This window comes from Osmia lignaria, chromosome 6 (assembly GCF_051020975.1).
Source record: "Osmia lignaria lignaria isolate PbOS001 chromosome 6, iyOsmLign1, whole genome shotgun sequence".
In the NCBI taxonomy this organism is placed as follows: domain Eukaryota; kingdom Metazoa; phylum Arthropoda; class Insecta; order Hymenoptera; family Megachilidae; genus Osmia; species Osmia lignaria.
Genome location: NC_135037.1, coordinates 67,928 through 140,016, shown reverse-complemented (window position 1 = coordinate 140,016; position 72,089 = coordinate 67,928). Strand labels below are relative to the sequence as shown.

Genomic DNA, 72,089 nt, shown 5'->3' with positions numbered 1-72,089 from the left:
TTTTCGAGAAGGACATTCAATTTTTCAATATACACATCGCTCATATTGGATTCGCCATTTTGTTTTTTAAAACTTTTACTTATGATTTGTGATCTATAACACTAAATACTCCTATACAGCAAGTTTCAGCCGATTATAACATTTTTTTCGTACACAAGCTCACTATATAGGATCCACCATTTTGTTCTTTACAATTTTGATTTTTGATTTGTAATCACCGACCTCGAAAACCCCTAGGTACGAATTTTCATTTAAATTGAAAAACACCTTCATATTTTGGCCATGATTTTGCGATTTGGGACCACTGTGCGCCGGCCCAGACGTATACGTGTCTACGGCGTCCACCGGAGCACGGTCTTCTTACTGCCTGGGTAAGGACGGGAAGTTGGCCGTCCTTAGCGTGACGTTTCGGTGCGGTACGGAAAACGGCGGAGGTAGTAGGATGAGCGGGAGCGGCGGTTAGATGCCTTTATGGGCGGACGGCCGTAGACACAACCCGTCCTTACCCAGGCAGTAAGAAGACCGTGCTCCGTTACCGCCGTAGACACGTATACGTCCGGGCCGTCGCAGAGTGGTTCGAACACTAGGGTGCTAGCTGGACAAAAATATTTTTTCATGCTTTTAGGCTTATTTGGGATTCTTATCCTTAGAAAATAATCCTGTTTTGTGTTGTAAGTTATTATTTCAGTATAAACATGTGTTACATAAAAATATGACTAATTAAAGGAAAAAAAATAAAATTACGGTATTGCACTGTAGCTATGAGATAAAAAAAATGTAGATATGAAAATACATAATAATCAATAAATATTTAATGCTTAATAATACATAATAATGACTATTTAAAGTATATAAAGTAAACTTACTCGCTACTTGAGTCATTAGCACCCGAAGAACATTCAGTTGATTCTGATTGTTCATCTTCATCAGCAGCAGTACTAACAACTCTTTGCATGTCACTTACATCTGTATCCAACATTGACGCTAACCCAAGAATAAAAGACATGGGTACTCGTCACAAAGCATTTGCAGAAGAAAGGCAATGTGCCGCAGTCTATGGTTTCATAAACTAATTTACAGGGCAGCTTAGAATTTTTTAGGATAGTGAATTCATTTACAAACGTAGAAATTCTGAATTACTTTATGACAGGTACCGCGCTGTGGCGAAGACGATGCAGATGGCATTTATAAGGATCCTCGCAGGGATAATAATGCGATAACAACAATAACAATAACGGTAAATAAGCACAAGAGAAAAAACAGGATAATAATAACCACAATTAAAAACAACGAAACTGTGAATTATAAAAAAAAGACCACTAACTGACGAGCGTATCGGTTGCACCAATATATGTCACGGGCGACAGCGTTAACTTCATTTTAACATTTAGCATACTTTTGCAAATTTTTGCAAGTCGAGTATGGTATTAGAATAAAGCAGACAATCTCTACTTTTCATTGGTACAACTTTCATCGCGTGAAACGACGTGGACATATACTTCTACACTGACGAATCGTTACATTATGAAAATTTTTCATACGAAATAATAACCTAATTCGAAGATCGATTTACAAAAATACAAGAAAGGTATTGATGATTTTGGGTGATTAAAACTGAAATATACCCTTTCAGCTGCTACATTCATCATCAACATGCAACTTAAGTGCATTTTAACAAACTTATAACATATTCCAGTCGACCATGGAAATGCGCTCGATTGACTAGCAATGAGTGGTCCGCTCTTACATAGTACATTGCCTAGTCTGTACACATTTACGAAAAGGCTGAAAGGTCTAACAATATTAGAATTTTAATCTATGGTTATTCTAGATTACATAAAAACAATTAGTTTTTATTAATTTGAAAATGATTTTTGTCCACCTAAATCAGCCATTCGAACCACTGTGCGTCGGTCGGGAAGCCGCCGAGAGGACTCTCGGCAGTGGCCAAGGATACAACGGTCTGTATCGTCGGACGGCCGTAGACACAACCCGTCCTGACGAACGCTGCTGGAGGAACAGTAGGAGCCCAAAAATGAAGTTGATCGCCTCTTTATCGCTTATCCGAAGATTCGCATCCGAGTGTCGATCTGGCTTCATCGCTTCGCGGCCCGGTATATATATGCTCGCTAGGCCGGCTGCCTCGCGAGTTCGCGGTGCGCACGGTCGCCACCTGTCGGTGGCGCCGGCATTAGCGCGCGTTGGCGGGGCCCGCGGTGTCGAGGCCTCGTACTGCTTACACTCTCCCCCTCCCTTCCTAGGCTACGAAACCCTCGAAGGGGAGGGATCCCCGGCGGAGGCTGGTGACGGTGTTGTGGGGGGGGGGGGGGGGGGGCGCACCCCGAAAACTTACAACTACAACTTATATCCTAAAACGAACAAGGGAAGAGAAAACCAAAAACTGAGCTATGTACATATCCAAAGCTTACATCTACTTAACGCTAGCGCCTTAACTTTATGGTCCGGCGTCGGATGCCGGTGTGTCGGAGCCCGGCGTCGGATGCCGGTGTGTCGGAGCCCGGCGGGGATTGCGGCGGCGGCTGCCGGGCTGCGCGGTCGGTCGGGGAGCCCGGTGTAAGGCGGCGGTGGCGTCCACGCTGGTGGTGGTGTCTCGGCCGGTGGCGGCGGTGTCTTGGCTGGTGGCGGCGGTATTCCGGTTAGCGTTGGCAGATCCGGCGGGGGGCCGGCTGGCGGAGCGGCTGGCGGTGCGACTGGTGGTGTGGCCGGTCGAGGGCGCGTAGCCCTGGCGGTCCTCCGGTTGGGCCGGGTCAGTGTTCTGGCCCTGGCCATGGCACTGGCCCGGTCGGCTGGGGTAGCCCTGGCGATGCGGAGGCGCTGGGGAGGTGATGGTCGGTCCGCGGTTACGGTTGGCTCCGGCCGCTACGCGGCCGGGGCGACGGCGTCTGCCTCGATTATCTCGAACGACTGGCGCGGTGGCGGCTGCACCCGCGGGGGAGGCCCCACGATGCGGATTGGTCCGCTGATTTGCTGGATCCTGATGATCTGGGGTCGAGCTTCGGGCGGCCGCGGATCGCGGCGGCCCAACGGTGTGGCTGATTTTTTCACTTGCTCGGCTCTTTGCGGCATGATTGCTGCTCGATCCAACGTTGTTGAGGTGGATCCTTTTCAGCTCTGGCAAGGTGGACAGTAGCTGTAGAGCGAATTGGCCCCGTATATTCGAGCAACCCGACAAGTTGAGGTTAGTAAGCCTCACTAAATGACTCTCAACGTTCATTACAAAGGCGTTTGCCACCCAGCCTCAAAACATTGTAGTTAATGTCCCCAATCGAATGAATACCTCCGGAATGGATCGGGTGGTTCCTGCCGGACCCATGTGTAGTTCAATGAAAACAGGGTTATCTACCCTGGGCACCTCGAACTCTTCTTCCGACTCGCCAACATCCATGGGAGCAAAGTCGACATCAGTAATAATTAGCTCGGTCAAGGTAGAATGCAGCAGCTCATTGTTCACTAAGGCACGTAACGGTTCCTCGGTGGTGAGGGAACGGCATTGCGCAAGCTCTAGCGCGATGAGAGAGTTCAACGCGGCAGGAGCTGCACCCACAGGTGCCGATAAAACCCCCTCACAGTTTCGCTGCCGTAGTTCCCCGCCACCCGCGCCAGGGACACCCCCGCGAATTCCGTGGTTGAAGCCACGAAAACCGCGTTCCCTGCGAGCGACGATCTACCCACGTACACCGGGTACGTTCGAGATTTGAATGACAGACTGCACGAGATGCATGAAATTGCGTCTAAGAATTTAAATCGTGCAAAAATACGCGCTAAATCCTATTACGACATGAAGGCTCATCCGTTTAGAGGTCAGGTAGGGGAAGCGGCGTACGTCCTGGTCGAACCGCGCAAGGGTAAATTTGGCAAAAGGTACCATGGTCCCTACAAAATAGTAGATTTTACCGCGAAAAATAATGTCGTGCTGGAGGACGAAACAGGCAACATTTTTATGAAACATGTAGACAAACTAAAGTTCGTGGGAACCAAGAGAGACTGAGCGCACGCACAGTTGGCCTTCGTAATTAGTAACATGAATTGTTCGACGGAGGGGCACTTCACTCCTCAAAAGGGGGCCGACTGGCGCATTGCGTATAAATATATATATATATATTTAAGATTTATTTATAATTATTACACGAACAGACCGAACAAAAGCACTCGTATTCAATTCGGAATTTTGTACATAAGTATGTGCTGTTTTTCAATGTATTTAAACTAATCTAGGATTCAACATCTACATCATAGGAGAGGAGAACCGAGGACGGCGCCTTACAGAGTTAACTTGGCCCCTTCACCAGGACCAAGGGCCTCTGACGCGTTCGCTCATCGCCCTTGAGTCGTCTCACTACCGCCTGCTACCTAGCCGTTGCGAGAATGCCTAGATGAAGGACGTTGATGACCCTGAGGAACAACGAGGGCCTTTGCGGAAGGGAAAACCAGTCCAGCAGACGCAGCCACATTGCTGGCAGAACAGACGACACCTACGAAGCTATCGAGTTGCGCGAATATTCGCGGCTAACTCGCCCTAAAACCTCTTGCGGCCTTCCTGAAATTGAGACGGACTCTACCAATCTACACCCTACGATGGGGGGGGGGGGGGGGGGGGTAACCATTGGCCTCCAGTTTCACCGGTAGCATACAGACATCGTGCGCAGCGACGGAAAGGCGGCGGTACTGGGCATCTGGATCGGTGAAGCGAGCGCGGGTCAGAGGAAACAAGCGCCTCTACACTCGGACATGCAGGACGACTCTGCATCCATCGAGGGGCCAACACCTTGTGTCTATGAACTCATCTTACGTTAAGTTAACCACATCGCGACGCGTGGCGTGAGCAATGTGTTCAACCTCCATATCGCCGAGGGCGGCGATAGTTTTAAGGGGGGAGGATTTGTCACGTCTGGGAAAATTTTGCAAATTTGTCCACCTCACGTTCCCTTATTAAGCCTTCGGGTTATAGGGGTCTCCTCATGTAAGGAGCGTGAGGGGGATAAATCACTTCTACATTATTTGGATTTTCTCCTCGACTCTGTGCTTTCCCATCAAGCCTTCGGGCTGCGAGGGTCTTCTTCATGTGGGAAATGCACAGGGAAGAGTTTGAGCTTATAATTATTCTATTTTTGTCTTTCCTTTCCTTTAGCTTCTCTTTCATTTCTCAATTCTTTTCTTTAGTTTATTACCCCTCCTTGAAACTATCGTCGTGCTCAACTGCGTAGCAACAGAATTCGAGATAGAAAAACTCGGTTTCGACCGAGGAGAGGTATAGTAAACAGCATTCGCTGCGCAGTTAGCCAGTGTTTCGCATTATAGGGGTCTCCTCAGGTTAACTGCGCAAAAGCGTAAAGATCAATTTATCTTTTAGATTTTCAACCAATACTCTCTTCTTTTTCACGCGTAGGCGCCAGTCGGTCCCAAACCCGATCGTGTGTGCGAATTGAGTGTTGGAATGAAAGTATGAAATAGCATGAAATTCAAATATTCGAATGAGTGCAAATGGCGAGGAACGAGAACCCTTACCAGCGAACGTTAGCAACATTTGAGAACTGTTTAGAGACGAAGGGTCACACAGGGTAATAAAAGTCATTGTATCGAATTCCAAGAATTACCTGAAACTAAGACCCAACGGTACGATTTTGAACAGAAAGAACGTTCTCGAACAAAGTTCGCTGCGAATACAGGAATGAATATTCGAATCTCAAACAATTGAATACTGCTGAAATTATCAGTTAAATCATCGTATGCTATTAGGATTTTTAACGAACAGCTTGCGCTACCACCGCAATTCGTATTGTTGATCGATTTCTTTGCGAACAAAATGATTATGGACAAGCCAATTGTTAATTAGGGAACCTCGTGTTAGCCGGTCCGTTATTCATATATAAAAGTACAACAGTTATAATTCATATTCATAATTAACTGCATATTTATTGCTTAATAAGACTGATTTAAACTGTTAGTTGATATTTACATTATTTTATAGCTAATATAGAAATTATCGAAAAAAATAGAACATTCCAGAAATTCTACGGCGTAGAAACACTGAAAAGCCGTTAGACAGAAATGGAACACCAGAAGAGGGAGAAAGTGTGATCTAGAGGAATTTAACTAGCACGCGCCTTTAGCCAAAGCGACGCACGCGACGCTGTCGTCACGCGCTATGATTTGTCGAAATGTCCCCACGCAGGACACCGTCCTCGCGTCGGGCCCTTCCGGCTAGGATCGCGATCGATTCTGTTCACCCTTCGTCGAACAATCGAGTAAGTCGTGACGGGAGCCCGTGCGTCTAGAGATAGTTGCCGAATTTGTACTTTGTGTAATTTAGCTGTGCGGCAAGTCCAAATCGTAGGCAGAGTGTCGCGGGGTGAAATTCCAAATACGCGGCAAGAACTCAGAGACGCGCATGTTAAGCCATTTCACACTATTAAATCTCTATCATTTCTCTTTCTTTTTAATCCGTTTGATCGCGTAATATTCGTATTAAATTCAATCGCGTTAATTATTCTATTTATTCCGAAATTTGTAATCGTCTTGTGTTACGTCTTATTTAATTTCTTATTTGCAATAAACGGCAAACGGCTGCACAACAAGTGCTAGTGCGACATCAGCCTCTCATCTTTCTTGCTGTTCCAGATCTCACAGCGATTTTCAACGATCTTCCAGCGAATCTCAAACGATTTTCTCGTATATTATATTCTACATTCTCACGGTAAGCCTGTTCAGTACTAATTTGTCGAGCGCGGCATTATAATTGATTTTTCACCAAGGCAAAACGGGCAATCTATTAAGCCTACGGGTTGTAAGAGTCTCTTCATTTTAGATCGTCTCGTTTTTCACGTTCAGGTACCGAATTATAATTCATCCGTTATACTAACATTTCGAATTTTTCATCTATCGCGATTTTGTGTGTGTGACGATTGTTTCGACTCCGATATTTTATCAGGGACGACCTGTTAAGCCCTTTCGGGGGTTGTAAGAGCCTCTTCATTCAGGTTGTTACCTTCCGGATAGAAACCGCCAACATCTCATTTTCCTATTATATTTGGTCGAGCCAGTCGTCTTACATTAAAATTACAACTACAAATCCCTTTTCAACTATATTAGAAGGTCGCATTGTAAATCAAAGGTCAAATACCTTTTCCGATTTCAATCACATTTATATCGAACCATAGGTTAAGCATCTTTACCCTTGTAAACCAGTATTGTTCTAATTTGAATTCATTTAATAGTAATTATCGGTATTTAACAGAACTTATCAGTATTCATACAATAGTTACTTGCAATTCAGTTTGGTGTTAGCTTCAATAGTTACTTTGAATTAAATTTATTTTCTTTTGCACACTAAACAGGATTAACATTTCTTCCATTTTCCATTCTGTATCATTTTATATTTCACATCCACGCACCCCAACACAGAGTTTCAAGGAGGGACCCGTATGGGACCCAGAACACTGACGAACCCAACGGAAATAAATTCTATCTAAATTTCCATCTTTTAATTTGTCCTGACCGAAGAGGACGCTTCCGCGTCATACGCGGTCAGAACTGGTGGCAGCGATACCTTTGTCGACGCCCAGAAATAAGAAGAATAAATTTATATTTTTAATTTTCTTTTCTTTCTTCTTTTACGCTAACAATACATTTAATTACCATCTCATTATTAGTACATCTACACGAAATATAATGTAATATACATTTAGTAATAATGTCATTATTACTATATCTACATGAGTTATAATGTAATATACATTTAACAACAATATAATTGTTACTATATCTACATGAGATATAATGTAATATACATTTAATAACAACGTCATTGTTACTGCATCTACCTCATATATGCGACATACATTTAATAACAATATAATTGTTACTATATCTACATCATATGTGTAATATACATTTAATAACAATGTCATTATTAGTGTATCTACATGAGATCTAATGTAATATACATTTAATAGCAATGTCATTATTACTATATCGGCACGAGATATAATGTAATATACATTTTATAACAATGTCATTATTACTATATCTACATGAGTTATAATGTAATATACATTTAACAACAATATAATTGTTACTATATCTACATGAGATATAATGTAATATACATTGTATAACAATGTCATTATTACTATATCTACATGAGATATAATGTAATATACATTTAATTACAATGTCATTATTAATGTATCTACATCAGATATGTAGTATACATTTAATAATACCATAATTGTTACTATATCTACATCATATATGTAATATACATTTAAAAACAATGTCATTATCAGTATATCTAGATGAGATATAATGTAATATACATTTAATAACAATGTCATTTTTAGTATATCTATAATTACATTATATCTCATGTAGATATAGTAACACTTATATTGTTATTAAATGTGTATAATATTGTACCTCATGTAGATATAGTAACAATTATATTGTTATTAAATGTATATCACATTACATCTCATGTAGATATAGTAGTGATAACATTGTTATTAAATATATATTACATTATATCTCATGTACATATACTAACAATGACATAGTTATCAAATGTATATTACATATATGATGTAGGTATAGTAAAAATTATATTGTTATTAAATGTATATTACATATCAAATGTAGATATAGTAATAATGACATTGTTATTCAATGTATATTACGTTATATCTCATGTAGATATACTAATAATGACATTGTTGTTAAATGCATACTGCAGTATATCTCATATAGATATAATAATAATGATATTGTTATTAAATGTATATTACATATCCAATGTAAATATTCCAATATTGATATTCTTACTAAATGTATATTACATTATACCTCATGTAGATATAGTAATAATGACATTGTAATTAAATGTATAATACATTATATCTCATGTAGATACAATAATAATATCATTGTTATTAAATGTATATTACATTATATCCCATGCAAATATAGTAATATTGAGATTGTAATTAAATGTATATTACATTATGTCTCATGTAGGTATAATAATAATGACATTGTTATTAAATATATATTACATGATATCTCATGTAGATATACTAATAATGACATCGTTATTAAATGTATATTACATATATAATGTAGATATAGTAACAATTATATTGTTATTAAATGTATATTACATATCTCATGTAGATATAGTACTAATGACATTGTTATTAAATGTATATTAGATATCTGATGTGGATACAGTAATAATGACATTGTTATTAAATGTATATTACATTATATCTGATGTAGATACAATAATAATGTCATTGTTATTAACTGTATTTTACATTATATCCCATTCAAAGATAGTAATATTGACATTGTAATTAAATGTATATTACATTATATCTAATGTAGGTATAATAATAATGACATTGTTATTAAATGTATATTACATTATACCTCATGCAGATATAGTAATAATGACATTGTTATTGTTACGTCCCGGCGGAAAATTTGAAATTTATCCGCCTTGCGTCCCTTATCAAGCCCTTTTGGGTTACGAGAATTTCTCATGTAAGGGGCGTATTGGCGGGTGTTTCGGTTTTCCGCCAATCTTCTCATTCCTCCTCGACCTTGCACATTCTTGTCAAGCCTTTCGAGGTTCGAGAGTTTCTCATGCAGGGATGTACAGGGAAGAGTTTGAGTTTAATTGTTTTCTACTTTTGACTTCCTCTATCCATTTCTCTTCTTTACCTGCTCTACCCTGGAATCGTGTATCTTGTCAAGCTCTTTCGAGGGTTACGAGAGTTTCTCATGCGAGGTACACGAGGAGAGGCCGTTTCTATTTTCTACTTTTTAATAGTTTACGTGACCCTCCTTGAAACTATCGTCGCCAGCCATTGTAATAAGAGACTAATACGCACAAAAATTCAGGTTAGCTCGAGTGAGAGAGAGAGAGATCCGTAGCAATAACACCAGCGCTACGCAGTTAGCCAGTGCTTCGCATTTCGGGAATTTCCCTTGGTAACTGCGTAGAACCGGAAAAATCGTAATAACTCTTTTGTTAGAAACCTCTTTCTCACTCTGTTGCACAGAGCGACAGCCGGTCCAACAAGGATCATCCTTACCTGATTGTAACAATAGTATGAGAGAGTGGATGGATGAAACAAATTTAAACAATGAAAGTAAGAATTGAGAACCCTTACGAAAGCGAACGTCGCGATCGTTCGACCGCCGTTCGAAATTCAAGGCTCGTTCGAAGCAATAAACACTATTGTATCGAAATTCTAAGAACTGCCCAGCGATAACGGCAAATTTTGAACAAAGGAACGTTCTCGAAGGAACGTTCGCCAGATTTAGAATTGTTTAAAATTCATAAAATGCGAAACGCCGAATAGATCGAGGCGATAGTTGTAATGTGCGATAGATTGCATAATTCGCCACGGCGTTACAACCAGCGTAAGCGCATCATCCGCTTTTAAATATATTAAATCATACTGTCTTTTTGCAAATCGGGAATGAATAATTTTGATCATAATATACGGATGACGGTTTCCTATCACAACCTCTATATTTCAATTTCAAATCTCAATTTGCATTCCAACTAAACTAATAGTTATGTCTCGATTAAATGCCGTTAATTAATTATATGCATAAAGAGAAATACTGCGTAGTTTCTGAAAACCGTTGAAACTATCATGGCGACGAATGAGAAAAGGAAGGAACACCAAAGAAAGGGGATGAAAGATCTTCGTCTAGCTCGCGCGTCTTAGCCAATCACCGGGCACGCGACACTTCCGAAAACGGACTACGATTCGCCAAACCGTCCCCTCCAAGGACGATGTTCGCGCGACGGGCCCTTCGGCCGTCGATCGCGCACGAAATTTGTCACTCTTGATCGATCAATCGTAAGTACGTGATCGGGAGCCCGTGTGTCCGAGAGACAGAGTTGTTCGGAATTTCGTGATAGATTTCCTCTGCGGTAAAGTCCTCCGCGTAGCGAGGCAGAGTGCCGTGGTAGTTGAAATAATCCGATTCTTAACAAGGTCTCACAGACGCGCACGTTAAATTTTCCCTCTACCTAAATTCTCTATCATTTCTTTCTTTTTAAACCGTTTGCTCGCGTAGTAATTTCGTATTAACTTCACTCCGCGTAAATCATATATTGATCGTTTCGTAATAAATTGTAATTAATCGTAAATCGTTATTCGTTTGTCTCTCGTCGACGTACTCGTCCGTTTTAATTCATTTCCGCCGCGACAAGTGCAGTGATCAACGTCTTACCGTTTCTTTGGTGTTCTAGATCATCAGGCGAATACAGAGAAATTTAGCTAACGAATATTATAATCTTGTTTCGCATTATACAGCGTAACGGTAAGTCGTTTCAATTACATTTTTCGATCACGACGTTCATTGATTGGCAAAACGGGCGATCTGGTCCAGCCCTTCAGGGTTACGAGAATTTCTCAGGTCAGATCGTTCCACCGTACGAGGTATCGATATCATTCAATATTAAATATTATTTTTCGTTTATTACAATTTCAACATTCTGATCTTTCCATCATCTAAAGGGCACCTTAGTGCAGCTCTTTCGGGAGTTACGAGAATTTCTCAGGCTAAGGTATACCGCGGGCGGAAACCGCCGGTTTTACGGCTAAATATAGGAAGTGAAATTGTAATAATCGAGTCACGCCACCGGTACACTAGTCTAATGTTTCAAACTGTGATATCAGAGTGTCTTCATATCCATGTATATATATTTTGTTAACTAATCTTAAGCATCTTTACACTTGTACACATTTATGCAAAACTGGTAATTTTTAATTTAACGGAATTTCTAAATTATTGAACTCTTAATTTTGGCAATTATCTGATTTTCATTCACGATTAAACCAGCTTCATTTAGTTAAACAGTTTCCATTTATTTCAAATACACCTCACGCATTTCAGCCAAACACACCTACCAACATACTCAGATTCAAGGAGGGTCCCGAACAGGACCAAGCGTTGAACGAACCCAACGAAAGGCTAATAATTATAATCTTTTAACATCTTATCAATTTTGTCTTTCGTCTTTTAAATTGTCGAGAGCGTTAACACGCTCGAGGCTGGTGGCAGCGATACCAACCATCGCGCTAAAATAGGGAAGCAGGAATTAGAGGTTGAATTCCAACCAATTAATTGAAATTTGACCACCTATATCTCCAATCCTTATCTTTCCTTTTTACGTTGCGCCGTCGCACGCGCGCAACGTAACAATACATTTAATAACAATGTAATTATTACTATACCTTGTAACCGTATATGTTACATATAGATATATATATATTCGGCTCATTAGGGGCATACCCCTTAAACGACAACGATTCCCACTCGCTCGAGATGCGTGCGCATCGATCCCCACGCGGTATCGATCCCTACCTAGGATCGATCGAAGGAGGTCGATGCGGATCGATGATCCAGCACTCTACGTTCGAAAGCGCTAGCGTTAAGACGCGAAATACGAGGGTCCGTTGGGCGAGAAACGGTACGCGAAGGCGAGTCAAACCGACTTGGTAAAATCGTCAAACTGCCGATTTACTGTCTTCGTGTATGCGCCTCAAACCGAGGAGTCGCGTGTACAAACTGAGCCGCGGCACTGCTACAAGGGATACCCGTTCGCGAATAACCAAGGTTTCGTCGTAGTAGTCAGTTTAATGAATTTATAACATCCAAATTCTGTTACACTAAATCGGTTCACATCAACACCAGTGAAATACAAATTCCGTGAAGCAGTGCCGCGACTCAGTTTGTGACTCCTGGGTTTGTGGCACATGTGACTCGTGCATCGCGTTTTATATATTCAAGACTATTATTTCAAAGATTCATGTAACAAATAGTATCAACATCAAGGTCACTGTTGCTTAGAGACAGAGAAATCGTCGAGGTCACATAATCGTGCCCTGCCGAAACCTCTTAGTTGTTCTAAACAAGAATGCCAAGAGTGTCAAATTTCACAGACATCCAATAGCAACCGCCGACAGTGCATGCCTACCCATTACTGGTGGCAAGTGTGCAATTGTCGTTCCGGCAAATATTCCATCTATTGTGTGTGAGGAAGCACGGTACTGAACGAACCACTGAATCTGGAAAAGTCCAAGACACCACGGAAGTGCCTCTGGACATTTCCTAGACATCACGGAACGCAAAGACTTTGTGCATATTAGCGACGTGCGACTCTATCCCGCAAGGGCAAGATCTCTCGTCGTTCTGATAATCTCATATATACACCAATTGGTTAGATTCTATTCTTTCTCACAAGAACCGAGATTAGTTCAATAGGTCGTTCAGCCAAGCATTGTCCTACGAGCCAGGAGTGGCGCCCGCGTTTTCCTTTAAAGCCTTTAACATTCGATATAAATTGTTATATATCTATATACAAACCAGGAGTGGCGTTCGCGTTTTCTAAAGTTATTCGGTATAAATTGTTATATATCTTTACACAAGCCAGGAGTGGCGTTCGCGGTTTCTAAATTAAAGAACATTAATTACAGTCGTAAAGGTTCCCGATTGTATAACTCTTTAGAAAATACATAAGCAGATTTTTACCAGATATCTATCGCTGTTTCTTGTCAGACAACTTAAAAATTCCCCGTTACCAGACGAATAAAAAAATATAGTTAAAGAATTGTTACAACCTACATGAGATATAATGTAATATACATTTAATAGCAATGTCATTGTTACTATATCTACATGAGATATAATGTAATATACATTTAATAACAATGTCATTATTACTAAATCTACATGAGATATAATGTAATATACATTTAATAACAATGTGATTGTTACTATATCCACATGAGATATAATTTAATATACATTTAATAACAATGTCATTATTTCTATATCTACATGAGATGTAATGTAGTATATATTTAATTACAATGTCATTATTACTATATCTCGATTAGATATGTAAAATACATTTAATAACAATATAATTGTTACTATATCTACATCAGATATGTCATATACATTTAATATCAATGTCAATATTATTATATCTACATGAGATATAATGTAATATACATTTAATAACAATATAATTGTTACTATATCTATAGGAGATACAATTTAATATACTGTTACGTCGCGAGCGAGATACGGCGCGCGACGTACAAAATAAAAAAAAAAGAAAATTAATGATGGTTTACAATACGCGATTGAGAACGGTATTAGCGCTGCCACCAGTCCTAATCGTTCGTGACGATGTTGGATCACTCACGTTTAGAACAATAAAAGAGTTGTTAAATATATTAATAGATTAATTGAGAGATTAATCGTTTTCGTCAATGCTCTAGTCCCATACGGGCCCCTCGTGTGAATTTATGCTTAGATGGTAGGCGTGAAGATGAAGGACAGGAAGTGTTTGAAACGTAAATGAATTAAAACTGGTTACGTGTAACAAAAATATATTTTCGGAAAAATCAACGTGACATTAAATGTGGTTGGTTAACAGGAAGTACGAGCTGTTTGAAATACAAGAGAAAGTAAATATATTATAAAGAAAAGTTTAAATTATATGAAAATGAAGCTATTGATTACTGGTTAATTAAAGTTTGATTGAATGATTCGATGATTCGAGCAACAATGTTCGGCGAAGAATTAAGCGCGAAAAGAAAGAAAGAATGGTCCCAGAGGGTAAATTACCAGAGCCACGGTTTCGTGAGGCCGTCTTCTTTGCGTGTTAATCGGAATTTATTTAATAACGTTAATTTTCGATACCTTGAGTCGCTATACTGAACGGAACGATCTAGAGGGAAATTTTCCAGAATACACGGTTTCGTAGATCGCCCGTTTTGCCTCACTACGTCCAGATTCGTCGTATTGGATAAAAATGAAATGGACAACTTATCAAGATCGATGTAAAATAGTATATGATAAGACTTTGATTCGTATGCTTAGTCGCTGGTGTTGTCTAGAAATCTGGAAGTAAAAGAAGAGATGAGATAACTGCCACTTGCACTACGCGTTCGCGATCGGCCTTTTATTACGGTGTTACGGGACAATTAATTACAAAACAAACACAAAAGTGTTTCAAAATCGACACGACGCGGAAAAAAAAGAAAAATAATTAATTTATACGAACGATATAAAGACGATAGAGAAAAGACAGAAATTGAAAAGTGTGAAATGAATTTAACGTATCCGTATGAGTCCTTGTCACAAAACCGCGAACCGAAACACTCTCGACACTCTGCCTTGATGAGGACTTGCCGAGCAATCTAATTACGCGATTTTACTAACAACTCTATCTCTACGCGAATACGGGCTCCCCGTCACGCACCTTGCGATTTTTCGACAAAGAGTGATTTGCCTCAGGCAAGCGATCGTGTCTCAGGGTTCCACTCGCGATCATGAGCCCAAAGTGGGGACATCATTTGGCAAATCAGGGTACGTATCGGAGAGGAAATCCCGTGCGTATTGGGCTAGTTGGCCGCTCTTCCTAGTTTTCTCGTCCCTTCCTGACCTTTCTGTCTGCCTTCGCCTAAGGTTGTCCATTTCTTTCTACCCCTCTAACGCTACGCGGATTTCATGCGTCGCAATTCTAAAGTTTCTGGAATATTCGAAATCTATTACGACTTAATTTATTCGAATTTGCTAATCAAAGAGGCTTTTACAGTGACGTTTCCGGTATCGCAAGAGGTCTTCGTTTTATTACAGATATTTGATTTACTGTTTTGAATGACTATTAATTGAATAATGTTAATTATTATTCATTCGTTAATTATTCTGTTAATCTCTTTTTACCGGTTTGCGCAAGGTGCAACCGGTGTTTTATAATCGTCGTCAAATTGCGGATACATGCGTGTTGCATTTAGTTAATATCCGTTCCGCGCTTATTAGTTATTAACGTTGTTCAAAAGTAGGCGTTCGAGTTTGAGATTGTACGAGACCGGTTCGGTTGTAGGATCGGCAGTGAGACGGGAAAATTATGTACTTGAGTTTGCACAACAAACAATGTATTTACAGACACTCAGTATGTACACTATTTACAGAAAATTGTGCGTTGCACGAAGGTACAATGATCGTTGATCGAGCTATTCGCACACGCGTCGCGGTGGATTCGAGATTGTGCTTGCGCTGTATAGGACCACGTGTTAGCGTAGCACGTGGCACCACGTAATTATATTAATCACGTGGATTTGCGTACGTCAAAGCTAATCGCGAGTTCGCGTTGGCCGTTGGCACTTCACACGCGGTTAACTTGCAGTACTAGATTCTGAGATTGAGCTTGAGAAATTTGCCTTTCGAGAAAACTGTGTTCGCACGTGTTCGTAGTATGCTAACCAGAACAATAATGGCCGATCAACCGGCTTCGTCGCAGCAAGAACCGTTGGCTTCTTCTTGCTGACGTAACGCTCCCTGATTGGTCGGCGTGACCGGCATCCAAGGTGGCTGCCGGTCGCGCTGCTAAGTGCTGCCGCGGTCCGCGTGCAGGCGGTAGAAATTACATTTTCGAACAAACGTCCTTATTCGTATTTCGACGATTTACGTATATTCGAAACGTTCTACGTTTAACGTTTAACGACGATGCTTATTGTCTCGATCGACCTTTGTCTCGAACATCCGTGAACAATTTCGAACTACAGCGGTTGTCACGCGAACCCTCGCATTCCAATATCATTCAAACAGTTTCATTCCGTAGCATACCAATCGCTTTGTTCTTAATTGCATTCATTCCTGGTGGAAGGACCGGCTGACGCATGCTTTGGAGGTAGGAGAAGTACTTCGTTTGCGAGGTAAAACAAAAATCGTATCTCCCTTATTCCGCGCGGTTAAGCTGGGAAACTTCCAAGGGCGTCGCACTGCTTAACCGCGTGGCGAAAGATGTTGATATTACCTCTCCTTCACCTTAGCGATTTCGAATTTCTATGTGTTTATTGCTACGCGGTTTCGACAAGGTAATCGTCCCAAGGAAGGTTAACTTCTTATTATTTGAGAAGAACTAATTATAGCCTCCTTTGTGCGTCGCCTGGGATTATCTCCAAGTGCTGCGCACCGACGAGGTACACAAATTCAGTATATTAAACGGTTAAGCTGTTCCACACTCTCAGAAAGAAAATGAAAATGGATGTTAGCCACGGTCGGATTATTGAAAATAATCCGGACGTAACTGTCGGGTCGTACCAACAATACCCATTGTTTGATCGTTTTCGCCCCTTAACCGGGAAAGGGGTTAGAGAACGGATTCGCACGAAAGTTTTTGCCGGTGCGCGACCTTGCCGAAGCGATACCTTCCGAGTTGCAAAACGCGTATAGAAAAAGGTGCGAATTGTGATTACGAAGGACCTTTGATTCGGAAAATTGTATTTGAATAAAGTGTAATCAAAAGAAAAGTTTAACAGTTCTTGTTAACCGAAGCAGATTGTTCGAATTTCAGAAGAACTGGTATGCTAAGCCGTGTACGAAGAAAAAGCAAGTACGCAAGTATGCGGCGGCATATTTATATTATGGTTCCTTCGTCCCCGCCGTCGCCCGCCGGTCTAGCAGCCCAGTCGGCTCGCTACATCGGCCAACGGAGCGAGTGAGATGGCTGGAGGCCGGCGGAACGAACAGCAGAGACGAAGGAAGCGATCTAGAAATTTCTAGATTATTCGTTCGAAGCTCAAACACCCATTATGAAGTTGATTTTCGTAAACCCGAGTTTCGACGAGTTATTAACTTAATTTTTGTCAGGTAGTAGAATAAAATATTCTACGATAGGATTAGACCTTAATTCAAGTTTGCTTTCAAACAGCATACCTTTTTTTCAAATCAATAGATCTTTACCTGTAGCAGTAATAAGACCCAAGGAATCGTTACATCCTATCTAGTAATTTGGTTTATTAGTCACATCTGGTTGCCAAAACCCTTAACCTTAGCAGTAGAGTCTTTGTTTGCAGTTTTCTATTCATGTCGGGGTATTGCTTAGTTTTATTGCTCGCTACGGTCACCGAGTACACGCGGACCCACCGCGTACGTCACTAAGGCACCCCTGACAACGAAGAAGGAATATTTTCCACCTCCACAAAAATCAGGCCAATAGGCATGGCTCATCCGAAAATTGTACTCCTTGCCCAGAATATAAAAACCTGAAGCAAGTTCCCTAATTAGACATTGTAGTTCAGACCATTCTCGTGAAAACACTCTCGTGAAACAACTCACACATCGAAAACATTTTCTGTCGAACGGATAAGCTCCGAAAACTACATACTAACCGAACTGTTTCAACCGAACTGTTTATAACATTAAAAATTATAATCAACTACAAATACGATTTGCAACGGGTCAATTTAAACGTGAGGAATAAACAGTAACATTATTATATGTATATTATATTATATCTCATGTAGATATACTAATAATGACATTGTTATTAAAAGTATATTACATATATGATGTAGATATAGTAACAATTATATTGTTATTAAATGTATATTACATTATATCTCATGTAGATATAGTAACAATTATATTGTTATTAAAGGTATATTATACTGTACCTCATGTAGATACAGTAATAATCACATTGTTATTAAATAAATGTCACATTATTTATCATGCAGATAGACTAATAATGACATTGTTATTCAATGTATATTAAATTATATCTCATGTAGATATACTTATAATGACATTGTTATTAAATGTATATTGCATATATGATTTAGATATAGTAATCATTATAATTCTATTAAATGTATATTACATATCTGATGTACATACAGTAATAATGACATTGTTATGAAATGTATATTACATTATATCCCATGTAGGTATAGTAACAATTATATTGTTATTAAATGTATATTACATATATGGTGTAGATATAGTAATCATTATATTGTTATTAAATGTATATTACATATATGGTGCAGATATAGTAATCATTATATTGTTATTAAATGTATATTACATATATGATTTAGATATAGTAATCATTATAATTCTATTAAATGTATATTACATATCTGATGTAGATACAGTAATTGTTGGAGTGTCCACCATTGCATATTTAGAAAACGTGCCCGATATGGGCTGATCGAAATTTCATTCTAAGAAATAGATGGCGTCGAAGCACTTGGAAATAAGTGGCGTCGTCCTGCCGCCATAAAACAGTCACCAACGGACCACGGTCGCGAACGTTCGAACAGTTTTGTTTTTTTTTGTTCTTTCTCTTTTTCTTTACCGTGTAATTCCGAATTCAATAGCGTCTTGCCGCGATCTGGTTTCTATTACGAAGTCGAGTGCCTTTGTTCAATTACACAGTTTTTTACTCAAAAACAAAATACGCACGCGGCCTTACCCGGTTCGTAAACCCGAGACCTCGTCGCGCCAACAGAAATCACGTAACGCCCGGGGCCCTACCGAGTCCACTAATTACAAACCCAGGGTCCCGCCGGCAACAATCGACTCACCTGCCCGAGGCCTTACTCGGTTCGTAAACCCGAGACCTCGCGGCGGCAACAATTAAAGCTGTAAAGTCGCGGAGTTCTCTCTCTCTCACTGAGTCCTCGGCGTACTTTATGTAATTTGATCTACGTTGTCAGGTAGATAGAGGTTCTCACTTACCTTTCGCTGGACGAGTAGAACCTATCTATGGACGGAACCTGTGGTGGTGTGTCGTCCAGGTGTTGGAGCGGTAGGGTAGACGTTCGAGTGAAGATCACGCACTTTCGATCACAATGAATGTTTATTCGTTACTGGTACAGTTCTTGATTCGCGCACGTTTACAATCGAGTCTTACAGAATCTTGCTCTGTCGAAGCCTTGAGCTTCGTAGCAGAGTCATAAACGCTAGACTTATTTAATTTATTGATATTACCGGAATCTTGCTCTGTCGAAGTACTGAGCTTCGTAGCAGAGTCGTGTAGATTCTAGAGTATCGAACTCTGAGCGGTACTTCGCGGATTATCTTCGCGGATTTAATGATTTACAGATAGTCTGAGTGATTTAGTCTGATCGCGATACTTTCGGTTTCGTACTATGTTGATAAGTCGATGAACCGTTTAGATGTACTGATAAGAACTGCACCTATGAGAACTTCCTACGAGAACTATTGGTAAAATTTGACTGCGTGCGGGCGGGCCCGGTCGCGTTATTTTATATTGATAAATGAGGTCGACATTTGATTTGGCAATTCGGGTGAACCACCTCGTTCGGATCGTCAGCGTTCTCGCCGTACAACGACCCGGCTGAGTTGCTCACTCAGAATTTGCGGAACGATGAATTTGGATGGTGCAATAGAAGTTTAAAGAATTTGGGTGATGAAATAGAAGTTTCAAGAATGCGTCGCAGGATGTGACAATACATATATTGTACTGATTTTAATTGTGAAATCAATCACAAAATTAAGGAAACTTATGTTTATTTACGTGCATATAGAATGCGTCACAGGACGTGACACCTGGCCGCCTAGATTGTTGCATATCGGCACGATATCAACAAGTAGATTTGAAGAGAAAAAAAAATTTTCAGCAGTTATATTTGTCCAAATTCATAGTTTCTACCTTTATAAGTTAGATGAGGTTTTACAAATTTGAGATGAGTGTAATTACAATATTTTATTAGTTGGTGTGAATTTGTTGCGCTGAGTAATTTTTGTTGCTGGTGTTTCTTTGCGTTCGCGGATCGGTGTATTACAAAGAGTAAATGGTTTTTGGCTGACCATTTACTTCCCTCCCCGCTGAGATTGAGGCGGTAGGGGTGCGTAACGTAACTCTGGTGCGTGTACTAAATAATCTTGTAGACCGACACTTCTGGGCTTCTGTTATTAATTTTAAATTTAAGGTTTGTAGAATGAAATTGGTAATTCTTGGAATTTCTATTGTGGCGGGTACGCGCTGAGACAGCAAGTGTCTTGCATGCGCTGGTTCCTAGTATTATCGATGCTTCGTCGGTTAATGTCCCGTCTTTACTTGGAAATTTTTGCGCACCTGGTGGGGTGTTTGATATATATTTCGGTCGATCGGATGGTATCGTCACTTTGAATGATTTATTCTGATTCTATCGTTAACGCTTTTATCACTACCTGGATTGCCATGTCGTCGTACATACCGTTCCCGGTTTTTATGGATCTATCTAGGCCGAGGAAGGAGATCTTCATCTCTTGGGTGAGTATGTTTTATTTTATTTATTTATTTATTTATTTTGTTTTTCCGTATTATCTTTTTAGCGCACTGATGGTAGATTCATATGGTGCCCGGGAATGATAAACCTGTCGTACCGGCGCACGGTGCGCGAGTACCGTCGGAACTTCCGGCGGTACTTGGAAGAACTGTACATCTGGGATGAAGACAGGATGCTCGACATCGCCCCTCTTTTCGAGGATCAATGGCCAGGAATGCGCTGCCCTGTAGGAGAGAGGAAGTAGAAAGAAGAATGTTTCCTCTTTAAATTTATTTTCCTTCGTTTTTTTTTTTTTTTTTTCAATTTTCGATTATATTTATTTATATTTTTATTCTTTTTTTTGATTATATTGATTACACTATTTTCTTTTTGAATAAAGCACAATTTTATTTATTTTGATTCTGATTCGTGCATTGTTTTTTTTCTTTTTGTGAACCCTTCCTTTTGTTTTTAATAAAATTTCTTTTTATTATAACTTGTTGTTTACTGTATCCTCCCCTTCCTTTTTCTGAACAAATATTTATCGTAAGGATTTTATTGTACCTTGTTATTTTGCAAATCCTTCTCCTTTTATTTTTTTTTGAATAAATTTTTATTTTATTTTCCTTATGATTTCCTTATTTTTAGTTCGATTATTCCATTGTAAACACCTGTATTTGTTTCTGCATTATTGGTTGCGGTACAGGTGGTTTAATTGCAGGTGGTCGTAGTGGAACGGGTGGTAGCGTTCTCCAATTGAAGGTGTTTGGTCGTTCTATTTTTATTTCGTTCAATTCGATATCCTCGTTTCTGGCTAGGTTTCTTTTCTTTGGAAGTTTTTTGATGGTTTTGTTGTTTTTTAGTGTCACTAGTAAGTATGTAATTGAGCTGAAGATGGCTGCCAATAGATGTATGGACCATCCATATAGTGTATGTAATGTATATCCCCTTATGATCGTGTCAATTATTAGCTTGCAGATATGAATGATTATGAAAATCATTATTACTGCAGAGCTAATAATAATTTCCACGAATTTATTCCACATATTTTCTGCGATATGGGATAGCGTGTTCTCTGTAAAAAGATTATTGATTAATCCTCCTTGTACGCTTTCTTCTCCTAGCATGCCCCTCGTTATTGTGTTCAGCAAGGCTGATTTTTCTAGGGGGAACATAATGTGCTGTTGGAGTTCTTGGAGGTCTTCTTGTGAATAAATTCCGCTTGACGCTACTGAATTTATTTCCTTGTATTCCCAGGAGATGTTCGTATTTGGCTTTAGAATTCCTGGGTTTTGCGCTTTCCTTGGTGTTGGTGTTAGTGCTATCCAATTGTTGTTCAATTTGTAATATTGCGGAATAATTGTATTGCATTCTATCTGCGTTCCTGCTTTCATTAGTATGTGTGTTTTAGGCGTTAGAAATCGTGTTTTGTTCCCGGAGGTTACTGGTAGTTGCGTGTAGCACTTGTCTGTGTGAAATAGTTGTACTTCCTTTGGTGTGCATTTTATGATGTGCACCACTTCTCCTGCAATCCTAGCAATGTATCCTGGTTTTTCCATTAGATCGTACGCGAATTCGTCTGGTGAAATAGAGGCTATGAATAGGGAATTATAGATTGTTCTTTTTTCTAGTTTGCATCTTTCGTTTAAAATGTCTAAGTATAAATTTTGTATTTGAGCCCTGAAGTGTTTTTCTACGTATACGAATTTTGAGTTAGTATATGTAAGAATGTCTAGGTTTAATATTTCCTTTGACGGTTGTACGTCGTTATCGAATAGTATATTGTTTTGTGTTCTTTCGTATATAATTAATTTTGGGTGTTCGGTTTTTGTTAGTATTCTATTGCAAGTTTTGATGTCTCCTTTCGTTGCTAACGCGAATGAGATGTCGGTTGTTTCTATTGTGTATAATGTTTCGCGATTTTTAGATGTTAATTTTGTTACCGGACCTCGGTATAGTACGTCGTATCTAGTTTTTAAACAGTCTTCTCTCGGTAGCGCTGACCAGAAGGTGTGTCCTCCTTCCATGTCGATACAATGTTCATCCGAAAATTTACAAACTGTTCCTGATGCTAAGCGTAATTTATCGTTGTTAAGACTAACTTGCGCGGTGTATTCTATTAACGTGATTTTTATAAGGCCCTGTACGTATACTTTATTCCATGTTCCGTAGCTATCGGAATAGGACGCTCCTGTACATGAGCTTTCTATTGCGTTTCCCGCGAGACTTATTCCTGCGGATTTTGTAGAGTTTATTTTTAAATTTGCGATTGTATGAAAGTTGTCGTATCTAAATATTCCGGTATTATGTATGGATTTACAGTTTTCATGGCTTATGTCTAAAAGGTATTCTTGTATCGCGTTTTCTACTGGTACTAAGTGACTGAACATTCCGCATCGAAAAATTGTGCGTTGAATTTCTATTTTGCATTGTATGATTGGGACCGTTCTGAATTCCGCTAATTGTAGTAGCCGTATTGTGGTGTTGGTTATGCTAACGTCTGCATGGTGGAAGTCGCATTCCCCGGTGTCCAGTAAAGAATATGTCGATACGATCGGGTTGGTTGCGCCGCAATCGAATCCGATTATTGCTTGGCTAATTTTGAATGTGCTGATATAAATTAATAGAATTAACTTCATTGTCGGCTCTTTTCCTAGAAAGAAGGCTTATGTTATTTCCTTTGCTGCTAAATGCTTAGTTTGTTCGCATGAACTGTTTTTGGCTTTCCTTTGTAATTGATTGTTATGTTATTGTTATCTCCTATTTTTAGTATTTCATATGGCCCTAGATACCAATCTTTTTCTAATTTTCCCGGTTTGGGTTCTTTGAGTAACCATACTTTGTCTCCGGTTTTAAATTCTACCGATTTAATGAATCTATCGTAGTATTCTTTTGATTTCATTTTTGAGTCTATTAGATTTTCGCGTGCCATACTAGCTATATCTCTCATGTTTTTTATTAGATTTTCCAAGTAATCGTTGTGTGTAGGTAGTTGTTCTGATTTCTTTAGGGGTTCAGTCGAAGGTAGCCTAGCTGGATAAGCGAAAACCAGTTCATGTGGTGTGAATTTATGACTGGAATGAATGCTTGTGTTATAATTGAATTGTGCTAGCTCTAGAAGTTCATCCCATTCACATTTTTTCGTTGAAAAGTTTTTTAAATATTCGCAAAGTGGATGATGTGCTCTTTCTAATGATCCATTTGATTGGGGTGAAAAAGCTGCTGTTTCGATTTTTGAGAATTTAAATCTTTTTGCAACTTGTTTCATTATTTTGCTAATGAAATATGTTCCTCTATCTGTGAGTACTATTTTAGGTGAGCCAAAAGTGCATATAAAGGGTATAGCCGGATAAGATGGTCAAAAGTGCCCCCAAACCAAATTCGACTTGCTATGAACCATTCGATAGGTGATCAAGAAAAACCAGTCTGTGCCAAGTTTCAACCCTGTATGTTATCTGGGAGGGTAGTTACGGGTAAAAATGTAATTGCGAGGTTTTTGGCCAATTTCTCCTATTTAGTGATATTCGAAAATTCTGAAAAAAATCAGAGACATTTCTGTTTGCGAGGTACATATTACAGAATTTTTTCAGATTTTTAAATTGAAAACTGAAGCCGTGAAAAATCAAAAACGTCAAAAAATCCTGAAAAATGGCGATTTTGTATTGAAGGAGATGAGGTCCTACGATCATATTTTTTTTATAAGTGTATATTATTGATACTATCATCCTCAATTTTTTTCAGATTTTTTGGAGAGGTGCGCCATAGTTAAAAAAATTAAAAACCGATTTTTTCGCTGTTTTTTGCGTGTTAGAGTTACTTATTCGACGAATTTTCGTCTGTTATTTATCACATACATGGTATATACACTGTTCAATGTTTTTACATGCAGTGGAATAGAATAGGAATTAAACTAAATAAACATAATTGGTAAAAGTACGTTACGTCCGGCATATTTCAAAAGATTAAAGGTATTTTCAACGGTATCGGTGGTCCAGTGGTAAAGCGTCTGACTGCTAAACCGCTGGAAACTTCTTTTCGTAGGTTCGAGTCCACTCAAACTCAATTTTTTTTTTTTTGGAAATACATTTTTTCAAACTTCTACCTATATGATAATCATTAATATACTTGAGATACAGGGTTGAAACTTGGCACAGACTGGTTTTTTTTTATCACCTATCGAATGGTTCATAGCAAGTCGAATTTGGTTTGGGGGCACTTTTGACCATCTTATCCGGCTATACCCTTTGTGTTACAATTCGTTGTACAAAATCGTACACGTATTATAATTGTCAATGACAGTTATGGTTTACACGTCCCGACCTACTGCCTCTAGATCTCTATCAGTCGTTCTCTCGTCTAAAAAACATTTAGTTGTACACTGAGTTGAATTGAACTTGTCGCAGTGAAGTTGGCTACAAATTCACTAACGCATTCACGCCGCGTCGGTGAGTGAATGCGTGGCCAACTTCACTGCGACAAGTTCAATGCAACTCAGCGTATGTCAGTGTACAAAACATATTCCCTTTACGATTTTACCACTCATCGTCAGTTGGCCTCCTAGGTTATCTGACCTAACACCTCTGGATTTATATTTATGGGGTCACGCAAAAGAGTTGATCTATAAAAATACGATAAAAAATGCATTTACTATTATTTCCAATACATTTTGAATATTTGAAAGAGTTCGGCAATCACTTATTTGACGAATAGAAGCGTGCATTCTTGCAGAGGGAGGAATTTTCAAACATCTCTTATAACTGCCACAATAAACCATAAATATCTTTAAAAGCATGTATCTTTTTAATAAAGCATTTTCGGACATAAGCTTATATGAACTTTTTTCATCTATTTGACCTGAGTAATACGTAATTTAAGTTTGGTCCCAATTGTTTTGGACACCCTGTATGTCATCGGTACTATACCACGTTATCGTCGTATATCATGGTCATTTATGATACATGCAGCGGTAATTATATGACTGCAGCATGGTGTAGTATCTGCAAAAATACTGCATGCTATGGAGTATGTGTAGTCATATACCATGGTATAGTTACCGTGAAGAGAAAAGAGCATTGCTCCATTCATTTAACTCACTCTTACATTGGCTTTAGTTAGTGGTAGGAGTTTCTCCCTCTACACTTTCTCTTAACGGAAGGAAACCTACGTTGCATGCAAATGTACAACTGCATTTATCTACACATTTGTAGCAGATACGTGTACTTGCTAAGCTCAGCCAAATGAATACAAAATATAAATTAAAATGATCTCAAGTTATTTTAATACGAGATGATTAATGCTTGGTCCCTATATTCCTAGATCCATGTTGCTAGTTAAATCAATACAGACAACTGAAATTTTTATCAAACGTTGCCAGCTAATTTGCCTTTGCAAATTCTTTGTTTATCATTAGGCAGCGCACACGCAAGGAAGTAGTCATATCAAAACTTGGACAGACGGTATATACAGGGTATATACAGGGTGTCTTGTTTAAGTTGAATATTTAAATTATTTTCACTGCTATCGAAAATAAGAAAAAAACTGGGAGAAGTTTATATAATTTGAAGGGATGCATTTGGCGAGGATTAAAAAAATGATTTTGAGATTATTTTGAATGTGATTTTAAGGTCACTGGGTTCGTTTATATAATGCGACATTGTAGTGGTCATTTTAAAATCATAAGTCATTGCGACGTCATTGGGGTTTATTTTTATTACTGCCAGATATGCATACACCTTAAAACCATATAAACTCCTGTTAGTTTGTTTTTGTTTTTTCAACAGCAGGGAAAATAATTTAAGTGGTGCAGTAAAACCAGACACTTTGTATATAAAGACATATGTGTACAAAATTACGTTGCCTTTTACATTAAATAACTAATTATGAACCCTGTGTCACTGTGAATTTTCATTGTTTTATTTAAATAACTTTTTTTAGACTGTTCGGAAATGGTAGAAAAAGCAACATGAATTAATCAAAAACACAAGTATTATGTTACCAACTAATTATAAGTAATTCTTTTTAATTGGAATTATCTATTGATACTCTTTCAATGCAATGATATTTCAAAATTTGCAGTTTGGTAATTTATATCATTACGGACAATTTTTTCAGAATTTCACAAGAAAAATAATAAATATTTTGCAATCTTATAGGCTTTACATTTATTCCAATTATAGTATATAGGGTTAATTTTGTTTATATCCCATTCAAAGCAGTGTCGATAAAAAAAATAGGAAAATACTACTTACAAGTAGAAGCTAAATAGGAATGACAGCAACATTCCCGTAGCCTTGTGTACTCAGCACAGTCTTTGGCCCGTACTTTACATTCTTCTGGTCCGACGTGACAAGCGTGTTCGACGAAGGGAAACACCTCTAAAACAATAGTTTGATAAATATAAGGTGTTCCAAAAATAATGTACAACCCGAAAACTGTAGATTCTCTATGCGATCACATTGCAACTACGAATTTAAAGCAAATTGGGTTTGGGTTAGGTTAGGTTAGATTTTTTTGAGTTATCAACTCTCTATTCATTCCCTTCCATTAATTACACTACTTGTTAATGGATATAATTTGAACACAATTTTGCAAATTGCAATTATATGTATATCATGCATATATGTCGAGGGTAAACTTTTTTTCTTATAACAAATAACTTTTTAACAAACAATGAACGACGATTAAGTTATAAAGAAAAGTTACTCAGGGCGACTTCATTGAGCCTGGATCTCAAATTTTTGTTTTGAATCAACTTTAACTTTAAATATTTCAGAATTTATAAAAGACTCCGATTAAATTGTAAGGAAAAGTTACTCAGACTCATGTTCTTGACAACATATGTCAATGTCAAGGTCGTCGGAGCTGGGTCCCCTACACTGCATAATTACCTTGAGATTTAAATGTCCTAATTTAATATTCACAGGGAAGTGCATGTAGAGACGAACATGCATACATAGGTTCTCACTGTCAGCTCAAAAAGGCCGTTGACACTGGTCTTATCGATATTTAACACATTTAGCCCGGGTAACATCATAAGATGCCAAAATACTTAAACCCGAATCCGGGTGACATCATACATATCACGCCTCGCTCAATGCTCAAAGTTTCGGTGAAATGCATCGACTAACCGTTACTTACAGCCGTTGGGTGTAAAATCTTACATTAATCGTACGATAATAGTTTAAGAATTATACGGAGAGTTAAGGATCTATAGCTCAACCATTACAGCTTCCTCCAGGAACGTCTTAAGAGCTGGACAAAGTGCTAGTATCAGTGAATACGTGATAGCTTAATTTTTAACTTCAAATTTATATTCGAAAAACGAAATCGCAAATTGCAAAATGGTAAAGTCTATTCGTTTCTTCATGCACAGTCTGAAATGTTTTGGCTGTACATAACTTTTGAGACATTTTGTATAGGGTAGCAGTTTAACATTAGAACTACCAAACCAGTCAAAATGACTGGTTTCTAGTTTCTTATTTTAATTTATAAATTTTATCGAGGTATTTTTGTTAAAATGAATATTGGCTATCATCGAGATAAAGAATGGATGTATACATATATTAAATTCTGTTTCATCCTTTATTTATTTATGTAAGACTCGGATAAAAAATACAATTTATTGATGAATGTTAGGCTTACAATGGTCGCCACAATACTGGCTTTCCGGCATTCCGGAAGCCACGCCACATTCGGTACGCAATTAAACAAATGACTGTCGAAGGCACTACCGTGCCTATAAAATAATACATAGGGCGACAGAACCCGATTACATTTACTTTTCTACATTATTTTTAACTGAAACATAAGTGTGTATTAAACGTCGGTGGTTCTAGTGTTAAACAAATGAACAAAAGATAATAATAAAGTACTATTGAAAAACATTAAACTTGAATAGATTAAGGTACATAAAATTTAATAAATAAATACCTTTAAGGGGAAACTTACGAAAGGCCTCATCACCCCCGGACAACCAAACTTCGGATTTATAGTAATTGAGGGGTGAGAAATCGAATGAGACCATTTTCAGAACTGGCAAATAAACCGTTCTCGAGATATACAGGGTATTCTAAAAGTGCGGAAACCCCCTATTATCTTGATAAGAACGCATTTCCACGCAAAATGACTAACTTAACCCTAACCCTAACCCTAACCTTAACCTAGGTTAGGTTAGTCATTTTCCGTGAAAATGCGTTCTTATCGAGGTAATAGGGGGTTTCCGAACTTTTAGAATACCCTGTATATCTCGAGAACGGTTTATTTGCCAGTTCTGAAAATGGTCTCATTCGATTTCTCGTCCCTCAATTACTATAAATCCGAAGTTTGGTTGTCCTGGGGTGATGGGGCCTTTCGGAAGTATATCCCAAAATGCTTACGTCACGGATCATCATGTTTCTTTGTACGTTCATCTTAGTTCAAATTTACGAGCTTATGCGTTTTTGTAGACGAAATCTACTTTTTTACAATTTCAAAAAAACAACTCTATACGTCGGTTGCTATAGTCTTCCTAAATATGAATCACAGTTTCACTGCTATTTCGCTAGAGACGCTACTATCACTTCTGATGATCTTCAACGTAAGGTAATGCGTTACGAATGTTCTTCTGCGTTGACTCCAACAGTGTGAATGTAGTGCTAAGTTTAGTGTTTAAGTACATTAAGAAAGAAGGGGTGGCTGATTCATAGTGAAACGCGCATCATGGCAAGAAAAATCGTACTGAAGTGTGAGGAGGAAGCAGCGAAAAGAGAACTTTTGCATGCTATCGACAAGCCACAAATCCATGTCTGTCAATCTAAATGATCGGCAGAATTACGAACGAAAGTTTCTTTGAAAATGAAACTTTGCCATCGCCAGGAAAAAAACAGAAAAAGGCCACTGAAAACAATTGCGACAACAGCTTGTCATACAATGAAAAGTGATTTAAAATACGATTCCCAATTAGTTGTATACAGAGATTAGTAAACGGAGAATGACGGTAAACAGCGTTTCAACTATTAATGTTTCTTACGGTGAATCGAAACAGAAAACCAAAACTGGACCTGGCGCGATAATTCAAAACGCAAGAACTTGTCTACATCTACAATAAAGCACAGCATCCATGGACTTCAATTACACGTCTGTGTCTGCTAAGATGAGAAGGTGGTACTTTGTTACGAGCTCTTTCACAGTGGAACAGTAAAAAACAGCACTTTAATTATCTAACCAAGACCTTTCGAAAGAAGACTTCAATTCGTGCAATGAAACGACGTAAAAGCATTTTTATCCGTAACAATACGATGCCCTATGTTACCTCTCCAGTTAACAGAATACTGCTCGAACTTGAATAGGGAATTCCTGTCCTACCCAGCTTACTCTTTTTACAACTGGCCATCGAATTACCATCAGTTTTGGCCGATGTATTACGGCTTTTCTCATGTACAATTTCGAAATGAAAATGAAATTCGTAAATAAAGCCGTAGTTTTGTCGCCTCCGTAACGAGAAACTTTTTCGCGTAGTGAAATTGATGGCATTTTATGCTAATAAATTTATCTTTTAAAAGTAATGAAAGATTTTGTTTACATAGCTGATAATTTCGCTTGACTTTAGTCTGGCCCAATTAACAAAATCACCCTGTATAGTAATTCGGCTAATAGCATTCCACTAACTGTCCCTTCTACTAATGTTTAATTGCTTATGTGATAGCAGCTGATTACCGCCACGGACGTGTAGGTATACGTAGAATTCACTGTAATAGTAGCAACTTTATTTTGCAAATATCTCGAAAACAAAAGCCGAATTGCTTAAAGTTGCTTAGAATCATCGTCCCAACAAAATATTAAAAAATGGGCGAAATCGGTGGGGTAGATGAGATAATTACCAAAATTTAATATAAACATGTCTCCTACTTGACCTTGTTTCAAAGTTATAGCTACTTTTGTGTTTCAATAATCTATGCAAGTGTTCATCTTTATAGAGGGTGTGGCATTTAACAAACATCGCCTCAATAATTCGATTGCTATTAGTGATAGAAAAAAATGTGCCAGACAAAACTTGCTTGGTTTCGAGAGTGGCATAATCTTATGGTAATAGACACGGTAGTTTTTTTATAAGTGGACGCGTAGAGCGCGCGCTCTCATTTTCTCAAAGGAAAATGTTGTTCAGCATCACCTCAGCTACCATCCCTTCTCGGGACCAACGCGAGTTCTAAAACATCCTGCATTCAGTGATTATCTAGCTAAGAGGGCAGTGGTGCTCGCATATCTGCGAATGAAGGGTGCGAGCACAGGGCGTTCCTGATGGAAAATTATACAGAACGGTCCACACAATTGTTACAAGGCATAGCCTTGTTTCTCAGTGCAATTAGAAAAAGATGCCAGAGGAACAGGGTGAATAGTTCAAAAAGTACTACGTTTATAGAATTATGTACTACTTTCAGATGCAACGATGCGTACTCAATTAACAAGTACATTACCCGACTAGTCACGCGATATCGCGTGTACGACGGCGAATGTGTTAGTGAACATATGAAAAAACTCCAGAAAATAAAATTACTTTGTTTCAAGAGGCACGTGCAATGGCAGACAAAACTTTTTTTCTGAAGATCACTTTTCCTAATATTTCAGTCGTTGTAAATCTATTTTTCAGAACATTCATTTAAAAATTAGATCAAATAGAAAACGCTGACTGAAAATGGAAAATGTCACTTGATACTTTTTAATTTCAAGGTTGCTTATTGTGTTATAAATTCTGCTTAACTTTCTGAGGCACGGAATTTGAGAACAAATATAATTTTATTCTTGTTTCAATTATTAGAGATGTACAATTATATAGAATAAATAAAAAAAAAATATTTTGAAACTGAACTAAATAAGTGAGACCTTATTAACTGAATAACCTCTGTGCTTCAAGTAATTTTAAGTTTTTGAGCTGGTGTAAAAAGTTAAGTACTTTTAAACTCATCATCTTTCAAAAATTGATGAATTTAATTAATTTGAAAAATTTAAAAATCTTATGGTTCAGCAAACTAATCGACACGAATTTATGTATTCGACACATGCGGGTGAAGCGTGCAACAATGCAACTCTATTGCTACAATCATTATTATTCAGATAGATAAGCGGTTCTCAACCAGTAGTATATGTATACATGCGTATCCTTGGTGATAGACGGAAAGCATCTGTGTAGTAACTGTATAATTGCAAGCAAAAAGTATTGAAAATACAGTAATTCAAACTGTTATTTAGAGGAGATAATTAATATTTGAAGAATTGTTTTATTTTATGGTTATACATACAAGAATATTGAAAATATTTATTTGAAATGTACAAACTGGTATTATTAATTGAAATAATAATTTTCTTAAGATGTATTAGAAATAATTATTCGAAACAACTTTTCATACTTTTATATTTACATTTTAAATATTATACAAGTAAGTAATTTAAAAAGTGTACAGAAAACTGATAAATGTCAAGAAATATCCACAGTAATCTGACAAAGACAATTTTATTCATATACAAAAATAAACAATGCATTAGGTATAATATTATGAGAGTAATACTTGGTTAAATATTTTATTCCACGTATAATCAAAGAAATATTTATTTGAAACAACCATTTCAAATTCCTCTTGAAAAATATATATTGCATATAGATATTTGTAAAATCAAATAAATGTTATATCTATTTGAAATATTTCTTCCCTGCGTTTATTCGTCTGGCGATAAAATATCTACATATGTATAGTATCAAGAGATTATAGGTACTAATTAAAAATTTAATCAAGTGGATTTATTTTTAGATTTTTACGATTGATAGTTGTAAACAGAATTCTGATAAAAAGCATGCGTCGTATACGGAGAGTGTTTCCTTGACAGATGTATTGATCCTCTTGTGTGAGTCAGCTAATATATCCACCCCATCTGAACCTTAATATGTATAGGAATAAGAAGAATGGATCGTTACATCATTCGATAATTTTTGAACATGTGGTTATCCTCCCTTTCAACTACATAGCTTTTTACATTTTTATATTTGTTAATAAACTAGGTACATATACGTATAACTGCTCGTGCAGTGAGTAGAGTACATTCTATTGAAATGGTAAAAAATACCACGACAAATTTTGAATAGCGCAAAGAAATATAATAAAATAATTTTTAACAAAAAATACAACCGACTTCGAAATGTACTTAAAAATATGAAATAATTTCTACTTCATTTATACAAATACCCAATAGCTATTAATAAAACCTATTTACTCGTTAAATAGTATACTAAATACATTTCAACCTTTTCGGAGGCGGCGCAAAATTAAAAATACCCGAATATACGATGCTGCCAATAACAATTTGATAGGTTGCCGACGCCTGAACTAGGATCTTCCGAGTAGAAGAAAAGTTTTTAATTTTACGCCGCCTCCGAAAAGGTTGAAATGTATTTAGTATACTATTTAACGAGTAAATAGGTTTTATTAATAGCTGTTGGGTATTTGTATAAATGAAGTAGAAGTATACATATGTACAGTAAAAGTTGGATATGTATATGCAACAGAGATTGGGACCCAGACCAAAGAATAGGTATAATAAGAGGCGACACTCTGAGAGAGAAACTACTTGTAGAGAGCGACAAAGTGGTACAACCCATTTAAAGGTCCATTCGGCAATATTCGTTTTCGGCTGTGAACAGTCGCGAACGCGCGACCAGTTTGTACTGTGGATTTTACGTACATACCCTATTTTGTGGAAACTTCTTTGTCAGAATGCTCCAAAAAGCAAGAGTTTATGGCATTTCAGACCGTCATAAACCAGGAATTCTATTTTATTTCGCACCCATGTAGGTAAAAATATGTATCATTCATGTAGAAATGTGACTGGTTTTATTCATCATTGTAACAATTTTCCTCTAGAATATTTATTAAAGTTATTTATTAGATTAAAAATTTATTATACACTTAAATATAGTAATAGGGATTTTAAAACTTGCATTAAAAAAGATAAGAGACTTCATATTGTATTAAACTTGTAAATATTTTAATGTCTTCAAATATATTATCCGAAACCTTCCCTCATCCTATTGTATAATTGTGTAATTTATGTTCAAATATATTTTCTAATATTATCATTTTATTATATTTCTTACTTTCCCACTTTTCAATTATGTAAAATTAATGTAAATACTTCGATTAATAATATACAGAAAAATGACGATGCAAAAAGATTTCTAGTTATAAAAGATTGTTATGAAAAGAAAGTATTACATCCAATTCATTCAAACTTCCCGCTCGTTGATACAACCCATTTAAAGGGACAGCGAATCATCGACATCAAAGGTACCGTCGGGAGTGTCGCCTCTTGTTATACCTTCTCTTTGTCCAGACGTTGCATATATCCAGCCGAGGTGTCGAATCTTGGGTTACACGCGACAACCAGCCAAGCGTGGACGTAGAAAGAGACAAACAGTGAAGGAAAGAGAGAGGTCCAATGATCAAAGGAAAGAGCCGAAATTTATCGGTGTGACTAAACTAATTCAATCATAAAACTTTTTTATTTTTGACTTTTTTGCTTGGCGAAAAGCAAAAGAGGGTTGGAAATGAAAACCAGCCGCGGTGTCAGTTCTGCTTTCAAACGTTGCATATATCCAGCCGAGGTGTCGATTCTGAGCATTTAAACGTTGCATATATCCAGCCGAGGTGTCGATTATGGGCATTTAATGTTGCATATATCCAGCCGAGGTGTCGATTCTACGTTCGTACACATCATTTAGGCAGACCGTACACCAAAGATGCATCAAACACGCAACATGCAACATGCGACATGTCGTTTTACAGTAAAAGCTGGATATATGCAACAAAAGTTTGGCTGGATATATGCAACATCGCTATCCCCTCCACTTGTGGGGATCCCCCTAAGCCGAACCGAGCCGCTCGGCGAGGAAACCGTGTAATATGATCCGACCGTAATATCGGTGTGGCTAATACTAATTGAACGATAAAACTTTTTTATTTTTAACTTTTTCTTAATGAAACTTTTACTAACACATTTGTGAGATTTTTCTGATTAAAATGGTACCAAACACGATATGATTTGAATTACATTTATTTATTAAAATAATAATGAAACTGTACATATGTATAAGGCATGCCGTATACCAAAGATACATCAAACACGCAACATACAACATGCAACACGTCGCATGTTGTGTATGAACGGAGAATAGGTATCGCGGCACGGTACAAACGATTTGTACGAACGTAGAATAGGTATCGCGGCACGGTACAAACGATTTGTACGGACGCAGAATCGACACCAAGACTGGATATATGCAACGTTTAAATGCCCAGAATCGACACCTCGGCTGGATATATGGAACATTAAATACCCAGAATCGACACCTCGACTGGATATATGCAACGTCTGGGTCCCAATGTTTGTTGCATATACAGTAAAACTTGGATAAATGCAACGAAAGAATGCTTGGATAAGTGCAACATCGCTATCCCCTCCACTTAGGGGGATCCCCCTAGACGAACCGAGCCGCTCGACGAGAAAACCGTGTAATATGATCCGAATGTAATATCGGTGTGACTAATACTAATTGAACGATAAACTTGTTTTATTTTTAACTTTTTCTTAATGAAACTTTTACTAACGCATTTGTGAGATTTTTCTGATTAAAATGACACCAAACATGATATAGTTTGAATTATATTTATAAACAATAGTAATAGAATAAACAACATAGAATTGACATCACGACTGAATATAAATGATGTCGGCTGAATACAAAAGATGTGTACGGACACAGAATCGGCATGTCAGCTGAATACAAAACATGTGTACGGACACAGAATCGGCACGTCGACTGAATACAAAACATGTGTACGGACGCAGAATCGACACCACGCTTGCATAAATACAACATTAAATGCCCAGAATCGACACCTCGCTTGGATAAATGCAACATTAAATGCCCAGAATCGACACCTCGCTTCGATAAATGCAACATTAATTGCCCTGAATCGCCACCTTGCCTGGATAAATGAAACCTTTGAAACCAGAGCCGACACCGCGACTGGTTTTGATTTCGATCTCTGTTGCTTTTCGCCAACATTTAACATCAAGTTTAGCAAGTAATTATAATTCAAACTATATCGTGTTTGGTATCATTTTAATAAGAAAAATGTCACCAATCCGCTGGTAAAAGTTTCATTAAAAACAAGTCAAAAATAAAAAAGTTTTATAGTTGAATTAGTATTAGTCACACCGATACGTTTCGGCTCTTTCCTTTCATCATCGGACCTCTCTCTTTCTGCCACTGTCTGTCCCTTTCTACGTTCACGCTTGGCTGGTCGTCGCGTGTAACCCGAGATTCGACACCTCGCTTGGATAAATGCAACCACTGGGTCCCAATCTTGGTTGCATTTATCCAGGTTTTACTGTATCCAGCTTTTACTGTATTTCTTTTTGTGTGGAACTGCGTATTGTTCGTGACTTCGGGTCATCGGCCACACGCGCGTTCCTTCGAGAATCGGCGATCGAACTCTCTATCGCCGTTCCATAAACAAAACATCCGCGACTCTTAGAATTCGTCGCACCTCAAGTATCAACCACCGCCGGCCCAAGTCCGATGACAGACATATGGCTCGGGGTATCGATAATCTAAAGAATCCTAAGAAATCCTTGAAACTCAGGTCAAAGCCCAAAATGCATTGACCCTGACACGTGTCAACCCTTGAACACGTGCTGACGCTAACATACTCTAGTAGTATGGGGGTATGATCGGAGCTCAGTTCCGAGTTTGGCGATATTTTAAAGTACATCCTGCTGATGTTTTTGGTTATAGCAAAGTCTATGAGGTCAGGTGTCTTTTCGAGGGCTGTTGGCTAGTAAGTGGGCTCGCCAGTCGATATTGGTGTTAATGACAGCTTTTCTATGGTGCACAACAGGGTTCTACTCCTGGGTGATGATCTTTTGGATCCCCATTGCCTAGGTTCTCATACTGTTTCATAGTGAGCTTGTGCTTTGGGGGTGAATAGATAGCTAATATATATTTGTATTTCTCCGTTTGTGGTTTCTATTGTTATCGTTGTTGCTTGCAGGTAGTCGTGTTTGGTGTTGCTATGGAGATGGTGTTTAATACTATTTCTTATAATGATAGCGGTACCTCCGTATGCTTTCCCTGATGAATGTTTGGTATCATATATTGTACTATGTGGGATTTTAACGTAGTTTCTTGTTGTAAAGTGAGTTTCTTGTTGTGAACTATCATGAATGTTATTTGCTGGGTTTGTTGCTGCAACAGTGTAGTTTGTGTTGCTAGCATATTGGTTATGAGTTCTGTGTTTTTAATTGATTGGATTAGAAGGTGTTTTATCTCTGAGTATTCTGTTTTATTGAGGTAATTTGGGTGAGTGGAGGAAATTTGGTTGTGATTTTGTCGGTCTACGTTATGTTCCGCGGTTACTTGCGCATATGTTCTATTGCTTGTGCCCAAGAGTTGGGCATGATTAGATGTGGGAGTTGGTGACGATTTGTATGCTTCGCTGTTTGGCAAAGAATTGTTATTTGTTTTTGTTGGGGTTTGTTCAGTTCTTTTCCTTCACGTGGGGTATAGTTTTAACCGCAGCTGTTTCCGCACTATGCAGCCTTTGTAGTTTGCAGGATGTTTATCTTGGCAATTGCTACACTTTACGTTTTCGATTTTACCTTGCTTTGAACACAATGTCGTTAGTTGATTACCTGCACACTTGACACAGACTGGGGGTCTGTTACAGTAGTTTTTCGTGTAACCGTAAATTTGACAGCGGTGGCATTGCGGTATGTCACGTTTCGATCTTGGCGGTTCGAATCTAATCATAGTGTTTAATAGTTTTTCTATGTTGTATATATCTTTGTTGTTATTGTTTGGTTCGAGTTCTATTATAAAGAGTGGCAGTAATTGCTTGGTATCGTATTTAACTATATTTTGTATTGTTCTGACAGAGTGGTTGTATTGTTTTAATTCTTCTATGATTTTACTCATATTTGATTTTGGGTGAATTCCACCGAGTATTACTTTATAACTACGATCTGTTTTTGTTTGGTAAGCGTAAAAGTTTGCATTTTTGCTTTTTAAAGCGTCCACTATTTTTCTATAAAGTTCTGACGACTTTAACTGAATTTTTATTTGATTGTCTTTTAATTGTTTTAAGATGTAGTTGTTGTTGCCTGCTTGTTGCTCTAGCAACTCCGTTAACATCTCTATAATTTGTACTTGTATGTATATTGGAGGAGGTTTAGCTGTTTCAGTTCTATTGATGGTGTTGGTTGTGCCGATTGGTGTATTGTCTACTGTCAATACGCTGTACGTATTATCAGTAGGAATTTCTTCTAGCCACGAGTTAGTTTGTGAGTGTGAGCAGAGGTCTATTGCAGGATCTAAAGTACCGATGTATGAGTGGATTTTTCTTTTTTTGCTATTATGAGGATGCTATGGTGCGGATTTAGCCGACTTACTTGTGGTCATTTCATCGTTGTTGGTTGTAGAATTTGATAGGTTTTGCAAGGTGTAACTGTCCCCCAGTTTTGAAATTTTTAACTGTATTGGTGCCATTTCTGGTTCGGTTTCTGTGCTGGTGTGGGTACAATGAGTTGCGTTGATTCTGTTGCGGCGTGTATTCACGCCGGAGAGCCGATGGGCGAGGGACACGCGAAGGAAGGACTGCAGCCAATCGGCTGCCGGCGTGTGTATGTGTTAGTACCACACGCCGCAACAGAATCAACGCAACTCAATGTACACAGACACGGAATCGCACCAAGACAGCCTAAGCAGCTGCTTTGTGTACACTTAGGTTTGAACTATATTGATATCTAACTATGTTTACAACTTGCGAGCAGTACGAACAAACGTCTTGCCTGTTCAAAAGCATAGCGAAGACTGAATTTATTAAATAAATTTATTTTATGAAACATTTTGACATTGGCACATTTATAGAAATGTCGTTATAGTAATTTCTAAAAAGAATACACAATTGTTTATAAAGTTAATAATGAGTTCAACTTATTTTTATTAAAATATGATATTGACACTTCTTGAACCAAGCCATAGATTTACAAAAGTACGATATTTTCTACAGTTTTTGAAATTCCATGTAGAATGTTATTTTTACATATACTGTACATAAAGATCATTGCAATATTTCGCTAAAAAGAAGAAGAAGAAAAATATTACAATGTTTTATGTTTATATTATAGATAAATCTGGTAGATAGAATTATAGATTTTGTTTTACATAATCTTAAAAACTTTCAACATTATATCATTTTTCTTTGAATAAATTTCTAAAATAAAAGAATATCCTTTATTGTATAAAACTACATTTTTTCAAGATTAAAGAAAATCATGCAACGAAGGATCGCTGTTGCAGTGTTAGAATTTTAAGATAAATCTATTCAGAAGTGTAGAAAATATTAAGTTTTTACACTTAAAGTAGCCAACTGAGAAATGTTATTTTTGAAATTATCCGTTTTTAATTGTAATGCATATGTAGAAATACGACATGTAGCACGCACCAGATTTAAGTGATTTCGATTACATTTTCCGATTCACATTACACGAATTATTATTATTCTGTCGGACGATTCTGCGACTTCCATGACAGTATTGTAGTATTATCGTAGTTTAAACGTTCAATAATGTGTTATACAATTGTATCGCAGCAATATTTTGCGCAGGCAATTCGCCACGCACGAATTCACTACCTTCACGCGATCATCGTTTTTCAGTAGATTTCTATCGCAAATAAACAAAGAACATGTCTAATATAAGTGGAAACAGAATTCAAGGAGATTAGTGAAAAAACAAGGTGATTGTTCTATTTTCTGTTCGTATCCGTTTGAATAAGTTTCTACAAAATTATTTTTCTTAACATTTTTGTTTACAAAGAGATTTTAATAAAAGTTTGGACGTGAAAATATTAATAGGTTGACCGTCATATTAAAGATGGACTTATGTTAGTGTTGGACCTCTAATCATTAGGAATACGAATAATTCATTTTTTAAAGATTATTAATACAAAATAAAATTTCAATTCTTTACTTTATATTATTAGTACAGTTGTAATGCTACTGAATATTTTCATTTTAATTATTCAATTATATTATATTTGAAACGTACTGACGCGTCAATCAACGTGTTAAAGGATTTTATATCTTAATTATAATTACACTTACTGTTAAAACTGCCATCACAGCAACAATGATCACTTATGACGCTTCCATCTTTACAGTAAATCATCTCCGAATCCGTACAAGGTTTGCATCCTGGAATTGGTGCTGTAGAATTTATAAGAATGTTATATTTCAATTTGCTGAATACTTAATACATATGTATATATTCTGGTGTTACCACAATTATTAGTCATTATTTTATTCAAGAAATTAAACTTTTCTTTTTGCATTTTCTGCTAGTGTATTATCTCAAAAACATCATTTCAAGGTATTTTGGATCTAAAAAAGTAATTATCTGACAGTAAGTAATTTTATTTTTCTACATATAACATAAGACGGCAAAGCATATTTTAAACGTCATTTTTTTTTTTGAAAATACATCTTTTAAAATTAGCTGACATGATATATTAAAAACTAATCACACAATTAATTTCCCTTTCCCTTTATGGGCTTACCTAGAACTAACTAATATTTTGGAAATTTTTGTTACTCAAAAAGCAAATACTTATGTTTCCAAAAAAATGAAATTTTTTCCCTTTTTTCCCCAAGAAAACATGAACAATATAAACATCACAAAATATTCCACTAGCTTGAAGCTATGCTATACGTGTTGTATATTCCCTATAAACATACCAGTACACCATAGGAGATTAAGAATATCTTTAGTTGTTTTCTTTCAAACTGTAACATCTCAGATCGTGAAATAAACCGTGGAGAACAATTTTTTTTTAGACACTTCTATACAAATGATGTAACTAGAGATAAAATCTATATTTTTACTTAACAAAAATTTGAAATATTCTTGATACGAATAAGAATAAAGCTATAAAGTTAGATAATTAATAAAAAGCTGAATAATTTGCTTTTAAAAAATTTAAAAAAATGCCTTCTTTAAGGACTGTCACACTGCAGAGACCTCTTAATTACTTTATTTATTGTAGTATATAAACGCAAATAAAGTAGGTATTGTTTTTCCATCGTTCGTAAATTTCCATTGCATACTTCCAATTTTAAAAACTTCCTTCAAAAAATAAAGGGTATCTTAGAAGGAATGATAATCCCTTAGGAGGGGTGGTTGCCGAGATGATTCTAAACAACTTTTTCTTTTACCAAAATGTTGGTTAACGCTTCATTTTTGAGTTACTAACGAAAAACATTGTCCAATTAGAGCGCGCGTAGAGCATGGACTGAATCGCGAGAGTGTTGGCTACTGATTACGTTCGAACCGTGGTCATGAACAAACGTGGCGACATTACGGCGGCACAATTTATGGCTTCATTTTCGAAATATAAGCAATTGGAAATTAGAATATCAACTTACGAAGTACGTGTTCCATTTTCAAATAGCTAACAGTTGAACAAATAGTCCATTCTCTAGTGCCCTGAGTTTGAACGTAATCAATACCCAACACTCTCGCGGTTCAGCCCGCGCTCTAATTTCACACGCTCTGTTTTTCGTTAATGATTTAAAAATGAAGCCTTAATCAACATTTTGGCAAAGGACAAGGTTGTTCAGAATCACCTTGGCAATCACCCCTCCAATGGATTATCACCCTTTCTGGAACACCCTTATAAATGTTTCATGTAGGACGTCTATAGGCGTTTATAGTACATATATGTAAATTCGGTAGTCATCTCACGATAAATAAAACTATAGTCATTCTTATTGTTAGTAGCGAAAGGGTTAAGTGATTGAAATTTATTAGTTTAAGGTTAATCGCTAAGGGATTACTGTATTTGAAAATACTGCAACGAATAATCCGTACGTTCAATCAGAACCTATAATTCTAGAAAATTAGCGTCCTTTTGTTAAATTACTCTGCAACTCCCAGTTATTTCTAGATACTTATTTCAGTTAATGAGTACACTGCATTACCTTCGACTCGAGGTATATACTGTTATTGAGAACATACCGCATTGAATCGAGCCAGTATAAGTATAATTCATGTTAATTAATGTTCTTACGGCTTACGCAAGTGTTTTAAAATTGTGTCGAGAACGTACACGGGATTACTATTGTTCTTAACTTTACTTTAAATAAGTACCATATCGAGCACGGTAAAATGGCCTCTGTAGACAAAATGACGATGTAGGGGTAAAAGGCCCTTGTTATTCGCTATAATACATGAGAAATAATTTTAAAGATATTAATACTAATCTTAAAGTTCATTTAAAAGAACTTAATATAGGTAATCTAGGTAGAATATAATCTACCAATTCACGGAAGGAGAGTGTTGCTATACCTGGTATCTGTTTAAACAGATCAAAGCCAAGTTATTTTTAGCGATAAGTTAAACAGATCTCTGTACTACGTAAAAATGTTTAATAGATGTGGAATTAAGTTTCACGGGAAGCCTATAATAGGGGTGATGCTTTTTAAAACTTTTCTGTATTTTTTCACAGGGCACCTTGTCGATGTGTTTACCATGAGTATTCTTAATACATCTTTTCAGACCATTTTTAGTGATTAACTACTAATTATCAAATGTTGTGTTTTTAAAAAATAAAAATGCAATTTTCTTTACAAGATGTTATGATATTTAAATACATTTATTTAATATTAGAATTTTATTACAAAACAAATTTGTAAACTAACATCTTTTAAGAATAACCAAGTCACGCTTGTAAAAATCTATTTCACAAATAATACTATTAGATTATTAAATCGATTTTTTATAAAATAATTGTTAACAAAAAATACAACCGACTTCAAAAGGCGCTAAAAAGTATAAAATAATTTATATTTCGTTTATACAACTACGTAACAATTATTAATAAAACTTGCTGCATTAACAAAATGTGCTAAAAAGTATTAAATAATTTCTATTTCATTTATACCAATACTCCACAGCTATTCTAAATACATTTCAACCTTTTCAGAGGCGGCGCAAAATTAAAAATACTCGAATATACGATGCTGCCAATAACGATTTGATTGCGGTATGGCAAATATGGTAATTAATAAGTCGTAAGAAAACAAATTCGAAAAGTTATAGGTACGGCTGAAAACATTTGTAATTGTAACGATTGTATTAGAAGTTGCCAGCACTTCTGATTGTACACTGACTGACGATGAGTTCCATCGAAGTGTCGCAGTGAAGTTGGCGTACTAACACATTCACGCCGCGTCGGTGAGCCGATTGGCGAGGTGCCGTCGCCGCGGCGTGAATGTGTAGCCAACTTCACTGCGACAACTTCGATGGGACTCAGTGTATGTATCTACATGTAGTTAATCCGCAATGGGTATGTTGATTCCTGTTGAATATTGTTAATTTGAAATTATCAAATGTATCATTCGGTAACAGGTGTGTCATAAGTTGCCAACTCCTGAACTAGGATCTTCCGAGTAGAAGAAAAGTTTTTAATTTTGCGCCGCCTCCGAAAAGGTTGAAATATATTTAGTATCCTATTTAACGATTAAGTAGATTTTATTAATAGCTGTGGAATACTGATATAAATGAAATAGGAATTATTTCACACTTTTTAGCACATTTTGAAGTCGGCTGTATTTTTTTTTTTTTTGTTAAAAATTATTTTATTTCACACCTTTTAGTGGAACGAGCAGTACTTGTAGGATGCCGTAAGGAGGCTTGCCGTTCTTATTGGTTAATTGCAATAACGATAGTTATTAACAATAAGAAAAATTAACAATAAGAAAATTCTAATATTACATAAATTTTTGCAAATGGGATAATCGTGGAAAGATCTACGAGATGTGAAAAGTTTCATCGCGATCGGTGCATTCCTTGCAGAGTACTGCTAAAGAATAGGATTTTGCAATAACAATAGTTATTATATATTTATACTGATTTTCGATCAACGCGATAAATGCTTTAATTAATGGCAAGAAATACTGTTTTTGTTTTTCAGTAATAGTGAGTTACTGAGACGCAAGGTATGCGGATAAGTTATTACATTTCATTTTTATGGAAAAATTCCTGATTTATCCAAACCTACCCTAATCCTATCCCTACCGTAACCTAACCTAACTCAGTACACAAGTATACAGATACACATGCATAATTTTCTATCCAAATATTCGATTGCGCTGCTTCGTGTCTCATTAACCAACCCACTATTTCGTTTGTGGTTTGTACTTGGGTGATTAGTTGTATTCCCTCACGAATCCAAAATATAAAATATAAAGAGAAGTGACCACCCAATAAAGAGAAGTGTGAATCGATCTTGGGGGCCTTATGTGGCGAAGCCGAGAAACCATGTATGATCTTTGTCTTTCCGTGCAGGAGAGACAAGGATAGCATGATAATCAAATAACCATACTGACATATCTACAGGGTGATTCTCTCGTTAGTGTACTCAAAGGAAATGCCGCCATACCAGTATGAATGGACCCAAGCTCTTTTTTGTTATCGATACCTTGACAGGTGGTGCATACTGCAGCTGTATGGATGAAAATGTATGTAACAAGAAGGAAAGTCCCATTTAAACGTTTCCTTCTCGTGAGACTTTCCTTCTTGTTACACACATTTCCACGCACACGGCTGCAGTATGCACCTCCGTCGAGATACCAATGACAGAACGAAGGGGTTGGGTCCATTCATACTGGTGTGGTGGCATTCCGTTTGAGTATACTAGCGAGAGAATCACCCTGTAGAACACTTTAAATCTAGCGATTTCGTAGTTTAAAGATTTTCATGAAAAGTATCAATATTTTTTCGTAATTTTTTTTTTAATATTCTTCGTACAATTATACAATGCCATGCAGAGCTCAATTTTGCAATTTGAATTTTGAAATCTTATAAAAAATGTATTTTTATAAAAAGAAAATGTTTGTTTTTTAATTTGTCCCCAAAAAACGTAAACTACTTTTCCGTGCTTCGCTGCTGTTTCGCCAAAAGTGCTACTATCACTCCTGTTGGCCCTTAATGAGCTATCAAATTAACAACTTAGAACATGTACTAATAAGCGAATAGAAAACATTATGAAATGTCATAACTTTAACCAAGCTCGCTTTTTAACATAGTGAACAAAATATTAAGATGTCCAGACAATGTTATAAAAATTAAATTTTAAAAATCATTCTATCTTTTAATATGTATTGGTGAAAATCGAAAATTGTATATACCTGGATAAATTTCCATCTTCTTTGCTTCAGCAATTGCTTCCTCGTAGAGTACTTCATGTTCCAAAAAATACTCTTCGTCCGGATGGTGATTTACTATTGTGACCGATTGGAGATTACCGAGGGTCAAAATAAATACCAAAGCTCCGAATATACCAATATATTTCATGCTATGGCCTCTTGTCCAACATCTTTGAGAGTGATCGACACCACGTAACTTTTACACATTCTAATTCGTCCGCCAAGTCAAACATAAGTTTTAAATGAAAAAGTAATACTTATTCGAATTGATGGAAAAGATTTATCTTTTTGTATTCATTATGTGAAATGGTGTGGTATGAAAAAGTTTTTGGAATAAAAAAATAAAAAATATTTAATTGTAGTCGATTTCAAAACAACAAGAAATACCAGTATAAAGCTCAGAACGTACTCATTTCTAATCAATCTGTTTGTCAAATTGTTGAAGTATTAACTTCCTTAATTTTTTATGGTAATGAAGTAAATGTAATCCCATAATTTTCTTCCACTTCTTTTAATCAAATTTTTCACTAGTTAAATTTATTTTTTGGGTGGATGGGGGTGGCTGGGGGAGGGGGGGACATAACGCAGTTTATATGCCATGAAACGATTTTTATATTTCTTATACATATATATCACGAACCCTAAATTGTTTCAATGATGATATTTTTGCGAAAAACTGTAAACTTTGATTTGTTTTCACTACCAGATGACTGAAGAACGAATGTTGAGATCTACATATATCTATCTCATTTTCGGTATTTTAAATATATTTCATGTTTTATCACAAAAATGATTTACTTTTTACTACAAACAATATTAATACAATTTAGAAAATCAACTTGCATAACAAGTTGAACAGAACTGAATTTTCCATAAGTATCATATCATTTTTATTAGGTACGTCAAATCATTACCAAAAACTTTTTCACAACTTCTCCATAGAGGTATATGTATAAGTACATCCATATGTATAAGAATACAGTGTAAGTGGACGCGGTATAGGAATAGAAATAGAACACTGCATAAGGCCCCCCCTTCTGTCCTTATTTACATGCAAGGATACCTGCGACCAGGGCCTTCAATTGGCGGTATCTTTGTTTACGTATGTGCACTCTCTCATTGATTGGCATTGCGCGCAATATTTCGAAAATTTTTACAGAGAGAAATATAAAAGCTTTACAATTCCCGAGAATTGCGTTTTTCAGTAAAATATTTTATATAATTAAAGAATTTAACATTAAATTGTATATAAAAAGGACACAAAAAGCTCATATAAAGCATTCTCGTTCTAATGCTATCGTTTTTGTTTTTTGCACTTCATTAAGTGTATTTTATTCAAATCTTTCTCTCGAAGTTTTTGAAAAACACACAGACTACTTTTCATTGTAAATATTTACAGTACTTGATAATTATCAGCAAAATTATTTATGAATAAATAATTATATTTCAAAATGTTCTTTATTCCTTTACATTTTGTAATATAAAGAAGAATTTGGAAAACTTTTTGACATTACTATACTTCTACTATTATTTGATTATTAATTGTCAATTATTTTATTACATATGTTAAATTTGTTTTAAAAAGTTATCCGTAATCAATAGAAATCAATATCAATATAAGCCATTTATTTTGAAATTGGTGTGAGTTACTTTTTGCAAAAAATAAATTAAAGCTGATTTTGAAGTATTTGAAAAATATATAGTCTTTTTATCGTTAACTATAAGCTTACGAAACTAAAGATCTAATAAAAAAAAAACGTGTTTTTAAATTGTCAACGTAAAAGGAACAACCAAATATTGCATATTTGCAACTTTTTATATTAGTTGGTTAAAATCTGTTGGAAATTGTTTGGATATGTATATGTGCTGACAATGAGAAAAATATAAGTAACCGAGGTAATAAATATAAGTATACACATTAAAATTCAAAACATTTTTAATAGGTTTAAAATAGCATAAAAGCGACTGATGCCTACTTCAAAATAAACGGCTGATATAATTTCTTAATTACATACGGCTTTATATTAATTAATAAGGTTAATATTATTACATTAATTTTTTGTTTATACGATATGTTTTCAGTTTCCCGTATTTTTCAACGTAATCAAGTAATCACACTTCATTGTTAAAAATTTGTATACCTTTGTTTTCTATAATCCAGACATTTCATATCTATCTATGTATTATGTATGATTGTCGTAACCGGAAGTATGCACAAAACTGCACGATAAGAACACTGAGGGAACAGTACTATTACAAACGATAACAAACGATAACAAACGTCGTACCATCGTCATCCAAGGTGAACTTTGAAAAGAACCCTTTGTACTCAATACAACTGTTACCTACGAAGCTGTTATTCCAAACGGTTTTTATTAATACATGGTTACAACGACGATTTAATTTTTACACTTACATACATGTATGTATGTATTATCATTTATTGATCACATAATGCTATGAACATTATTTACCTGATTACTATATTTGCAATGCATTAATTACTAGTATATGTATGCGTGTATGTACAGTGTTGAGCATTATCTAAATAAGTAAATCTTGATTTTAATCAGCAGCATTTCACATCCATAGAAACATGGGAAAATATTCAAATTGAAAATAATAATTAGAAACGCGTCATTTCAAAAGGCATTTTATTTAAATTAAATATTTAGTATTTATTATTTAGAGGTTCAAATAAGAAGCATGAATAATTATTTGTTATTTGAATAGTTCTAAATAAATTATTTGAAATAATAAAATTAATTGTTATTTACAAATAGATACAACTTAAAATAATTGTTATATTTGTTAATTATTACTTTTTATTTATTTTTATTTACATTTCAGAAATAGGTGCCTACTAAATAAATTATTTTTGACATTATTTAAATAACTTCTATTTAAATAAAAAATTTATTTGTTATTTATAATCAAAATTATACTTTTATTTTGTTACGTGGCCGACGGCTTGGCAGCGCGCGTGGCTATCAGAGGCTTTCTGATTGGCGGCCGCGTAACTTATTTTTTTATCAATACAACCCGAGCGGTAAGATTGTATTGTGGTAGGAACTGTCACAAGGTTTCACTGGGTTTAAAGGAGAATGCTAATGTGGGTTTGACACAGCAATGTATATATTCTACAATCTTGGTCTATTACAGATGTTGTTGTCGCGAATATAGGTGTATAATGTGATATATTACCTATTTCCACTATGCTCGGTGTTCACGCACTGGCAATGCGGGGGTGTTGTGTGTGGTTAATTGTAATGCCAAATAGAAACACGACTCGCGGATTCTATAAGGTGAATGTTGCTCGAAGGGGACTTCAACCCGATCTCACTAATAGTAACCAACTCACTACCGTACACGACGTGCTCGACACGAGATGAACTCTGGTACTGCCCCCGATCGTTGGTACGAACGGGTTTATATACTAATTAAGAAGGGTGGTCTGGTTACTATTCGAGTGATCAGGCTGGGTCCACCTGCCTCTGCGACAGTTTAGAGTGGTTGCATCTGCTATTTGATTACGGCGGACCCATTGCTTTCCCAAGTGTTTGGTTCTGCTATCGGTGGGCCTTCTGTTTATTACGAGAGTAAATGGTCGGTTTGCCCGAGAGTTTTCCTTTCCAGATGTTTAAGCTTATTTGAAAGGAGACACGTTTGATAAAAACGGTCTGTCTACGTGACAATTTACTGTTTAAATTAAAGATTTCCCCAATTACGATATTATTAGATTATAAACGCCATATTTATGTTTGACCTTAAAATTTAGTATGCCAGTATTCCGCTGATTGAATGCGTTGCATTATTAATACAGTATTAGTATCAATATCTACAATATGTATGTGTTATATAATATTTAAGGACTTTGCATAAAAATATTTTAAATATAGGTACTATATAATAATAGATAATTGATCATTATTTAGAATTGAATTTTAAAGCGAAGGTACAAAAGAATTTTTATTAAATTTCAATGCACACGTTTGAGTTGTAATGAAATAAAATTACAGCTTAAGTTCAAGGTAAATCAAACAATTATATCAACTTATCTTTACATCTGTTATTCAAGCTAAATCGGTGCGCCTAATATCGCGTGTCTGTATGTACATAAAACATATGGTTGACTTTAATATCAAAGGTTTTGATATCATTCATTGCATACCTTCAATCCAGTCGAATTTGTATTTATCCGAGCAAAAATTTTACATTTTTTAATGATATAGTAATTTCTTCTGCAAAATAGTATTTACAAAGAAAATAAAAACATATTTGGATATTGCTTCTTTTAAAGAACAACCAATTGAAAAGAGGTAGGTACAAAGGTATATGGAATTGAAATTGAAATTGAAATTTTCTAAAATAAATTCTAAAGAATCGTAAAGTGGTGGATCCTTTAATTTCATATTGTGTACAAGAGTACATAAATAGGTACATATATAAAGTGTTAGAATTAGCAATTTCAACAATATGAATTTTTATCTTAAAACATATTCCTTATAATTAGAATAAGTTACTATTTACTAAAAATATTACACATACGCTTAAAAGTATAAATAATTTACTTAATATTACAGTTGATTATTATAAGCAATATAAGCTTTTTCTTCATTAAAAGAGAATTTCTTCTTCATCGTTATGTTTAAATTTAGCATAACAATGATAATCGATAACAAAATATTGCAATTAGTTATCAAATGTTATTATTATTATTATTATCATCGTCATCATCATTAGTATTATTATTATAAACTATTTAATGAATTATTCAATTACGATTTATCAGAGTTCCAAAAAAAAAAAAATAAATAATAATCAATCTCAATATTTCAAATAATTTATTTAGACTTGTTTAATTAACAAATAATTGTTACTGCTTTTCATTTGACCTTCCAAGTAACAATTTGTTATTTAAGTAATTATTTGAATTAAAGTTTATTTAGATAATACCGCACTCTATTGCCTTATTATGACCACCTTTGATACTATGTAACTTCTATGAATAAACATTTTCATATCTTTACAAATAATGGAGATAAGTAAAATGATTGAGTTAGCTGACTCTCCCTATATAGTATAATACATATGTGGGTACATACTGATGTTCTAGGAATGAATATATATAAAATTATTTATTTTACTTATTTTTCATTTTATAGGTATAATCAATTTTGCTGCTGATAATATGAGCAGCATACATAATACATAATAGTGACAGCATCCTTGCTAAAATACATACAAACAATAAAAATAGTGAAAAGAATTGAAACATTACAATACAGAGTGAAGCACATAAGGTGTGAAAATATCAGTAAAATGAAAAAAATTATTTTATTTACTTAATTTACTTAATTTACACTCGGTGCTTAAGTTATCGGCACCATAGTTAAAGATGCCAAGGATATTTTAAGGTTTTTCTTTTTATTTTATTTGAATGGAATCACACTTCTTTGAAACAATACATATAGTGGTATAGTGACAAAGAGAAAGAAATAAGAAAAGAAAGAAAAAAATCAATAATTCACAATGTGTAAGACATTCTATATTCTAAAATGACGAATATTATACAAATTTAATATATCTCCACTGACGTAACTAACGATAAGATTTCAATATGAAGTGTCTAATATTGGTTAATTTTGGCTTAATTTTTTCTTTTCATAATTTTACGTAATAAGAACATTATTGTATATTTTGTTTACAGTTACGTTACATGTTACATTCCGACCGAAATATTTATTTCGGTTAAAGCAAACTTTTGCGAGGAAAAGGACAGTCCTCATTTGGAGGGGGCCCGACCAACCCTAGACCCCTACCTATTACTCACGAATTATCGATTTTCTTACTATTGTATCCTAACACTTTATTATGCGGAATGTTCCGCTTAAACATAAGACGATGGCCTTAAAACGTCTTTAACATCTTCGCGTATAACAAAAAATTAACCCCTTGCAGTTCTGTGTCCAATATAATCGAATGATTTTATTTGATTTTTATTAAAGTTTAGTTTTATTAAAAAGATAAACATTTTTATTTTCCTCATTTTAATTTTGTCAATTTAAGTGCGGACCTGCCGGAGTACACCGAATAACACTTTGAAAATAATTACCGCAAAGGGTTTAATGTTTAATTAAATCGAGAAGTGTACTTTTTGTTTACCTAAATACATCTTTTTTGTAATAACAATGCTTTTGCCACTATTTTATTGTCACGCTTTATCTACCTCACACTGTATCAACATCTTTTTACATAAATATAGTAAATTATACATATACTGTTTAGCAACTTAAAATAACATTTTTTTTAAAGAGTCGTTTGTATTTTATATCAAGTAAGTATGAAAACTGATTTGTAGGAACAAAGGAATTGAATATAATAATTATGTTGATTAAAGATTTATAATTATAAATTATACTATGAAAACAAAGAAAACAAACAAAGAATGATGACAAAAATCAATCATTGGCATACTTAACACAGTGATTGGCACAATATTGACAACAAAAATTATTACTGTTTTTTATTTTAATTACATTAAACAGTATTGATACTCATAAATAGGCATAACGTATAGATATCCAGTTATTCAGCTTTTATGCTAACTTTTGTCAAAATATTAAGCTACTAGTAGACTTGAAATTATTTAAATAATCATTGAGCTATTATTTCATGTTATGAATATTATTAGAATCTTATTCTTCTCGATAAAAACTTAATTTATTATATTTTTAGCATATAAGAATATTTTATTTTTACATGTATCATATTTTTTGTTGTCACTATTGACAATTAAATAATATTAACTAGATGCTTGAACCTACTTCCTACTGTTACCGTGTTACAAAATGAACACACGTTTGAAAAAATCATTTTTAACATATTATTCTTATACATTCTTACTAATGATGAAAATACCAATAATTAATGCACTGCTAAAATTAGTATAGTTTACCTAATTGTTTCGAAGAATACGACGTTTTTCCATACGGATCGAAAATAATTAATTTAATGACAAAAAAACAACATAAAAATGGAAGTAACAAGAAAGAACGGAATAAATACAAGAAGTTACACTCGTTGCGAGACATGACCTAATGACAAGGACGAACGATCACTAATTACACTCAATTAAGGGCCTAGCACACAAAAAAATGTTACCATCACGTTTTCTTTCTATTGTCTTAATTTCTCGTTGTATCAGTAATGTTTTTTGTCTGTTCTTTGGAAAATTCAAGAAACCGACAACTACATAGTCATAAAATGCTCAAGATTGATAGTGAGCATGAAGTTAATTAAGGTATTAGATACGATGCGACAGAAAGCGGACACGGTTTATCTACTTGAAGAATTACGTCACGACAGTGCCTTTTCTAGAAACTTAAGAAAAAGAAAATATACGAAGTAAGAAACACAAAAATAATAAGTATGTATCTACAAGAACGTATTTAACACAGTATCTATTTATGTAATTTCGTGGAATCATTGTCTTTAATAAGAAAACTGAATATTTGTGTAAAAATGAGTATTATATTAAAAAATTAGATATAATACCTACACTAACTTATCATTATAGTAGATACAAAATTGGTTAGCTGCTTAAATGAAGTATTGAAATTATATTAACATTTTCTTTGTATCCAATGTTTATAATTTTATATTGAAACAATGAACTGTGTTTAATTGTTTAACGATAAGTAGAACAATCGAGTGGGAAATTTTACTGGAATAGGGAAATTTTTCTTTCGCAAAATTCAAAATCTTTTTTCACTGTTATAATGAACAAAGATATTCTAAGGAATATTTTAATAGAACTATACAGCAAAATATCTTTATCTGTTCTGTTAACCTTTGATCTCTATTAAATTATCTCTGTTTCCTCCTTTCCACGAGAAGAAAAACCCGTTGTTATCTATATGTAGTTCTGTTTTTAGGAAAATCTAACATCAAAAGCTATATATGTTTATAATGCTTTCACTTTCGTTGGCGTAATTTTATCAAGTAATCTCTCACGTGTTTCTTTTCATTTATTTGTTAAATCCCTGATTTATTCTTACCATTATAATGCTCTGTTTATACCATAAGTAATTTTTGGTAAAGTATCCATTCGAAATATCATGTTAAAGGCTGCTATCACAATGCAATCAGAATCCTAAACTCAGATTATACTCGGAGATACACAGACTGAAGGTATAAAAACTTCCGGTTAAGAAACTGTAAGTTCGTACATTTTTCATTGAACGCGATGAGAAGAATGAAGTGTATAGAACACGTTATAAAAGTTCGACGGATTCGAATTGAACGAGCATCCGTTGAAGACTACGGACCGCGTTGAACTGTCGACCGAGGGCTGAAAAGAGTATTAGGCACCACCACCACACCACCACTACCTCCATACTGCTTTAACCTCTAGCGGGTCAGGGTCTGATATTTATGACCTCCCACCTACACCATTGTGTTCCCCTCGTCAAGGGCTTTCCAATGACATACGACCCATCTGGATTTGTCGCCCAGCTTTTGAGTAAACTCAATATATATATTTGAAATCATCTTAGATTTTGACCTCTAGCGGGTGAAGGTCACATATTTAAGACCTCCCACCCACGCCATTGTGTTCCTCTCGTCAAGGGCTTTCCAATGATATATGACCCATCCGAATTTGCGTCCCACCTTTTGGTAAAGTCCAACCATCAACTCTCAAATTGTTTCATAAAAATGTTAAATACAGTAAAATAATTAAAAAAACTATAACATAATGTATGCGTCGCGTTTGGCTTTGAACTAAATACTAAAATAACTTATTTATACAAAACGGTACCGGTTACGGACGTACTCCCACTTCGTACCTATTTTCCTCGTTTGTTTTAAATTTCGACTTATCATCAGACAAATTTAGTTAAAACAGATGAGGAGAATAGATGCGGAGTAGGGGTACGTTCGTAACCGTTACCGTTTTGTATACATGGGCCATAAATGTGTACTCAATTGACGGGGGCAAAACGCCCACGTTATGAAAACTGCGACAAAATTTGAATTTCCACTTCTACTTTCTTAATTATTCTGTTAATGAGCTAAACAACTCATTGTTATATACATAAATTCTTAAGGGGGTAGACACGGCACATGACCTCTCCGATTTGGCAGGTCGGTATTAGGCCGTGTTTCCACATGCGAGAGAACTCGAGGAAGTCTTGCAGAAAAACTTGCAACACTGTTTACACTAGCAAGCAACTTCCCGCAATATCGTCAAAAATAAGTGTCGCGCGAGAGACTGTCGGAGAATACTGTCGCGACCACTTGCAAGACTGTATACACAGGGTAGTTTAACCTGTCGCAAGATTTCTCGCCAGTTTAGTTTCAAATACGTGAACGTATAGCAGCAGCTATCATGTTATTAGTGAATAAAAAAAGAAAAAGATCTATTTAGGTCCGACAATGGATCTCGAGACGACCTGAATTTGGTTGTTTCCATAATTTATTAAGTGAACTTCAAATAGAAGACGCACAACATTTTAATTTAATACGCATGACTGCTGTGGATTTAGAAATTTTATTGCAGAAAGTGGGTCACCTAATTGAAAAAGAAAATACTCGGATGCGAGATTCAATATCCCCAAAGGAAAGACTTGTCTTAACATTAAGATTTTTAGCATCAGGTAAGCACATATTTAATTCAATTGACATACACACGTTCAAGCAGTCTCGTGTCGCGTACTTACTTATCAGTCAATATACAAAATTATTTTTTTTAGGAGAATCATATCATTCATTAATGTATCTGTTCAGAATTCCTGTCTGCACTATATTTAAAATTATTCCGGAAGTATGCAAAGCTTTGTACAATACACTACATGATGAATATTTAAAAGTAAGGAAAGAGAAATTGATTAAGAAAATTAAAGTTTATTTTTCAATAACCCGACTTTGCGTTCCTCATCGGGTGCGCATGCACTTGGAAGTATTCCACATGAAGGGCGCAAGGAAGGGCTTTTTCCGTTATAATTTTCCGTTTTCATTGTCCGCGCTCCTCCGATCTTGTGGTTCTTCGTTGAATGCGTGTCACTTGGAAGCGATTCCACACGAAGAACACTAAACAGGGGGTTGAGATTAAAATAATAATTCTTTTTTTTATTTTCTTTCCAATAGTTTCAATAGTTTCAACCGTTCAATATACCGAATTGGCGTACCTCGTCAGTGCGTAGCACTTGGAGATAATCCCAGGAGAGGCACACAAAGGAGGCTATATTTAGTTTCTTTCAAATAATAAAGTCAACCTTCCTTAGAACGATTGCCTTGTCGAAACTGCGTAATTACAAAGACTTCGAAATTCGAGACCGTTAAGGGAGAGGTATCGTAAACACTCTTCGCTGCGCGGTTAAGCAGTGCTTCGCACTTGGAACCTTTCCCAATGATTTTTGTTTATACTTCGACTAAAAGGATACCTCTCCTACCTGTAATAGCTGCGTCAGTCGATCCTTCCACGTGAGAATAGGATGTAAAACAATAAAATTATAAAAGCGACTTGATTAAAATGTATGAAAGAAAGAATGGTCAAACGCAGTGAGAGGTTTGCGTGACAACCGCTGAGAATTCGAAAACGACGACCGACGTTCAAGAACGTTTGGAACAAGGGTCGACTAGGGCAATAACTAGGGTATTGTAACAATTTACCTGGCAACGGAAATCTGCCAAGCGTCTGAACAAAGGAACATTCTAGAATATATATATATTAACAATTATAACGCGTAAGACCAACGTTGGAATACATGCAATATTGCCAAGCAATTATTAGTTAACAATAAATTATAAATCACCGTCTTCTCTACCACGCATATCTGTAAAACACTAACAACGAATATTATTGAGCAATTAGCAACGAATTAATTAACGCGAGATAAACCATCGTTAATCAGAGCGTTTTGTCGTACCAGAATATTAGCCATAGTAGCCTCGTCGCCTAAAACATTAAATAAAATTGGAATACGTATAAGAATTCAACCATAGAATATTCCAGAAATTGCGACATACGAAAACCGTTGGTAGCGCTAGGAAAGAATAGACAACGTTAGACAAGGCTGGAAGACAAGGTCAAGAAGGGATGAGAATTCGGGAAACGAGCCGCGACAAACCAATCACGGGTGGGCCTTCTCCTTCGACGCGTACCATGATTTGCCAAATGATGTCCCACTCGGGGTATCGATCCTGGGTTGAACCCCGAGACGATGATCGCTTGACTGAGGCAAATCACTCTTCGTCGAAAAATCGTAAGGTACGTGACGGGGAGCCCGTATTCGCGTAGAGGCAGAGTTGTCAACGGAATCGCGTAATTAATCTGCTGGACAAAGTTCCTTCGCGTAGCAAGGCAGAGTGTCGAGAAAGTGATAATTCGTGTTTCGCGGCAAGGATTAATACGGATACATTAAACTTTTCATACTCTTAAATTATCTATCTTTTTCTTTCGATTTTAACGCGTCGCGTTGTAATTTCGTTTTGTATCGCATCGTATCGTCTCGTTTTAAATCCGTAATACCGTAGAAAAAGGCCGATTGTGAACGCGTAGTGCGCGTGTGACATTCTACTCATCTCTTCTTCGCCTTTCCAGATTCCAGACAACACCAGCAATCACTAAGCGAATAATTATATTATTAATACGACAAATCTGGCTAATTGTTAATCTACGTGACCGTCAGTCTTGAAGGTGTTTCCTCTAGATCGTTCCGTTCAACAACGCAGGTATCGATAAGCGTATTTCATTATTTTTCATTTTTCGTTCTATTTCATGCAATTTGTAATTAATCAAACGAGGGACGGCCTACGAGATGGGAGATTCACTCCCTTTACAAACATTATATCATACCACACTGTTAACTCCATAACTTATTTTCACCACTAACAACAACTTCTACCTCTTCTCTTTTTTATTCAAAACAAAAATAAAAATACAATGCAGCAATGCAGATCATCCTAAGAAGATAACGCAGATCAATACTGGGAACTCTAGTAGTTATTAGAATATTAAAATAAGGCATTAAAAGTATCGAGATAGCCCATTCTTCCACACGCTCACGCATGCACTCTCTCATGCAATAGATAGGTACAGCATACGCATTCTTTATACATATACTTTTTTCTTTTTTTTCTTTTCTTTACATTTTACCATCTTCTATATATACAAACAAGAGGCACACTTTTCCCTCGCTAGGTCTTATTCGACTTTTGGTTTTGCATAATGTTCAAGACTCAGATTCTTATCACTGTTTTTTCTTTCCTCTCTTTTCATACACTATACATTATAGTTATAACTGAAGCGTTATGTCATAGCACTAAATGATACGGCTGGTTCTCAACAGGAATCTGGCAACCAGTTTTTCAATCCCTGGTTTATCCCAGAAGTTCCGGGAGAGGGGAGCGCGGAGCCAATCCCCTCTCTTCCAGTCCCGCCAGAAAGTCCACCCTTAAATCATCATACCTACTGCATTCCCACAAAACATGGTACAGATCTTCCTCCGCTTCTCCGCATTCGCAGGTAGGTTATAATATGTTTGCGTGCAAGCGACTCGCCTAGATTAAAATGGTTGGCCCTCAGCCTGCTTAGCAACGAGATCGTGTCACTCTTCTGCTCCTTGAAGCGTCTGAACCATGGTCTCCACGCATTCTCGTTGGAGTCATACTCAATGAAGTATCTGTGGCCCTTGAACGACGCCTCACCCCAGAGTTTGCTCGCAGCCGCATTCCACGCAGTTTCAAGAGCATTGACTATAAGGTCCTCTACTAGGATCACCACCTCAGGCTCCGGTTCCCTCTTGGTCGCTCCCTTGGCCGCTTTGTCTGCTCTATCGCTGCCTTGGATACCACGATGGGTGGGCACCCACACGAAAACCACGGGAACCGATTTAGTCGTCACATGGTAAGTTCTTTTTTCTATAAATATCTTTTAATGTAGTTAAAATTCTCAACAACCACACAACGCGCTTTCGAGCCTTGACTTTATTTAAATCTTTGATATTTTCTTTATCCAGCGCTTACAGTACACTGGCCGAGTCGCTGTACACCTATCTATAGGTACAATCGGACGAGTTATAATGATCGAGGGCACGCGATATCGCGATTGCCTCCGCGGTAAAAATCGACGCTCTCGCATCGACGCTCACAGTTATTTCAGTCTAACCATTGTTAGTGTCTTTTCTCACCGCAGCCGCTCCAACCGCCATTGCACATGGCCTCTTCGAGCCGTCTGTGTAGTACTCAGCAAATCGCTCGTCCACGCTGCCATATTTCAATCTGGCCTCCCAGGGGATGGAACCGGGCCGGCCTCCAGAGGCTGCTATCGTTTCACCAATCCTCCACTCGACCGCAGGCTGCACCTCAATCAGCTGGTCATCGCCATCGCGCTCGCTTCCACCAGCTGCCGCTAACGCGTACACGTCCAGGTTCCTGCTAAGATCATCCAGTACATTAGGTAACCTTAATCGGGGGAGACTGCCCATCTCCTGGAGACAGTTCCTTATCCACCGTATGAAGTGCGTCTGGTCCAGCACAACCTTCTTCATAATGTATTTTTTTAGTAGGAAATCCGCTCGTATTGTAAGATCCATTACGCCTGACTCCGCATGCATAACATTCGTGGGCGTAGATATGCGATAGCCCATCGCTATTCTGAGTCCGGCATTCTGGATCCTATTGAGTTTGCTCCAAATTTCGTTTCTTCCGTCAGTATATATAAAACTGGCGTACTCCATCACGGATCTGACCATAGTCTTATACAACAAAATCATTGTAGACTGCGATACACCCCTATATACGTAGGCTATGTAACGCAACATCGGTAGCCTGCTCCTCGCAGCAACCTCAACCCTTTTCACCCTTTTCGGCAAAATTACCTCTCTGGTCAAAAGTGACACCCAGGAACTTTGTCGACTGTTGTTCTTCTATCAGAGTATTTTCATTTTTTATTTTTGTCGACCAATCGGCCCGCGGTGCTCCTTTTGAACCACCCGCTTTTCTCCATTTAGAGAACTGTATCAGAAGCGTTTCGAGAACTGTTTCAGCCTCACCAAGTTGTCGATTGTTGATCTATTTCTTCTGAAACCACTGTGCTAAGAATTCATAATCTTATTATTCTCTGCCTATTTAACCAACCTTTCGTTGACCATTCTTTCAAACAGTTTTCCCAAACAGTTCAGGAGGGCAACAGGTCTTAAAGCCGTTTTGCCCGGTTTATCAAGAAGCACGACAATGGCTTTCTTCCACGCTCCGGGGATATAACCCTTTTTCCAGACTTTATTGTACAGATTTCACAGTAGTTTTTTGAATATTTCCGGTGTTTTCCTGATCATATCGTTGTCTATTCCATCTTCGCTAGGGGCAGCATTTTTTTTTAATTTGATTCATGGCATCTTTTAGTTCTTCAAGTGAGTAGAGTTCATTAAATAGCTGGCCCTCGTCCACTGCATGGGATAGGAAGGTCACGTCAATGGCCTGATCCGCAGTCGTAACACCACTCTCGTCGAATATTTTTTCTATCTCGAGGTTCTCAGCCTGACATCTATCCTCGTACGTGCCTCTACCAGTAGGAGCCTGAAAGCCCATTTGTAGAGTTTTAATTTTTTTCCATAAGGTTTTAGCATTCGTACGGTAATTAATGCTCTTTGCAAAATCCACCCAGGATTTTTGCTTCTTCTTTCGCGCAATAGTCTTCATCTTGTTCAATGCGCATTTATCATTGTTCTAATTATCCGCATTAGACGTATTTACAAAATTGCGGAGCGCCTTTTTTTGTCGTCCTTAGCCAAGGCACACTCGCCGTCCCACCATAGTTGTCTGTTTTTGGGTTTACTGTTCTTGGCGCGGTTTGTCCTCCTCCCCGGTGCGTCAGCACTATTCTGTCTCCTATCTCTGCCTCCATGCTCTAAAATTGACTTTATTAAAGTATTTCTGACCATTACCTCGCATTCGTCGACATCGTCACATTCCTGTACTCTTTTAGTGATTAGGGCAGTTTCCCTCGCTATTTGGTCGCTGCATTTTTTCCAGTCAACCTTGTCGCATTTCAGCGTTCTCGTGGAGAATTTTTTCACCTCCGGAGCACCGTGCGGGGTCGTCTCGAGGCTCACATTCAGAATTTGGTGATCCGAGCCAAGCGTGATGCCCGACTCACTTACTCTCGTTCGTTGTAGGACCTCAAAATTCGTGACTATTAGATCAATATTTGAGGGTCTATACGCACCTGAGGCAGGACGCGACGTTGTATCGTCGTTAACGACAAATAGGTCCCATTCGTCCAAAAGTTCCATAAGCCTCAGGCCGGCTCCATCCGGGCAATTCCATGCTTCGCTCCTCGCGTTGAAGTCTGCCATGAGTAACGAATTCCTATTTCTTTCCAGGCGGTCCACCAGCGCGTTCCAGCCGTCGTTCGTCACGTTGCTGTTAGGTGGGAGATACGCCAGGATTAGGTCCAGTTCGACCTCATCCGTCGATATCGACAGAGTGAGGGACTCAATACCTCCAACGTTGTTCGCTCCATTAGATCTTATGACAGCTTTAAACTCATAGGCCGCCGCAAGCATAGGCCGCCGCTGTTTGGCCTTCCCCTCGGTCTGCTTCCGTCTTCGTTTACAATGTCCTTCCGGAACACATTTTACCCTTTGCATTTGCAATCGAATCCTTTGTACATCCACGTCTCCGTGATTGCCGGGACGTCGTAATCATTGATAATAGTTCTCATTTCGCTGATCTTATTTGTTGATAATAGGATTTAAATAACATCAACTGTCTAATAATGGTGTATATATATATACATATATTTACTTATATTTAGTTGTACATCTAATGAGTATTTGATTCGCCGAACACGTGGTCGCTCTTATCGCAAGGTCTGATAGTAATGGCTGGCGGAAACGATTTTACGTAGACGAACGAGGATGAACAGGTGGCGATCTCTCGATCGTCACGTGGCTGCGTACGCATAACATCGTTTCCGCGGCATATACGAAGTCGGCGTCGCGCAAATACTTAACATTATTTCTTACGCTTCTCGCATTCCATAGTCCAATCAGCATGATTGTCCCAATGTAGGTAAAGCAACGGTTTTCTGTTGAAACAAGAAGCAAAACGTATCAAGCAGTATAGAAATTCAGTCCTCTCCAATAGTAAACACCAATCGGCAGTCTAATTCCAGTTTTCTTCCTCTTCTATGGATTTGGGAGGTTCCTGCACTCCCTCTTTCTCCTTCTCCTCGAACGGGGTGAGTGTCTCCGTTATAACGTCCTTTGGTGACGCTCCCCTTTGCAGGACTGGGGGAGGCAGCGAAAGGTTTCTCACCACCTGCAGCCTGTTCATAAAGTTGTCCATATTTTTCCTAGCTTCTTTTTCTACCTCCTCCAATAATTTTTCGGGTTCAATCAAGCCTGCCTCCGTCTTCCTCGTTCTCTCAGCCTCGTATCTCTCCTTCTGAAGCCTGAATCTCCTTTTATCCCTGTCTGACAACATCGTCTCAAAGTGAGGGCCATGTCCCCACCAGTCCTCATCGGGGTCGATTCTATTCACCCTGTAGCGACGACCTATAGACGTTCTTATTTGGTCTGTTTCCAAAGCTGATCTCCTTATTTCACTTATGGGTAGTTTGAGATCTTTCAAGGTCTTCCATTGTCATCATCCCATATTTTCGTTTGCCTTCTACGGTATCCGATCTCCTTCCAATCGTTTCTCTCCTCCCTGTCCAAGGGGACATTACGATTCTCCCAACGTTCTTTTCTATAATTTTTTTTATTTTTTCAAAGTGGAGAACTCATCTTCATCGTCAAGGTCGGCCACGAACCTCCTTTCAGCGTATCTGTCTCTCAACAGCTCTTTAGCTTGCGCATAACTGACGTTCCTGTACGCCATTGTCTTCTTCATTTTATTCTCTCTTTGAAACGCCGGACATTCCCGCGCATTGGAGCGGTGTCCGTCCCCACAATTCGAACATCTAGGCTCCTCATTGCAGTCGCCGTGATATTCGTTACTGCATATTATACATTTCTTATTCTTTGCTTTGCACACCGCCTGGAGATGCCCAAATTTAAGGCATCTAAAGCAGTGTTTTACCGGTTCAGTAAAGGGTTCAACTCTCAACAACACATGACCCTGACCGATGTACAATTTTGTTAGCAAGGAATCACCTGCAAATATAACCAACACAGCACTGCTCTCCTCCCACGTTGCCTTACCGTCCTTTAACCTTCGCCTTTTTAAGCGAGTCATTTGGTAATTCCCTTGTCCTGCCATTAGACAAACTTTCAATTCGTCGATCGATCCTTCCCATTCTTTAATTACACCTCTACGCGTTCTCTTTCTTCGAGGTACATAAGCATCAATTCTCGCTTCCTTTTTGCTGCCGTAACTAATGACCTTGTTGGCGTCCCGCCTGTCCCTGAAAGTGGACTCCGCTTTGGCGAATCCCACTATTCTTATTTCGGTGACCCTTACACCTATGTAGTTCAGAGTATTGTAAATCTTGATTAGGTTAAATTTCCTTTTTGTGGAAAGGCTATCTTTTTCAGATTAATACAGACGGTATATTCTCCGCTTAGTAGTTCAGTGTTATAAAATTTGTCCTCAGGATCTTCAGGGGCTTTTAAGTAGGAATGAAAATTGCTTACCTCAGCTTTTGTTAGATTATGTTCTTTCAACTCTTTTTCGTTTACAGGTCTCTTTCGTCCGTCCAAATCTAGTCCTTTTATGGTTGCCTGGTCTTTGTTCACTTTAAATTTACCTTTTAATTTTACTTCTTCTATAATCTTTACTTTGCTTACTCTTTGCGTCGCTGTGCTATTCTCTTTATTACTCGTAACCGTTAAATTCGAAACGTTGGCAGCGTGCAGCCAACTTCGTCGCTTACCTTGGTTTTCAACTCTCCTGATTGGTCCATTATCCTCGATAGTTCAATAGTATCCACATCTTTTTCTTTTTGAGCGTTGGTATACCCAACTTCCTCTTCTGTACTATTCTCGCCTTCTTCCATCTTTCTCTTTTTCCTTTCCTGTCTGTCTTTCTTACTTCTTCGCGCCTCGTCTTCGTTTGTTTCCATCTCTATCACGATCATTTTATCATTTTCAATAAGTTCAGGCGAGGCTTAGGGGAAGGGTCAAAGGTTAGACCCTCCCCCGAGATGGGGCGTAAACGTGCCAAGGGGGGGGGGGTCCCGGTGTGTTCGACAGAGGTCCCGAGGCCCTCTCTAACGCCCAGTGTAGGTCACCGTGGGGGTTTTAGCCGGTAAAAATCCGGCACTACCTCCAGCCCCTCCCCAGGGGGGCTGGTGGCGTCTTTGGAAGATTTCTCCCACGAAAAAAAAAAGTTCAAGCGAGGCAACTCTCACCCTCCCCTCTTCCTCTGTCTTCCCTAGCGCCTTAAATTTTCATCGATCGACCACGCGACCCCTTCCTAGTCTCTCTGGTAATGTCTTTCCCTTATATTTCTTACAGCTCGCACACATTGTCAACCACACATTTTCTAAACAGATTATTATAATTTGATATCTTATCAATTTTTCTGGAATTATATTATTTGTTACACCAATTCAGTTTCAATTTAATTCAAACATCAAACACATCCGCATCACATTTCACGCCTACCAACTTAGCATAAATTCATACGAGGGGCCCATACGAGACTAGAGTATCGACGAACCCAGCAGTAAATCTAACATCGAAAATTTACTGACTTTTAAATTGTTCTGATCAGAGAGTGTTCCGAGTACACAAGAATTATGTTAGAAGAATAAAAGAAAAAATGAATTTATTTGATTGAAAATTAAATGCCTCTACTCTACGGGTACCGGCTGTAAAAAACCCTAGTCGAAAGTGGGGAAAAAGCCTGGTCCCAACAAAGGAAAATTAAATCAAATTGAATGCCTGAAAATGAGGAAAACAACAAATAATGCAATGTAGAAACTTACGAAAACTAGAGATACATAAACGAATTTGAATGATCATTCAATGCTTAAAAATAGCGCACGCAGAGAGATCTCTCTTACCCTAAATCTTAATGGAATGGCGCCTCGCCGTCGTCACCGCAGATCGCCGTGGTCCTCGCGAAAAGAAACTTCCTGATCACAGGAAGGGTCCCGCAATCGGAGACAGAGTGACCGTAAACACGCGTCACTCTCTGCACGGCTAGCCAGGTGAGCAGAACCAGCCAATCGCCGCACTGTGCCGTACCAATCGCTGCACACAGTTGGCCGTCTGAACTCTCCCACAAGATCGCCGGGCCGTGCAGAACACAAACGACAGCACGTAGTGCTTCAGAACACAGGACACACGCACGATCGCACTCGCCACACGTTTAAAGTCTGATTAAAATCAAAACTGTGGCACAAATCGCAATTCAAAAAACACGCCAAAACGTTCCAACTGCACAGGGTACCGATCACGGTCTTAATGCCTGGGCCCAGCCCCGGGCCATACACCGCCACCACCGACCCGCCGCTCGCGCCTGCGCCTTGCTGCGTGACAGCGACCCCGCATGCACCCCCGCACAGCGCCAAATTTAAATCTAACCACTCGAGCTCAACATGCAAAAACCACACATGCTCGACATGCTAGATAGGCAACATGCTGGACATGCAAAAACATCGCGAAACGCGAACAGAGCGGACGATCGCGAAAATGGCCGTCATAAGTGATCAGGACTGGTGGCAGTGCTAATACCTTTCTCAACCGCGCAATTAAATAATAACCTAATTAAATTAATCTTTTTCTTTTATTTTGTACGTTACGCGCCGTCTCGCTCGCAATGTAACAAAAGTAAGGTTTTTATTTAAGTGAAAATGAACATGTTTTAAAAAAGTCACTATAAGAATTTTTATTATAAATGGTACGTGGTATTTTAACTCTCATCCGAAACTTGTGATTCCGAAAAATAACCGGGATGATTCAATTGCGTGGAGGATGTCGCAGATGTTAAAGCATTCTTTTTATCTTGTATGTCAACGATGCTTCTTTGAATAATTTTCCTTAAGTTTTTTTTACTTTGTAGAGTAGTGAAATTCCTCAGTATTGAGGCAACATAGTCGCCGAATATTTGGTCGTCGTCGTTCGATTCCAACAGAATTTTGGTACAGGTACGCAAAATGTCGTCCCCTTCACGTTTTTTTGCTGCACTAGCTGGCCTCTGAAACTCATTTTCAGTAATACTCGAACTCTCTCCTAAAACTTCATTATCAATCGTCGCAGAATTTTCCTGTAACAATAAGAATCTTTATTTTAGGTCCCATCTACTCCAATCTGAATGGAAGCATATTGCCAAAATTTATGAAGAGAAATGGAATTTTCCACACTGTGTTGAATCATTAGACGGGAAGCATATTGTTTTTAAAGCACCGGCCAATAGTGAAAGCTTCCACTTCAATTATAAAGGTTCACGTAGCATCGTACTGATGATAGTGGCAAATCCATGTTATAAAATCATATACAGTGTCCCGCGTAACTGGAAACACTCCATTATTTCCTAAACTATTAAAGATACAAGAAATTGCTTTGGTGATCATTGTATGGTAAGAGAGGGCAACATTTTGACGTAGACGAATTTTTTTTTGCATTGTTATTTTCAAAAAAACTAGGTCTGTTGTCCGCTTCGCTGCTAACACAATAATGAGCGCAACTCGTATTCAGTAAGGGCTAGTCTGCCTTGATCAATAACCTATGCCGCACAGCATATTTTCGGTAATTATTGAGATTAGGTTACACCTCACCGATTTTGATGAAATTTAAATATGTTGTAAAACTAAACATTTTGAACAACTTTTTCCTATACATATAACCGCTGCTCGGCCTTAGTTTTCGAGATATTTTCGAAAAACTGTCGGAACTAACACATTGAATTCTGGCCATCCGTGTACGTCCGTGACAACGTACGCATTAGTATGGGATCGCCGCTTTTCTACTGTTTCTGCAGACAACAACATATTAGAATAATTTTGAAGAAGTACCCTCGATCAAGGTTCTGGGGTAAGTGCCATGCCGTTCCTCATGGTCCTCCTACCAGAAGATGCAAGATCTTCCCCACTCCGTGGCCAGATCCTTCTAGATCAACCTTATCTTTTTACACGTGCCATGCAGCACCATGACTTCGGGTCATCGGCCACACGCGCGTTCCTTCGAGAATCGGCGATCGAACTCTCTATCGCCGTTCCATAAACAAAACATCCGCGACTCTTAGAATTCGTCGCACCTCAAGTATCAACCACCGCCGGCCCAAGTCCGATGACAGACATATGGCTCGGGGTATCGATAGTCTAAAGAATCCTAAGAAATCCTTGAAACTCAGGTCAAAGCCCAAAATGCATTGACCCTGACACGTGTCAACCCTTGAACACGTGCTGACGCTAACAAGCACGGCGACCGATGACAAATATATACTTTGTATACTTCTGCATTCATGATTTCAATATATCGTAGCTATGATGGCAGCTGGGAATTTAATATAGCCTAACCTAACCCAATCTACTCTACCTAATCAGTGAATTAAGATAGGTTAGGGTAAAGTGATATTCTGGTCGCCTGACGGCGACCAGACACACATGCTGAGATTCAAAATCATGAAAATTAGTTAAATTCAATTTTTAAGCCCACCCGTAATATATGTGTATATATGTATATTGATGTCGGTCGCCGTGCTGCTGCCTGCAAAAACAGTAGAAAAGCGGCGATCCCATACTAATGCGTACGTTGTCACGGACACACACGGATGGCCAGAATTCAATGTATTAGTCTCAACAGTTTTTCGAAAATATCTCGAAAACTAAGGCCGAGCGGCGGTTATATGTATAGGAAAAAGTTGTTCAAAATGTTGAGTTTTACAACATATTTAAAGGGTATAGCCGGATAAGATGGTCAAAAGTGCCCCCAAACCAAATTCGACTTGCTATGAACCATTCGATAGGCGATCAAAAAAAACCAGTCTGTGCTAAGTTTCAACCCTGTATCTCATCTGGGAGGGTAGTTACGGGTAAAAATGTAATCGCGAAGTTTTTGGCCAATTTCTCGTATTTAATGACATTCGAAAATTCTGAAAAAATCAGAGACATTTCTATTTGTGAGGCACGTATTACTGTAGGAGGCCAAGACCGAATCGTGGGAAATAAATGAGTCGTTTACCGGGAAAAATAGTTTATTAAATGATGCGAAGACGAGATCGAACTGGCGAACGGCGAACGGCGAACGAACTGCGTCGCGATTCCTTCTCTTTTATATGGATTGCCCCACCGCGGGGCTGCGACGTGACGTTCGGTCGTCGGTGCTGAGCGGATTGCAGGTTTCTGGCGCATTTTACTCGAATTTTTAAACGTTAATAACTGGAAAACAAAGCCGTAAACGCTATTTCATTATTCTTGATTTTCTTCTTATTTTGATCCCTAGAATCGCCCCTTAAAATATTGCCCACCTGTTGTCGAACACCCTGTATATCAAAAAATCGAAAGCTGTTCCAACGGTGTCAGTGGTCTAGGGGTTAAAGCGCCTGAGTGCTAAACCGCTGCTGGGCTTTTCGTAGGTTCTAGTCGGCTCACGCTGATTTTTTTTTTCTGTAAAATACATGTTTTTCAGTTTGGTTCAGTGTAGAAACATTAAAAATCACATAAGACACTAAGTGTATAAAGGTTCTTTTAAAAATTGATAGTGTTTCTCATATTATCACATGAAATATGTCGAAAATATCGGTTTTTAATTTTTTTAACTATGGCGCACCTGACCAAAAATTCTAAAAAAAATTGAGAATAATAGTATCGATAATATACACTTATAAAAAAAATATGATCGTAGGACCTCATCTCCTTCAATACAAAATCGCCATTTTTCAGGATTTTTTGACGTTTTTGATTTTTCACGGCTTCAGTTTTCAATTTAAAAATCTGAAAAAATTCTGTAATATGTACCTCGCAAACAGAAATGTCTCTGATTTTTTCCAGAATTTTCGAATGTCATTAAATAGGAGAAATTGGCCAAAAACCTCGCAATTACATTTTTACCCGTAACTACCCTCCCAGATAACATACAGGGTTGAAACTTGGCACAGACTGGTTCTTTTTGATAAGCTATCGAATGAGCCATTGCAAGTCGAATTTGGTTTGGGGGCACTTTTGACCATCTTATCCGGCTATACCCTTTTTTTACAAAAGCGTCTGCGACTGATTCTGCTGTCTGGTCTTTTAAAGGTACTGCTACTAAGAATTTCGATAATTGGTCTTGTATGGTTAAGATGTATTTATTATTATTTTTTGTAACGTTGAGTGGACCGACTATGTCCATCGCGATTTTATCGAAAGTTTTTATTGGTGTGTCTGTTATGACCATCGGTTGTCTAGTTTTAACTCTTTTTAATTTATTTCTTTGGCATTCCTCGCACTTTTTTATTTTGTTTTGAATGTCTTGTTTTAGGTTTTCCCAAAAGAATTTGTCTTTTATTCTATTGTATGTTCTATTTACGCCTGAGTGACCTCCTAGTTTTATAGAGTGGAATTGGTCAAATATTTTATCTCTGTTTTCAGGTTTTACGTATTCGATACTGTTTAAGCATATTATTATTTTAATGTTTGTTTTATTGAAGGTGTTTTTTAGTATTTCCTCTATTTCGTGCCAGTTTATGTTTAATATTTTAATGTCTTTTGAAATGCTGAAGATTTTTATATTTTTCCGTATAAGTAAGTCCTTTAATGTATTAAATAATTTTATCAGATTTTGTTTTATTATCTCCGATGATGTTGCTACGTTTAAGCATAAGATAAAGAGTTTTTTATTATTTACTTCTATTAATTCAATTTCGTTTTCGGACAGATTGGGATTTATTTTTATATTCTTGATTTCCATTAACGCGTTGGTGTTTTTGTCTAGAGGTATGCCTTGTTGAGTAATTATTTGTACGATGTTATCGTTTCTAAATTGAATCGAGTTTTTTGTGTAAATTAAATTTTTTTGTTCCTGTTCTTCAATATTGTCTTTTTTTTCTTTATTTTCCTGTTTCTTGCGCTTAGTCGTTCTTCCCTTATTGTTGCTATTCGAAGTTGCCTCTTGGTCTAACGGTTCTTGGATCTTTTTCCTTGGTCTGCCCCTTCCTCTTTTGATTTTGGTATGATTGTCGTTTGGGGCTTCTACTTTATTTTGACTTGGAATTTTTACGGGTGTCGATTTTTCGCTAATTTCTTTCTTTCCTTGCGCTCTTGTTGTAACGGAATCGTGTACGTTGTCCACCGGATTTCTTGATAATGCATCGGCGTTCACGTTCTGCTTACCCGGTTTATATACTATATTGTATTCGTAATCCGATAATTTTAGTCTCCATTTTTGTACTCTGGTATTATTGTCAGCTGTTTTTAGCCAAAGTAATGGTTTATGATCTGTGACTATTGTAAATTTATTCCCGTAAATGTAGTTTCGGAATGATTTTATCGCGAACATTATTGCCAGAGCTTCTTTTTCGTAGGTGTCGTATTTAATTTCGGCTTCTTGCAATACTCGTGATGCGTATGCAATTGGTTTATCCTTCCCGATTTCTCCTTGTGATAATACTGCACCTAGAGCGTATTTAGATGCATCTGTCGTGATAATGTATGGTCTCTCGAATTGTGGGTATTGTAGTATGGGTGCATTGCATAATATTTCTTTGAGTTTTATGAAAGCTTCTTGTTGTTCCGTGTTCCAGACAAATTTGTTATCTTTTTGTAATAGGGTCGTTAAAGGTTTTGCGATTTTTGCGAAGTTGCGTATAAATCGTCTGTAGTAGCCTGCGAGTCCTAGGAATTCTCTTATGTTCTTGACGTTCTTAGGAGTAGGGAATTTTTGTACAGCTTCTGTTTTTGTTGGGTCTGGTTTTATTCCTTCCCCACTTATTATGTGACCTAGGAAGCATACTTCTGATTTCAGGAATTCGTATTTTTCGGGCTCAAGTTTTAATTTTACATCTCTTAATTTTTGGGCGACTGTTTTAAATCTTGTATTGAGTTCTTTTAAATTTCCTTCAAATATTATGATGTCGTCGATGAAAACAAAGCAAATTTTTCCAATTGAATCTCTTAGGGTTGTATTTATTACTCTCTGAAAGGTTCGTGGTGAATTTCTTAATCCGAAAGGTAGGACGTTGAATTCGAATCGTCCTAGTGGATGTATGCTGAAAGCTGTCTTATGTATATCCTTTGGGTTCATTTTGATTTGATGGAAGCCTGATTTTAGATCTATTACGTGATATAGTTTTGCTTGTCCTAACTGGTCGAAAATTTCAGTTATGTTTGGAAGTAGATATGGATCTGGGATCGTTTTTTCATTTAGTTTCCTGTAGTCTATCACTAGTCTCCATCTTTTTTTTCCTTCAGCTGTTTCCTTCTTTTTGACTACCCAAGTTGGAGCGTTAAAAGCACTTTTTGAATGTCTGACAAAACCGTTTGCAATTAATTTTTCTATTTGCTTTACTGTCATTTCTTTTAACCTATGTGGTAAAGGGAATTGTTTTACGTATACAGGTTTTTCGTCCGTTAGGTTAATTTCGTGTTGTTCTGTATTATATGATTCTATTTTATCTCCTTCTACCCAAAATATATCGTTATTATCCTCAATTAATTCCTTCATTATAGTTCTGTTTTCTTCTGATAGATTTCCTAATCGAATTTTTCCTAATAGTTTGTCTCGTCGTTTCTTTGCTTTCCGTCGCAATATTGTCTTCCTTGTTTTCTGCAAAACTGATTTTTCCTACTTCTAATATTTCGCTTTCGTTTATTTTTGGTAGATTTTCTGTTTCTTGAAATCCTTCCAGTATATCTTCTACATCGTACGAAGCATAGTTATATTTGTTTTCTAAAGGGTCGGTTTCGTTTTTGAATTTGATGTTTGTATTCTCGTCCACTTTGGTTAAAAATTCTGTATAGTCGTATGAGTCTATTTCGCATTTTCCTTCTTGATTGTCGAGTACTGTATTTATACTGTTTATTATCTGTCTCATGTATTTGTTATCTGTTTCTAAATGTTCCTCGGGATTTGATGACGTCGTCTTTTCCGTGTCTATTGTTACGTTACTTGGTTCATTATTTAATTTGTCCACTATGTTTAATAAATGTAGTGTGTCGTTATTGAGGCTAACGTCCCAGTTTCCTGTCATATTACCCGGTTGCGGAAGGTCTTGGTTTGCACTGTCTTTGTCGCTCGTGTTTTCGCTGATTCCTGTTTGGTGCAAGGTTCCTGCGTCCGTATGTACAGGGGTCAGTGTCTCGTTCGCGTGAGTCGTGTCTTGAAGTATTTTGTTGAGGAAGCATTTTTGCTTGTCTGTTAGTTTTGGTAACTGATGTAAAGCTAATGTTTGGCTTGTTATATTTGCCTCTCCTGATTTTAGTTCGAATCTTCCATTGTTTATTTCTACGTATCCCTCGTCTAATCTTAATTTTTGTTCTAGGAGTACTTTTATTCCTAATATTCCGTCATATGGTATTGAAAAGTCCTGTGGTGCTACATGGAAATCGAAATATTGGTAGTTTATCGGTATTCTTACTGCTCCTAAAGTTTGTAATGGTTTGTCTGTAATGCCTGAAAGTAATATTTTTCTGTCTTCTAATATTGCGTTTATAGGAATTTGGTCTTTTTTTATAATATTCAGTTGTGCACCGCTGTCAATAAGGAGGTTGCATTCCTTTCTTGTGTAAGGGTTTTCTATTGTAATGTAT

The 72,089-nt window shown here is 37.1% G+C and overlaps 1 protein-coding gene across 5 annotated transcripts; it reads right to left on the bottom strand.

Annotated features, from left to right (window-relative positions):
- Window positions 1–23,632: 23,632 nt before the first annotated feature.
- LOC117601301 (uncharacterized) lies at window positions 23,633–53,766 on the bottom strand. Of its 5 annotated transcripts, none has more exons than XM_034317915.2 (5): window positions 53,470–53,766; window positions 45,392–45,617; window positions 40,310–40,411; window positions 27,368–27,493; window positions 23,633–23,772 (listed from the first exon to the last, which is right to left on the bottom strand). In XM_034317915.2, coding segments are annotated over exons 2-5 (396 nt in total). In that variant the 5' UTR covers window positions 45,558–45,617; window positions 53,470–53,766; the 3' UTR covers window positions 23,633–23,770. The 5 variants fall into 5 exon arrangements, with proteins under 5 accessions (XP_034173806.1, XP_076544704.1, XP_076544703.1 ...); XM_076688589.1 differs by lacking the exons at window positions 23,633–23,772; window positions 53,470–53,766 and adding exons at window positions 25,614–25,737; window positions 47,551–48,086; XM_076688587.1 differs by lacking the exon at window positions 23,633–23,772 and adding an exon at window positions 25,619–25,737.
- Between the last annotated feature and the right edge of the window lie 18,323 nt (window positions 53,767–72,089).

Coding starts and splice junctions, on each gene's coding strand:
- LOC117601301 (XM_076688587.1), bottom strand. CDS start 45,557: ATGAAATATATTGGTATATTCGGAGCTTTGGTATTTATTTTGACCCTC. Junction 27,494..40,309: donor CTGTGATGGCAGTTTTAACA/GTAAGTGTAATT, acceptor CTATTGTTTTAG/AGGTGTTTCCCTTCGTCGAA. Junction 25,738..27,367: donor TTCCTATTTAGCTTCTACTT/GTAAGTAGTATT, acceptor GTATTTTTATAG/ATCAACTCTTTTGCGTGACC.